Raw genomic sequence first — 67,805 nt, 5'->3', positions numbered from 1 at the left:
ATATACTGTATATTGCACATGACACATGTAGAGCAGCAAGGGTGGGGCAAGAGTATGACAAAGTATTTACTAGCTGTGTTGTAATGATATCATTTTATTATAGCGGTTGGTGCAAAAGGAAAATAGATGTCATCATAATGTAAATAAGCCTGTAAAAACGTAGGCTTTACACAGTCATCGGTGTGTCAAGTTTGCAGTTATGCCGCTTTGTGATTTGAAGTCAAATCTGATATTTATTGATTGATTGATTTATTGATTATAACATTACACTATAACATTTTGTCGTTAATGTAAATTGAAATGAAGGCAAACTAGATATGTTGGTACAACATATTTCAAAATCAAAGCCATATGATTTCTAGATTTCTTATTTGAAGTTACCTCCCATACATTGACATAGGGTAAAAGTCAACCAAAGGGTTGGCGGAAATGACGTCAACGTCGGCTCTCCATCAGACAAAGAGCTGCCAAAGGAAAAAAAAAAAAAAGACCTGGCAAGGAAGCTTCGGTTAGCGAATAGGTCATATTTTGCAAGCAAGGGGCTATTGCAAATAGTGTGCATGTGTGAAGCAGTCAGAAAGGGGTAAAGTGCTTCAGATGTAAGAGGCTTTAGAAATCAAATCAGACGTACTGCACGTAATATCAAATTATGCAATTGTTAAAAGTTGGGATATTTCGCCATTGTTTGCTGATGAGCATCAAGATGAGCACCAAGTCCATTTTCTAGGAGAAATCACACAAGTGAATAATTCTAACCATACATGGACAGTAAAACTGCCTAAACAAGGTATTGGACTTGATTTTAAAATTGACACAAGGGCAGATACACGTGTATCAGGAAAAAAAATAGTGATGCCAAGAGAAATAAGCCACAACCTTATTTCTTTGCGGTGTATGGACCGACCCGTCAAATGACAACTCCACGCAGGCGCAGTGTTCTAAAACCAAATACTTCCTGATGTCTGACGGAGCGTGTGAAGTGTAGTTCTTAAACGGCAGAAGACAGCAGTTCAGATGTCTGTGTGAGCGGTGTGTGGACGTCCTTTCTCCCTACAAACTCATCCATTCTCCGTCCGAAGAGGACTTTTCTTCAAAGTGGGATGCAAACTGTTCAGAAACTCATGAAGGTTTTCGTCACCAGACGCATCCCACAAGAGGGGATGAAGATCCTGTCGCAGGCTGGGGTGTAATTATGCAGTTTATTTATTTTTAATTTTCACTTATAGCGAGATAACTAGCCATTGGCAAGCTAGCATTTATCAGATTTTGTACCTGCCAATCACTGTGCACACTGACTGAGTCGTCGTGCGGTGGTTTCCTTTCATTTTGACGCAACTTTATGAGGTTTAGGCTGGCAAAGACTTCCAGAGAGAGTTGGCCAGTAGTAGGTTTCATGTTACAGTGCACTAGCCGGCCACAGAGTGTGTCTGTTCAGTGTGTCAGCCTGTGACCTTTTCCCAGGTCACACTCAATGTTATAATATATACCAGATATATAAAAATGATACATCACCATTACAGTCATCATTCAACCTAAATCACAAGGAGACAACAGAGGATCCTCGTAATATTTCCTTTTGCAGATTAAACTGACATTAGGTTGCCTCATGCACCTCCTGGTCTCTTTCTCCCGCCCCATGGAAACAGATGTCAGGTGTCTCTGTGGGACTCGGATGAGCCGGTGCCGAGGGCCGAGCTTCTAAAAGGCGTGGAGGGGGCGCACGGGCTGCTGTGTCTGCTGTCGGACAAGATCGACGCCGAGGTTCTGGATGCTGCAGGTAGGCCTACTGGAGGATGTCCACTGATCTGGACTGTGTGCAGAACTGTGCCATTGGGTCTAACCAGCTGATTTGTCTCTGGTCCAAATACATCAGGGCCGAACCTGAAGGTGATCAGCACCCTGTCGGTGGGATTTGACCACCTGGCCCTTGATGAGATAAAAAAACGGTGAGCTACATTGACCTTCCACTGGTATAAGTAAGTGTCTCGTGGCTTGTAAATTATACTTCTGTTGTTGTCATTTGTCTCCAACAGTGGCATACGTGTTGGGTACACTCCCGACGTCCTGACTGATGCGACGGCAGAGCTGACTGTGGCTCTGCTCCTGGCTACCGCACGGAGAATACCAGAGGGAGTGGAGGAGGTCAAGAAGTCAGTTACACATTTACACTCATCAGGCTCTACTTTGATGATGTTTCTGTTGTCGTTTAACCAGCAGTACAAACAATTCTATCTGAATTTGTTTTGAGATTACAGCACTGGTCACCCCCTCACACTCTGTCCCTGTAGAGATAATCTCTCTCTCTCTCTCTCTCTCTCTCTCCCTCTCTCTCTCTCTCTCTCTCTCTCTCTCTCTCTCCCTCTCTCTCAGTGGTGGCTGGAGTACATGGAAGCCACTCTGGCTGTGTGGTTATGGTCTTTCTGGCAGCACAGTAGGAGTCATTGGACTGGGACGCATAGGTAGGGATTGCTGATATCGCTTCATTCACAGACTGGATCCTGTAGCCAAACTCTGTGGTGTCATATGATTTTTTTTTTTTATTTTCCTAATGTATTTGTTGGTAAACTGAAGAACTGGTGCTCTGTCAGGTCTGGCTATTGCCAGGAGGCTGAAACCGTTTGGAGTGAAGAGGCTGCTGTACTCTGGGAGAACAGCCAAGCCCCACGCTGCTGAGGTGGATGGAGAGTTTGGTAAGGATAAAGAAAGAAACTGAGGAGATGAAAGGGAGAGGTGACGTGTGGGCTATGTGTCTGTGAGTGAGATAGCAGGGGCAGGACAGAAGGGGAAGGGAACAAGTGATAACAGTGTGGGAGTGAGAGGTTTTGGTTAGTAGGTTTGCTCATTCGATTCACTCTCCTCACTTTCCTCCCTCTCTTCTCTCCGCTCTGTCCTTTCTGCGGAACAGTTCCCCTCGACACGCTGGTGTCCGAGAGCGACTTTGTGGTGGTTTCCTGCTCCCTCACACCGGAAACCCAGGGGCTGTGTGACAAGGCCTTCTTCAGCAAGATGAAGAACACCGCTGTCTTCATCAACTCCAGCAGGTAGCCTTCCAAAGCCACGCAGAGCAGTGTGTCCATTATTATATTATTATTTTCAAAGATGCCGTACAGCAGCGATGTCCAATCATGTGCCTTCGAGAGCCATGTGTGTGCAGGTTTTCATTCTAACCAAACACTACAGCAGCTGCTTTTACTGATTAGTTCCTCCTCTCTGGTTGAAGATATGGTAATCAGTGAAATCAGCTGGTGTAGTGCTGGGTTGGAATGAAAACCTGCATACACATGGCTCTTGATGGCACATGATTGGACAGAACTGCTGTACATCTTAAGGCTGTGCTTGGACAACAAAATATAACAGGACTAAGACAAAGAAGCTCTTGAGGAGACATATAGATGAGTGTTTATGTGTGTTTTAGGGGGAGTGTGGTGAACCAGGAGGATCTGTACCAGGCTTTGAGCAGTGGTCAGATAGCTGCAGCCGGACTCGATGTCACAACACCCGAGCCTCTTCCAACAAACCACCCCCTTCTAACACTCAAAAACTGTGGTGAGTAGACAGAATATGCATTTTTCTGGGTATGTTTCTTAAGTATTCATATTTTTCTTCCTTTTCCGCTTTGCAGAGTACGATATGTCTTCTTCCTGATTTGACAAAAATGTTATTTTACTGTTCATTGTCACAATCCTTGATTTTCTTTTTTCTGTTTTTGTCTGTTGTCTCTTGTCTCATGCAGTGGTTTTGCCACACATCGGCAGTGCCACCTACTCCACAAGAGGCATCATGGGGGACCTGTCGGCCCGAAACCTGCTAGCTGGCTTACAGGGCACAGACATGCCCAGTGAACTCACCTTCTAGAGCCGCCTGCTGCCTCCTCTGGTGCCTTCTGGATACCATGAACCCCAAGTAACAAAGCATAGCTACTAAACTGTATAGTGATGGTCTCCTTTCTGAAATCAAAGTGGTGAAAGGATTAAAAAATATGCTTTGACCATGAAGAAAACTGAGAATACTAATGTAGATCAGACAGACATAAATGTTTACCTTCAGCTGGAAGGTTAATTAGATATATTCCTTTTATCCCTTTATAGTTAATAATGAATTTAATACACTATATTTTTGAGGTAGGAAATACACAGTGAATGGCTATCTCATTCCTTGAATACATTTAAGTATTCAAGCTCTTGAAAGAGAGCCTAATAAACTAGCAGCACTCCATAACCATAGTTCTTAACAAAAAGCACTAAATATGTTCAGTCTACTATGGAAGACTGCAGTCGAATTGCAAAAGCCTTTTTTAAAATGTTTCCTATAAAATGGAATTGCCTGTTGGTTCTCCTCTCATTCCAACTGTAGTGTTTGCCAGAAAGATTCATTACATAATTATTCTGTCTTGGTCTGTACTGTATACTGATTTTAATGCTCCATGTCTAGTGTTACTGTTATAAATCACTCCAGTTTTGTGTAAAATGGGATTTCTGGGATGAAAAAATTGGATTTTTCCTTCGAATAATCCTGAGGATTAAATGTAAAGATTTCATGTGGTTAAATTGTAAATTGTTGATACCCAAGTAAAAAGGAAAGAATTAAATACAACAGAAATTCTCCAGTGCATAATTTATTTCTTTTATCACTCTTCAAGTTGCAATAATGTAAACAAGATTATTCTCTCAGAGAATATGTTCAGTGCATTCATTTCAGCTTGGCTACATTTGATCTATGACAACATGTTTCATTTCATGTAACGGTCATCATAAAATCACCATGGTTTAGAGTATAAAAAAAATAAATTACTTCAGATGTACAACTACATATCCACTTTGATTTAATGCAGCATAAAATCAAGAATCAATAGAGAAGTTAGGGTAATAAATAGTCATGTTGACAGAGTTCCTTTTTTCAGCCTAAACAATCCTGTCTCCTGTCAACTGGACAAGCTCCCATCAGGTAGGTAGAGTTCAGAGCAGGGTGTCTGGGAAAGGTTGGTGATCGCCTTTCCAGTGCAGGCAGGTATTCTTCGAGTGTTTATACAGATGGGAGGACTGGCTGAAGCGTTTGCCACACTTGGGACAGGGATAGGGCTTCTCCCCTGTGTGGACGCGAATATGCTTCTTACAGTCTGTCAGGTTCATGAAGGTCTTACAGCAGATCTTGCAGGCATATTTCTTCTCTCCCTCCACTAACAGCACAAGGTCCTCGGCTGCTGCCTTCTTACACTTGGACAGAACATCCTCCGAAGCTCTAGTAAGGGGCGGCCGATCGACGGCATCCCCCGCTGGTCCAGAGGAAGAGGAGGCGTCTGGATCTGCGCAGGCTTCTGATCCAGGCAGCGCTTTGGGGGCGATGCGTCGGAAAGCCGGTGCCCCTGAGCCGCCGCCGCCACCGCCGCACCCTCTGCTGGATGGCTGGACGAGGGAGGCTTGCAGACTCAGGCCTGCAGGTCTGATGCCCCTCAGGAATCCCGCCAGAGAGCTCTGGGTGGGCTGGAGGATGAGCGTGTCGCTGAAACCGTGGCCCTGAGTCGGGATGAGCGGCTGAAATGGAACGGAAGCGACCGGAAAAACGAGGGAGGAGGAACAATCAGAGGACGGAGCGGGAGAGGTGTTTGCTTCTTCAGAGGTTTGAGACGGTTCGCCTGCATCTCCAGCAGCTGACGGAGCTTCGCTGGCGGCAGCGGCGGCGGCGGCAGCAGCAGTGAGACTAGCTAAGCTGTCCTCCACCTCTAGTTCCCCCATGACACTGTCACCACCGGGGTTGAGGAAACAGGAAAAGGCCAGTTCTGACAGGCTGTCGAGGCCTTCGCCGTCAATCGACTCCTCCCCGACATCTCCACCCTCTCTCTCTGTGTCCGTTTGAAGATCGGTGCACAGCTGGGGTTCTAAAGAGCTGACGTCACCCTCTGTTGGGCTGGCCATGGCCATTTTCTCATCACCCACCGGTGCATCCAAATGCTCCCTGCAGTCATCTGCTGGAGATGGAGGGTTGTTGGGTACAGTGTCCAAGTCTGGAGACGATGAGCTCAGGTTTTCCTTTTTCACCTCAATAACCGCCATCTTCTGCTCCTCTCCCTCCTCCTCTCCCTCTCCTTCCTCTCCCACCTTCACTTTCACCACAGTCTCCCCGTCGGCGTCTCCATCCTTCTCCCACGCGCCCGCACCTCCTACGCTGCTGTCCGACTGGCTCGGCAGCTGGATCTCCTCTGACTCACCCTTGGTTGCCTCATATTTCTCCTCGACCTCCTCCTCGCCTCTGCTCTCCTGGAGGCCATCGTCCGTCTTCAGGCAGTCCGGGGAGGACAGCTGCTCTCCTCCCTCCTCTCTGCTGACGGTGCTCCTGGTCACAGTAGGGGATCGTTCCCTGAAGTTTTCCCCGGGCGGCCTGCAGGTCCTCTTCCTACCGCCCAGCCTCTCCTCATGCGGGGGAGACCTACGCTTGTGCCTTGAGGTCAGCGCTGCACTCTGCTCACTGCTATCACTCCCCCTCACCCCTCCATCTTCAACCCCACCAGACTGGCTGACCTCCATCCCCGCCTCCCCCTCATGGAGCTCCTCTTCCATGGCAGAGGTGACCAGGCTAAGCTCCAGATGCTGAATTGAAACTGAACCAGCAGCAGGCATGGTGGCGACCTGGGAAGACGGAGGCTGCTGTTGCTGCTGTACCGACCTCCAGCCTTTCGGGGGCGAGGCGGGGAAGTTGCGCTTGGACAGGTGGAGCTTGCAGGCCTTGACCACGGCGTTGAGGTGCAGGTGCGAGGCGGCCAGCAGTACGTCCATCACATTGGAGGCCCCCAGGGAGAGGCTGGAGGTGTAGACCATGTCCAGCAGGGTGGAGAAGGCCTCGGGGGTCACCACCTCCGGGTCCAGCTCCATCACACTGGGGCCTCCGCCTGTGTCCGCTCCCGGTCCCCCGCCCTCGTCGCCGTCCGAAGAGCTCAGGAGGGCCCGGAAGTGAGAGCTGCAGGCTGCTAAGATGGAGCGGTGGGCCTGGAAGCTCTGGCCCCCCACCAGCACCACACAGTCACACAGCTGGGCGTGGAGACGCTGGTGGTTCAGCTGCTGGAAAATGTGCTGGAAATGACCTGGGAAGTCCATGATAGCCTCGGGGTGATGAGAAGTGGGTGTTTTTTTTTTTTTTGTGGATATTTATGCTTTCCAGTATGTGTGCTGCTGGCAGTATAATAAACCAACGAAGGTCCAGCTGCTCAGAAACAGCGCCTATATGTGCCACTCTTCATGCCCACTCTCTTCTCATCAGCTGGAAACGGCATCAATTTGACCGGACTCTGACAGCATTCCACATTACCTCCAGTGTGATGTGTCTCCTTTACCCGGGTATCCTGGAGATGCACTGGACTACAATGGGCGGGCCCGATCGAACAAAAAACACGGAAGGATGCGGTACGGTTTCAAGCCCCTTTGTCTGGAAAAATTGCCCGCCGTCCGCACAGCTGCATTCCCGCAATTCACAGATAAACTCCAAAATAATAACTACTACCATGATAATCAAGCCAGTTGATTTATAGCGCTCGTGGAATCGATCCGGTTTAGCATCCAGTGTCTCCCCGCGCCACCATTACTTGCAAAGCCGCATCTCTTTTGAAAATGACAATATCGCCTCCAACTGGTGATGTTGCGAATATGTATTTCAGCTACATTTTGGTGGATTTCAGGCATGTTTATTCAAACCCTCTTTATATTATATCTGTGTTGTTATTGGCATGTTGATTTTCTTACGTGGTTTAACCGTTTCTAGTGTTCTTAGGCAAAGCTGGACGGATCTGTTTTATACCAGTAACTCTTCACATTTTTAAACAAACAAATTCAGCATGTTTTCCCTTTATTGCATGACACAGCAGGCACACCCGTTATCATACTTTGCATTTGAACAGTGCTCACAATGTGGTGTCTTCTGTAACAAAAAGGCAAACTATCGTCGACGACAGAGAACAAGTAATACAGCTAACAACACGGTCGTTTCTCCGGTGCAGTGATGGACGCTGGTTGTCTTCCACAGTGTGTGTTGTCTGGTGATGTCCGTGTTGTCTCCATGTAGTAAACTCTCGGGGAATGGGAGGGGAGAAGACACAGGCTGCTCGACTCATATGCTGTCCAGCTTCTTCAACACATACGGAGCTGCAAATGAAGGAAACAGAAGATTAGTTGCTGTTAGAACGTGCATAATGCTCTATGGAGGGAAATTTAGCAGTGAAAAATCCCCACAATATTCCTATAGAGGCTTATAGTGTGTCTGTGTGTGAGTTCATAGTGACCTATTTTCATCTCCTATAGCATCACTGCAATATGGTTTTGTTGTGATGTTTGTATATCCTATTACAGAATTGTAGTTATTCGTGTGGGAATATTGTAACCTATGGTACATTGATTGGTTAGGTGACAGGTGCACATGCCTCAGCCAATTAGCAGAGGACAAACCGATATCCTAAATACCAATACTATACATAAAAACCTGAATATCATAGGTCTGTATTTACGTTTTAAGCGTCAATGTCATCTGTCTGACTGTATACTCACTGGCTCGGAGAAGGGCAACGTAAATCAGAAAGTTGCGGACGGACGAGATGACGTCTTCTCGCATTTTCTTCCTCATCTCTTCTGGGTCCATCTTAGGCCCGAGACCTTCCAGTTTAAACATAGTGGCTGTGGTTTTAACTGTTATTCTTCCTCAGTCTGCCTGTGTGTATGTTGAGGATTTATCGTTTCGGAAGCATGGATGAAATAAGCTAAACCGGAAAAGCGTATGACGGATGTTACGACGACAACGGCGCCCGCAGAGGGACAAACTTCACGGAGGCACCGGGAGGCACGTTAGGACATTTTAGGGAAAAACAGCAGCACATATGGCAAATCTGAATGAAAGCAGGGGTGTTGCGGAGGGTGAAATGTTTAAACTCACTTTACCCACTTTTTTAATTAACGAATAGACTACACCGACCTTTTAAGTACCTAAAATAGTAAGTAAATTAGTAAAGTGATATGTAGATGTCGTCTTCTAAGGGAAAATACCATAACCTAACTAGGTTATGGTATTTTCCCTTAGAAGACATGCATTTGCATGCTTTGCTGAAAATACACGTGAGTTTGGTTTATATTGGTGGTTATTTGCCTTATGATGGAGTTCATAGGTTAGCCACCTTTTTTCATTTACCACTACATTATTGGTGACTAGCCTATGATAATGCATTATAACCGTAGCCTATATTGATGAGGTCAGTCTGACCAACAACAGAGATTGCTGATGATTTCTGATTATTATCATATTGTCAGCAATATGAACTGACATAGATTAGACTGTAACTGCCAACACAAGGTACAAAAAACCCCATAATAATAATGATAATAATAATAATAATAATATTAATGATAATAATAATTGCTCTAACCAAACTGACCTTGTGGAGGGGATGGGGAGGGGAGGGGCGGGGGGTCCTCGGGGCAGACAGCGGAGGAGGGGAGAGAGAGCGAGAGACGAGAGAGAGAGAGAGAGACGAGAGGAGGGAGGGGGTGGGTGGGTTATTTCTGAGCTCAGGGCCGAGGATTAAGCGGAGAGCAGTCCCAATACGATGACAGCATCCAGCGTATAGCCAAACCCCCCACACATCATACGGTCCGGGAGGACGACGGCGCCGTTTTTGCGAAAAGAAACATTATTTCTCCTCACATTCTCCGCATCAGTGATTTATCGGGATACCTCTCCCGGACTGCCCGTCCGTCTCCTCCTCAGACCACGAGGTGAGTTTTCTTGGTATTTCCCCATGTTATTGTCTGATAAAGGAGCGCCGGGCCAGCCCGTACGGAGGCGTCTGCACCTTGCATCAGTCCCGACCATTTGGATTGATATTTATCTCATCCAAATGAATAACTGAACCAATGGTCGTTTGCACATCGCCCGCAGGCTACACCCGTGTCCCGGTTTGGGAGAGGCGGCGGAGAGATTTAAATCGGATTAAGATTATAATGGAAGCAACAAAAGACTGACCTTTTTTTCTTTGTTTAGCCTACTGGTTTAACTGGCATGGCTGCTGCCACCGATTAAAGTTAGAGTTGGTCTAGTGTGATGGGAAATATTGATTATGCATGAAAGGCATTTATTAAGCATTTATGAGCTATCTGCGATAGACAGGGCCGATTTGTGGTTAGTTAATTCTGATAACCAAACCGGCCCATCCCTGGTTATAATGTGGAACTATACAATAATAGTTTACATTTAACCTGCTTGTCCACCGGGCATCATCATTGTAGGCTACCCCGCTGGATGCCATTCATCTATCCAGCCTTACTACCTATTCACAAACACATGTCTATGCGCTGATAATGGGAATCCACGCATGCCGTATGCGCAGTGAAATTCCCGTCACTGGATGCAGACTGAAAACGAACGGGCTAAATCCAGAAGGATCAAGGGATGTCAGGTGTCTGGGTTGTAAAACACGCATATTATGAATGGGCGTCGGCGATTTGCGTATAGCTTCAGTCGCCTTTTTTTTTTTTTTTACCTTCCTCCCTTTGCGCGTATCCTTCGGGCAGCAGAAAGGCGACGTGCAGCCTCCTTCCCTGCATGCGCTCCTCCGTGCCGTGCCAGGCATGACAAGCGCAACACAACTAGACCGGAACAATGCGTTTTGCTGTTCTGGGGCCTTCATTTAATGCATGACATGATTTAATATGACCGCTGATTACGGTTCCATTTAGACGTGTGTTTCCCCCGCCTTCACGGGAATGTGACTGGAATGGAGAGAAAATGTCCCATATCGATTCATCTTTTATTATGTTTTTTTTTTAACAGCATCTTGTAGGATCTAGTGGCCCCCAGACACACACACACACACACACACACACACACACCTACCAATTGTTATTTTGCTCCTGTGACTTGTGTCTATGTATGTGAAATAACCATGGATGTGATGTATCTTGCTTTTACTCTTGTGTGTGTTGCTTGTGTGTGTGTGTGTGTGTGTGCGCTCATGCCTGTGCTCTGCCAGCGCTGCAGGCCTTGCGGTGACTCAGGGATGTACTGTATGGTAGAACATGTGATGGGAGTTGTTGCTCCGAGGTCACTCAGCCAGAGGAGAAACACGACGGGCAGAACTCGCACATCAGGAAAGACTTGCTGCCTGTCTGCGTTAGCCTCGAACTGCCCCGACTGACTGCCGCTCTGTCCCACTTACTGCAGCCGGCCAGCCAGCCGGCCAGCCAGCCGGCCAGCCAGTCAGCCAGCCAGCCAGCCAGTCAGCCAGCCAGTCAGCCAGCCAGTCAGCCAGCCAGTCAGCCAGCCAGTCAGCCAGCCAGCCAGCCAGTCAGCCAGCCAGTCAGCCGGCCAGTCAGTCAGCCAGCCAGCCAGCCAGTCAGTCAGCCAGCCAGCCAGTCAGCCGGCCAGTCAGTCAGCCAGCCAGCCAGCCAGTCAGCCAGCCAGTCAGCCGGCCAGTCAGTCAGCCAGCCAGCCAGCCAGTCAGCCAGCCAGTCAGCCGGCCAGTCAGTCAGCCAGCCAGCCAGCCAGTCAGCCAGCCAGTCAGCCGGCCAGTCAGTCAGCCAGCCAGCCAGCCAGTCAGCCAGCCAGTCAGCCGGCCAGTCAGTCAGCCAGCCAGCCAGCCAGTCAGCCAGCCAGTCAGCCGGCCAGTCAGTCAGCCAGCCAGCCAGCCAGCCGTCCAGCCAGCCAGCCAGCCAGTCAGCCGGCCAGTCAGTCAGCCAGCCAGCCAGCCAGTCAGCCAGCCAGTCAGCCAGCCAGCCGTCCAGCCAGCCGGCCAGCCAGCCTCCCATCCCCTCCCTCCAGTCTTAGCTGCTTGTCTCGGGGGCACTTGGTGGTGCCGGGCTGGTGTCTGCCGCTCCAGCCCATTGCCTCGACCAACTGATCATTAGATCAATCAATAATCGACACAGTTAAGTAATCAGAATCATATTGTTGCACCAGAAACACTTTGGCTGTAGGAGGCTGCTGACCAATCAATATCAGTAAAGGAATTCAATTAATTCATAGGTCGATGGGTTACATGCTGATGGCAGTGGGTGGATGTGGGTTGTAACTTGGGTGGATGGATGGATGGAGGGATGGAAAGAGGACGAATATCGGAATCGAGTGGGAATACACATCTGTATCCGTCTCTCAGTCCGTACCAGCGTTACTCTCCGGCAGACGTGACCTCATTGATTTGACAGCTCAGCGGTGATGGCACACTTGACTGGCAGTGGCTCCATAATATAGGCCACACTCTATTTATGTATAGCTACACATGAAGAGACCAGAAAGCGGTAAGTCAAAGAGGTGACAAAAAAGTGTAAAGCCTCAGCAAATGTCGGCTGTTCTCTCCCCTTATACTCTTCGCTGTGATATGAAATATTAAAGTCCTCGCTATATGTAAGTATCCTGCCAGAGCCCAGAGGCCTATTGTAGCTGCTGGCCTACTGGCTGCCCGAATATTACTTTTACTTACAGATAAGACCTCTATTATGCAGTATTTTAGGATCACCGAGTTGAAGGAAATTGGCCAGGACAGCCACAGAAGAAGCGAGGCAGCCAGTTTTCCAGACTCCCAACATCCATCATCCGCTAACATCCAAAGGCCTCCTCCAGACAGCGAGCGAGGACATCAAGACATTCCCCGCTGTCTCTCTCTTTCCGGATCAGAACCATCGATACAGATCAGTAACACGACGCAGCGCACTATTAATGTTCAAAAAGACCCATTATTTAATAGTGCACCGGGGAACTGAAGCCTCCCCAGGTCGCTGATGAAAGGGGAAATGAAATGAGCGGTGCACGGCGAGTTCAGTCTTCATAATGCTAATGGAATGAGCTGACAGGCTGAATGAGGAACAGGACGGTAGATTTGATTATGTCTGGAGGAGAGGTAGCAGAAACGCAGCCAACGAAAAACAAAACAACCAACAATGCAAATCAGCTGGAGTTGATTGTTAATGCTGCCATTTGGACTGAGTTGTTTAGTAGTTTTTCATCACAAGACTCATCTATAAATGCGATCCCGGCCCTCTCACTGCCTAAAATGAGAGTTTAGTGCGTGCTGAATTTAGTGTTCCTCACATTTATAAGTTTGGTTGTATTTTGTGAACTCTGAAGCTATTCAAGCTGCCTCGCAAACTTAAATCAAGCTCACCTCAAGTCGTCCAAATATTCAGATATGTATTTTTGCCAAGTCCGCTGTTGGACTGAGTGTGCGCTGAGGTCTGTGTCCAACTTGGCCAGCAGCAACAACTGCGAGTCAGATTGAATTGTTGAATTGCTGAACCAACCCCTGCTGCTGCCCTGCACCTCATGCAGTGCAGCTGTATCCGGTGTGTCGCCTTCAGCTGGCGGGGGTGTGTGTGTATGTGTGTGTATGGAGGGGGGGGGGGGTTATTGGTAACAGGGGGCAGACTTGGGAACAAGATGTCAATAGCAGCCAGCTGGTCCTTTCACAAAATAAGAGCTGTTGTTCAGTCAGTGGGCAGGAATACTGCTGGAGTCTGGTGATAGAGTTACCAATCATATGTTGTATACCTCTCCTTTATCACATTAGGGGCTATGGCTTATGTGTGTGTGTGTGTGTGTGTGTGTGCAAGCGTGTACTGCTGCGGGCATTGTGTTTGTAATTGCATTAGCAGAGTGCAGCGGCGCTCAGGCCAGCCTTCATTCGTCGGTGCGGACAGCTGAATGGCAAGAATTTTATCAGGCGCGTCCCTCCAATCCGTGACGTAGAACTGCAGCCTGTCAGTCAGGCGCTCGCCTCCATTAGTATTCTGTTGTTTAGTGGGACAGGAGGCCTGAAGGATGAGCTGTGTGTCTGGGCGTTTTTATAAGGAGTCGTCCCGGTACAGTACAGATAGGTCCAGTCCAGTCCAGTCCTGCTCTGTCTGGCCTGCTAATTGGATTTAAAACTGTTTTCTGCCCAGCTGGCCGCACAGGAACAGCCACCGTTGCCAATTCAACACGACCTCTCAACCCCCGAGGACAGAGAGAGCGAGTGGGGAGTATTTCTATGAACTGCTCATAACAGCAGGCAGGGTTGAGCAAGACTGTATTACCGGAGACAGAGGGACAGTGTGTGTGTGGGAAAAGTGGGCGCTTGTGTTAGCAAATCAAACAGAGAATGGTGGGTTGAGAGAATGAGAGAGAGAGAGAGATGGGATTGTGTCAGAGAAACAACATCCAGAGATGAAGAAATAGAAATAGATAGAGGGGTCGGGATACCATTCATGACCTAACAACTGCATATCCAAATATATTCTGTGTTTGCGGTGAAGATGGAGGAAGAAGTAGAGGGAGAAAGAGTGAGAGAGAGTGGAAGGGAGAGAGTGGAAGGGAGAGAGTGAGTGGAAGGCCAGACAGGCTACAAGCCTTGCTGATGAGTTGCGCGGGCAGCTTGGGGACTTAAGGACACGACACTGGTGGACAGGCTTCACGAATTACTATTGATTCGGAACCAGATTAGGAGCAGGACTCATCACCAGCACACAGACTGAGAGGCTGGGGCTTTGAACGCGGGATCAAATCAAACGCCGTCACCTCATTAGGAAAGAGTAACAATCCCTTCAATTAAAACACGAGTCCGTCCATCTATTCACACTCAGCAGGGAAGAAGGCAAAAAAAACAACAACAACACGGCGAATGGTAACAATGCTGAATACAGGTCTGCTTTTTTTTATTTATTATTTATTTAACGACTGACCAATACATCAATGTCCGCCGCCGGGCTATGTTTGCTCTCGGTTGGTGGAGAAATGCTGCATCGATCAGCTTTTTTTTTTTTCCCTCCTCCTTTACACCACGCTGTAGATACTTTTGTTCTCTCTTTCCTCCTGCTTACAGCTCTGTTCTCTCCCTTTGCCGCTGCCCTCTTCACCCTCTTTAAAATTCTCTCCCCCTTCTGCACCCCCCTCCAATATCCTGTCCTTTTCTCTTTCTCCGCCTTGACCGATTCTCTTTTACCCTTTTTCTCTATCCCTTTCCCCTTCTCTCGGCCCCTCAGACCCCCCCCCCCTCCTCCTCCTCCTCCTCTCTTCCTCCTCTCCTCCCCCTCTCCCCTGCGAACCCCTGCTATACGTCTTTCTTCCTTCTGCGTCTCTTATTCTACTTTTTCCCCGTGCTCCGGCTCTTCTTGTTCTTGTTGCCGGTGTTGGCAAAGTGGCAGAAGGAGGTGGTTGGAGGCCCGGGCTAGCTGCATTAGCCCCATGCATTATTCATGTGCCCTGCAGTCTGTGTGTGGGTCTAGGTCTTCTGCTGGCTTTTCACTGGGACACATGGGCCTCGTGAAAGAGCTCTGTGTGTGGGACACAGGGGCCTGCTGGAAGAGCTGCACAGATGGGACTATCAATTCCCCGATTTCTGCTCCCTCGCCTAGAATAAAGCCCGGAGAGTGAGAGTTTAGCTCGCAGATCAACATTCAAGTGCAAAATGAGGTGGTTTCCTTAGACAAGATCAAGAATGTTTATTCAGTGTCTCTCCCAATCCAACAACCAGGCTTTTCGCACAAAGCGCTCCCCAAGTGTATTTGTCTCCCCAACCCGCGGCTGGCTTAGGTTTCAGCCATATCTACCCTGATGTTCATATGAAAGAGTAGTGCTCTTTTATCATTGGCCAAGATCTGTGTCTGCCTGGCACCATTCCTCCCTCCGCCACATCAGGATTCACAGGCTGTCCTCTCCGCTTTTAGAGCGCGCCCAGTAAGAACTGTTAACTGAACCGGGTGGTATGAAATTTTAATTTAGACTAGCCGACAGAGATGGAGTGCCTCATCTCCACATCGCCATGTGCTTTTGAGGCTGCAGGGAAGTAGAGGGAGAGAGAGAGAGTGAGAGAGAGAGAGAGAGAGAGAGAGTGAGAGAGAGAGAGAGAGAGAGCGCCTTGGGGACCAGAGGAGGAGCCCCTTGGAAAACCACAACCACATAGCTGGTTTGGACTCGCATCTGCTTTGCTTGACATACTTACATGCTCGCTCTGAAAATATCAACAACTGGAATATAGCTCCGTTACTTATGAAAAGCAAGGCGGATATGATTGCTACTAGATTGTTAGAATAGCGAGGAAGCGGTGGTTCAGTGTTGACGATTGGTCCGCGTCTCATTCTAAATATAAACCCGGGGTACGGATGTACGTCTGGTTCATGGATTCTGACACGTCTCCCTGATGGAATTGCTCTGCTCCGCGCAGGTGGCCGTACCAGATTGGGATCGGTCCTGATGATCACGGAGAGCCCCCCTCCACCTCTTTTCAGCCAATCCTGGAGGGGCTGCGGAGCTGATGTCTCAGAGGGCGAGAGGGTATTTGTGTTCTGGAGTCCTGAAGAGACAAGCTACATCACGGTGAGTCACAGTCAGAATGTGGGATAATCCTGCTGCTTTCAGTACGGAAACCAGCTCTGAATCCTGGACACAAATCAAAGCTTTTAACGTCTTAACATCTTCAAACAGAACATCCAACAGTATTTAGTTGTTATGTGTTTTGGGGACTTAGAAGCACACATCACACCTGCTTTACTATCTACCATTGATGGTTTAGTGTAGGTAAAAAGGTGAGCTGTTTTTTAAAGAGAGAGAGTAGTACGCCTCTTCCTCAAGTGGTTCAGATGCTCCAGGATTTAAAAAATGGTTGCCTGCTGCCGCCCAGAGAGACTGTCATCGGATATGACTACCTGACTCGGCAAGGACAAAGACAGAGAGAGAGAGAGAGAGAAGAGAGAGAGAGTTCTTCACCTGACTCAGCACTGACTGCAGCACTGATGCACATACAATACAAACACACACACACACACACACGCGCGCATTCACACAAGGAAAACTCTCTTAGCAGTCCGAACCCGTTTCAGGATCTTTAAAAAAAAGCTGATTGGCCTGTCGGCGGGGGCGGGGGCGGAGCGGTCAATAATCACGGCGTGTGGCATAGCGGCAGCTGTCAGTCACCTAGCCTCGCTCATCCTCTTCCTCATCCACGTCAATCTGCCTCAATCCGGATCAGCGGGAGGTGCCAAAGTGACACCCTGGCCGGTCTGGGCCCTTGCAGGAAGAGGGCCTCTAATCCTCTTACGGGACAGAGGCACAGTGCACCGGCCGTACTACTACTACCGAGGGCAGCTAGTCATCGCTGGCCTACAACCAATCACTTCAGCAGAGGTTTAGCCTTAACTACCGCTGGAATCCTATCTGTCGCTCAAATCCCGCGAGATTGTTGCTGAAAAGAAAAAGAGAAATACCTACAGTGTGTGTATTCTCTCCGTTATCCTGTGAATATGTCTTTGCTCACAGAAGTACTTACATTAACATTCTTTATTGATTGCATTGCAGCGCGTAATGATTCCACATAACTCAGAACTTAAAGTACAGCAGGATAATTGCGCCATAATGACTTTAGGCATGTTTTAAAATGCCCAGGACAAGTGAGGTAGATTGTCCCAAAAAACTGTCTCGCTTCCTCGAAGATCTTCACCAAACTTCTGGAAGTTCCCTCCATATTTCAGGGAGCTGATCAAACGAAGCTGCCGGCGGCCGGCTGCAGAGGCTGAGGTATCGATCACCTGGTTTCTGGAGCACATTCATCATCATTAACCGTATTGATCAGGTCCAGGTCGCTACTGTTGCCGTCCCTGCCAGAGTTTCCCTCCCTTTCCCTGCCTTGTGGGGTCACACAGTCCAGTACGACACTGAACAGCAGATGTAGTGCATCAAACACGAGACCATGGCAGAATAGTAGCTGAATATGTAGTTTAATCACCTGAAAAAAAGTGCTTGATTTGCCCTAACGAGTCTTTCAAGCATCCGATGCATTTACTTTTGAGGAGGTTTAATTGTCTGGAAAAACAGATCAAGCGCACCTCAACTACTTCAAATCTTCAAAAGCCACATTCAAATATGATTCTAGAGCTTCAAATCTTTGAAGCCATACGTCTAATACCACATGAACACATATGAACGTGTATAACACAGCGCCCCCGATGACCCCGCCTGTGTGTGAATGGATAAGCTCCTGTAGATTATATTCGGCGGTAACAGCTCAGCACGGGAGGATAAAGTCTGTCAAGGAATTATCAAAGGATGCAGACGGCCAATGCCGGTCTATTGATCGGCCCGCAGAGATGAGGCTGTTGGCCTTGAGTTGTGGTGCGGAGTTCGGCGCTGGCCAGCCACACATCTCTGGGGTTTGATTAAAACCCCCCCCATCCCTCATTATTTCCCCACCGCTCCCATATTTAAAGGGCAGGCTAAGCAGAAAGTGCACTGCTGCAGAGGTCCTACTACTAGTAAACATGCAGGTTTGTGTTTAATTCTCTGTCCTGTTTTTGTATAAAGGTGTAGTTTGTTCCTCATGTATCCTAAATGCTTCATATTGCCTTGTTGTTACGACTCACATCACCTCGATGAATGCATGTGACATGTGTTGCTATTCACACCGACTCCCCCTCCGCCCTCTTTCTCTCTCTCTCACTCTCCTATTCACATATCTGATTATTCACCGTATTCAGGGCAGGCTACATGCTCTGCATATAAAAATGGTGCAGGCGAGATGCAAATTTAGCTGTTGCACTATTTTAGCGCTGAACGCACAGTCCAAGAAGACAGAACCAAACTCTCAGCTGTGTCTTTTTTCTACCTCACAATCCTTTCATCTCCTCCCCACCGTCTCTCATTATCTCTGTCCTTTGTTTCTCTGGGACTTTGTAACTCATACCCCTCCCTCTCTTTCTCTGTCTGTCTCTAGTTAAATGGAGGAGAAGGAGCGATGTAGGAGTAGGTCTCCGGCTCGGAGGGCCAGTCGGGTGCAGCAGGTGGTGGGAACCATAATAAGACGCACCCGAGAGTCGCTTAGCAGGTACAGTATGAACCGGGGTCAGACATGAACAGGGGCTCGGGGCAAAAATGCCCTTGAAAGTTCATAAAATGCCTGTGAAATTAAAAAATGAGGCGGCAAAAACTGCCCCTGATAACTGGCATTTTACCCCATTCACAGTTGTTAAATATTCACACGTGAATGTGACTGCTTACCCCGTGGGCCACCGTAGGTGATTCATGAGAGCTCACAACCAGGGGACTTTTTCCCACTGCATTGTGGGCGAGAAAAATGGAGTGGTTTTTGATCAGCAGCCTGCAGCAGTAGAAACTGTTGGCACCACGCTGCCAGCAATAGAAGGAAATGCTGATCCCATACAAACCACTGCATCAACAAAAAAAGAAAACAACCAATATTGTAAAAAACTTCAAGGGGTAGATGGACTCTTTGGGGACGGAGAGGGGAAAAACAGCTCCATCTTCTTCTGTGAGGCCTGCCACCAGTTTCCAGCAATGGGAAAGAAGTTAAAACAGATCATAGTGGTACCAAATGTATCATTTCACTGTTAATTAAATAAAATTGTGTCTGAAAAGGACCACAATGCCCCTAAAAAAGGCAAAAAAAAAGTTGAAAAATTACCCTGATATGAACACACACACACACACACACACACACACACACACACACACAAACTTTCAGATGCATAATACATAGTTGAGTGCATATTCAAAAACAGACTGTCCCTCTCACACACAAACACACCCCACACTGAACCACAAATATGCTTTCAAGAGCCCTTCATTCCCTCGCTGTCCGCTAAGTGGTTTCTTGTTCTGAGCGGAGAAGGCGGCGCAGAGGAAGCCCGGCTCTCTGTTAGTCATGAAACATCTCACCATGTCACCACCAGCTGACCGGGGGCCCGCAGGGAGGGGAGCTTCGCTGTGAGAGCCTGTTGCATTTAAACACAACATGCACAGATAACAGTCCAGTCCCACGGCACCACCGCATATAGAGATAATTAATTACCATTTTATAGGAATGTGATCTCCGCTCTCTGGCTGCCGAGCTGATCAGCTGCCTTGTTCTGTATGGAGAATACAGTAATGTTAGGCTTCTGTAGTTAACGTTAGCCACTGAGCCGTAAGCAAACAGAGCTTATAGCGCTGCTTTCAGAACAATATGTGTGTGTGTGGCTCTGCGATCATAAAAGAGACGATAGCACGTGAAGAAAGCTCTTGCATGATATCACATTGTGTGAAATGAGAAGAAAATAATAGGAGTTTTGTGAAAATTTGCAGGTAAGTTAAAGTTAGATTTTCACACCAATGCAACTTTCACTTCCTTTGATTAATTAGCCAGCACCCAATAAAGAACAGACACGATTTGTATGAAGTGATTTTCTGGAGTTTGATCTCTCTCTTGCCTACCTAACCTGAATTGTACCTCTTGATGACCGTGGTGTTGTGGCCAGCGGTCAGGTAACCTGTCGCCTCTGTTCCCCGTTTGACCTCCTCAGAGAGCGGTTGCTAGGCGACGGGCGGTCGCAGCGCTCCAACAGTCTGTCCAATCAGAACTTCCAGGTGAAGCTGACGGTGCAGATCACCCGGGACCCGGTTCTGGACGGCAGCAGCGGACATGGCTTCACCCTCACAGCCAACGCACCCCTGCTGGTCAGGGACGTCGCCACAGGTACATGGGTGGGTGTGGCGGGGCGGTGTGTGTGATGTGGTGGGTAGATAGATAGATGGATAGATAGATAGAGAGAGAGAGAGAGAGAGAGAGATAGAGAGAGAGTGGTGTGTTTGTCTATGTGGATGAGTGCACTTTGCTTTCCTGCTCCCCCTCCAAATGGCCACCTGCTTCATGCAACAGTGCACTGCCTACAGCAAGACAGATTTACACTCTCTCTCTCTCTCTCTCTCTCTCTCTTTCTCTCTCTCTCTCTCTCACACGCACACATACACACACGCGCGTACATTGACTCTCTCCTGGCATTCAGACTGCGAGGCACGGTGCCAGGGAAGCCACAGAAACAACAGAGCCACCTGCTCATCCTTTTTTAGATTCAATCACTTTTCATTTAGACAACTTTGATAGGCGAGCGAGAGAGAGAGAAAGAGAGAGAGAGAGAGAGAGAGAGATGCTGAGCCATGACTTTTCTGTCTCTCTTGTGGAATCAGCTGATAAATGCCCTGAGGAGGGTCCAACACTGCCACCAACTCAATAATCGCTTATCTGCTGCCAGAGAGAGAGAGAGAGAGAGAGAGAAGTGACAAGAGCAGACAAAATTTAATAGAGAGAGAGAAGATGCAAACAGAAAATGACAGAGGAAGGGAACAGACAAAGACCAACGAACAAATATGGCGCAAGGGAGCAAAAGAGTGAGCGTGAATGTGCGAAAAGAGCAGAGCGCGGGGAGGAGGGGCGACACCTTCGGGTGTAGAAGGAGTCAGCGATGTTCCTGGTGAGGGAGCGTGTGCGAGAGGAAAGCGAGGGATGAGGAAGAAGGGTAGGGAAAGAGAAAGAGAAAGGGGAGGGGACTGGGAAAGCTGCAGAGATCAGGGTATTGGCAGAGCTGACACGAAAGCTCGGCGGGGGGGGGGAGGGTTGGCTTGTCTGGCAATCCGAGAGAATGTGTGCACGTGTATTCTGTGCGTGTGTGTGCGTGTGTGTGTGTGTGTGTGTGTGCACGTCTGCAAAGCAGTGGGATATGCTGTCAATGCGTAAGAAACGGGGATCAGGGACAGACAGGGCTTTGCAGAGTGGAGGGGGTGTGTACAAACATGTGTTTTTATATGTGTGTGTGTGTTTTGTACATAAACACTTATATATATATATATGTGTGTGTGTGTGTGTGTGTGTGTGTGTTGGAGTAAGCTGAAACGGCTGTGCCTCAGTCCTGCTCTCTGGCCTGAAGACAAATGAGTATAAATAACCAGAGAAAGCAGAGCGGAGGCGAGCTGGAAGAAACCCAGAATAACTGTAACCCCTCGTATCCTGGAGAGCTGCTGAACACTGTTGACTCAGCCATGTTGAATAACCATGTGTGTCATTTTGCCTGCGTGTGTGTGGGGGTGTGTGTGTGTGTGTGTGTGTGTGTCTGTGCGTGTGTATCTGACTCTATCTGAACTGAAAATGTATGCACACACGCGCATCTGGGTTTGTGCACATGCACGGGCTCACTCTTTTGATTGTGTGTGTGTGTGTGTGTGTGTGTGTGTGTGTGTGTAGGGAGCCCTGCAGACGGGATGCTGTTCCCTGGCGACCAGGTGCTGCAGATTAATGATACAGTGGTGGAGGAGCTGAACCCCGAGCAGGTGGAAGACATCTTAAGGTGGGAAGACTGCAGAGATAAAGTCCTCTCTATCTATCTATCTATCTATCTATCTATCTGATATCTGCCTTACTCTTTTCACTTCACCTCTCCATTTCTCTCTTCTGTTTCTCCTTTGCTTCCTTCTTCCTTCTTATCTGCTGACTCAGAATTCAAGTCTTGTCTAGAAACCAGTCCAGTGACTGGGACCAATTCCATACTACCAGTGTGTCCGGTCCATCGAGTCAGCGAGCGCACTTTTCATAAGAGGCTGCTTGTGTTCAGTGCATTTCTATGAGTGTGTGGGTGTTTCATGTGGTGTGTGAGGGTGTGTTTGTGTGTGAGGAAGGCTTAGCAAGTCAGGGTCAAAGGTCAGAGGAGGAAAGTGCTTACTTGACAGCTGGACAGCAACATAATGATCTCTCCCTGTGTGTGTGTGTGTGTGTGTGTGTGTGTGTGTGTGTGTGTGTGCGTGTGTGTGCGTGTGTGTGGTTTCTCCGCCCAGGGACTTGGAGGATTCTATCACTGTGACTATCTTACGGCACATGACAGTGAGTACAAAGCAGACACTGATGACCTCCCCCTCACCACACACACACACACACACACACACACACACACAAAGAATCCCCACAGCATCCCTCCTTTAAACAGTGTATAAGCTCTGTGTGTGTTTCAGAACATGTGACAATAAGTTTGCATCTCCTGACTGGATTAACTAGCAATGTGCCATTGTATTGCTGTTAGATTGTGGTGTGTGTGTGTGTGTGTGTGTGTGTACAGTTCACATGTGCGCATGTGTCAGCCCTTTCATGATGGCCGTGGGTGTTTCTCTGTGTCTCCAAATCTCAAGTGTGACTGTAAATTTGTATATCTCGGATTAATTGCTGATGTGCCTTTGCACTGCTTTGAGTTCATGATGTTTCTGTCTACACTGGTGTGTGTGTGTTAAACGGCCCATTCCTCTCATAATGGTGAGAGTGTGTGTGTCTGTGCCGCAGAATCCCAAGTCATCCATCATGTCAGCGGAGAAGAGAGCTCGTCTGAGGAGTAATCCAGTCAAAGTGCGCTTTGCAGAGGAGGTGGTGGTCAACGGGCACACTCAGGTGGGCAACTTTTATGTGATATTGTATTATTATTACTACTATTATTACTATTATTACTATTTGGTCTCTATTTCTAAGCCGTCATATGGTCTCTTCCCCCTTTTCCTCTTCTCATGTGATATTGATTCTCTCCACCAGGGAAACTCTCTTCTCTTCCTGCCCAATGTTCTGAAAGTCTATCTGGAGAACGGACAGACGAAGGCCTTCAAGTTTGACAACACCACCACTGTCAAGGTAGCTATTACATACAAAGTAGGCATTGAATCTATTGTAGATTTTAAGGCAATTATAACCAAGAGTATTGGGATCAGGCACCACATTGATCCGGATACACTGGCCAATTCTCATTCTTGACAAAGCCGATATTTCCTATCTCAACTGCCTTATAACTTTGCCCATGTATCACAGTCTTAACACAGGACACACCACATTTTTTTTAACCAAAGTTGGTGTACATTTGCAGTGTAACTTTTCAATACCAGTGTGCTTTGTGAAAGCCAATGAGAGCAATTTTGACACAAGGTTCAACCCAGTCTTCTAAGTTGTGTCAACGCAGCTCAATATGTTCAGCTCAATGTTTTGAAAAAGCCACAATTGGACTCAAAATCAGAAGAGCATGGCTGAAAATCACATGCCATAGTCGTTCTCAAATGCTTTCTCAGAGCACATTGATATTGAAAAGTTGTCTGGCAGGGCAGATCTGGTGCTTGTATCTCAGCTTGTAAGCCAAGCCAAAGGAGAGAGCCAACTCAGGGGGGAATCATATTTGACATTCTGCCATCAGCGGGCTGGGATGAAATGTGTTTGTGCAAGAGAGTCCGAACTGTTGGTTTTTCATCATTCCAGGACATTGTTCTGACTCTGAAGGATAAGCTGTCCATCCGGGCCATCGAGTACTTTGCCCTGGTGCTGGAGCAACAGTACAGCATCACCAAGCTGCTGCTGCTGCACGAAGACGAGCTCATACAGAAGGTGAAGAAACGACGGACACACACACACACACAAACTTATTCACACACTATTGGTCATATTAGATCGCAGACATCCTCACACCACCATTAAAATTGTGCCTCGAAGTACATGCTGCTTCTAAAAAGTACAAATGTCAAACACACCCACTGGTCCTTAAGGTAGTAATATGAAGCTTCTTTTTAGATAGATTTAGGACACACCTAAGATGCAATGTTGTCTCCTTTATTCTGAGAGCATGCAGATGTCCTCATGCCCGTGTCTTGTGTCTCCACCAGGTGGTGCAGAAGAAGGACTCGCATGACTACCGCTGTCTGTTCAGGGTGTGTTTCATCCCCAGAGACCCTGTGGACCTGCTGCAGGATGACCCCTCCTCCTTCGAGTACCTCTTCCTACAGGTCAGAGAGGCTCGTTCCCTTATCCACAGTACTACTCTGTGTCTATCTCCATGTCAGAGGCATTCATTTCTTCACCCTCTCACCTCTCCCTGGCCGTTTTTGCAACACATAACACAGTTGAGTGTCTCACAGTGAACTTAGTCATTTCACACTTAGAACGTAGCTCATTTCTCCCTAATTTACACCTGAAAAGCGAGTCTGCATGTTTATACGGTAAAAATACTTGGTGTTCTCACATGCTATGTGTAGCTGTATATCTATACTCAAAATGAACAGCATCATTCATAAGCTGTCTACTTGGGCATTGAATACATTGAATCCGATGTTGAAAACCTGTGTAAATATCGGGGCCTAATAACTTCAAAACATTTCAAAACAGTCCCAATCTGTTTTAATATAAATTTTTACTGTGCCATAACATCATGTTGTGAAAATGTTGTGGTCGTTTGGGTTAACGTTGAACTTGACTGCATGTCAGACCTATCAAATGCTTGCTGGCATGCAGTTCAAGCTAGCTTCAGGCAGTATTTCAACCTTGGATGACAAGCGCTAAAGCCACAGGTTGTATTTGCATATTACTACTCTACACAGCAATGCAGTGGGAGAGCCATTTCTGTCATTTTGATTTATTGTTCTACAAAGAGTCTTTGCCTCCTGCTGTGTTTGTTTGTGCTGTACAAATGGCGTGGGCAGCGAGGCTATCCAAGTGTTGGTTTATGTATAATGATGCTCAACAGTTGTGTATCATGCAGTGTGTGTGTGCACTTGTGCATAATGTGTATGTGTGTATTTATACATTATATGACGCTGTGTTTATGTGCATGTGTGTCCATGTGTGTCCATGTGCTTTATGCCTGTATGCATTACACTGTAATTGTGTTTCCAGAGTGTGGGGGACGTGCTGCAGGAGCGTTTTGCAGTGGAGATGAAGTGTAACACTGCACTGCGCCTGGCTGCCCTGCACATGCATGAGAGACTAGATAGCTGTGGACAGACCAGGGCGTCTATCAAGAGCATAACGTGAGTCCTATGTGTGTGTGTGTGTGTGTGTGTGTGTGATCAGTCTACGGTCTTGTTAGGGCACTGTGACTCTTGCACTCCTCTTTCTAGGTCTCATGTAATTGTGGTGATCCAGGAATTTGAGCTTGCTCTACTCTCTTTGTAATTTGCCCTGGATAAGGGCGTCAGCTAAATGCCTAAAATATAAATGTAATGGAGAATGTATTGTGTGTGTGCACAAGGGTGTGTGTCCTATTTTTTTGTGTGCGGATCATAGTGTGTGCGTCTAGCAGTGTGTGACATGATTTGCGCTGTTTGTGTAAACTCCCTTTGTCTCTCTCTCTCTCTCTTTCTCTTTCATATCACACAGACACTCACACCGGCACACATACATAAACACACACACAGATCCGATTCTTAAGTCCTGCACTAATATATCAGTGTGTTTTCCCCTCCTTTGTGTTTGTGACAGGAAGGAGTTCGGCCTGGACAGCTTCATCTCTCCCACGCTGCTGAGCAACATGAGGGAGAAGGACCTGAGGAAAGCCATCAGCTACCACCTCAAAAAGATCCAGGCCCTGCTGGAGCCACGCCAGAAGGTAGATAGAGACCGATGGGCGAGTGGAAGGAGAGGAAGGAGAGGTGTAAAGAGATTGCAGGAAGAATAATGACGGTTTAGTCGTTGCTTTAGGGGTCTCTTTAGCTGACACCACAGTGACTGCTAACCTCCCTGGGGCTCAGAGTGCTAGTGATATGACAGCAGGTTGGGAGAGAGATAGATGGGGAGGTGGATGGTGGAAAAATGGAAGGACTTGGATAATGTTTCTGGGAATATGAACAGAGAGAGAAAGGAGAGAAAAGGGACATTGTTTTGGTTAATGTGATGGCTTTCTGGTTTACCGTCACATTCACACTTTCTTTCATCCTGTCTGCCTGTCTTTCTTTCTCGTTGCTTTCTCTCCTGCGGTGTTTCAGGTAATATCTGCTACTCAGGCGCGGCTGGCCTACCTCACTCAGCTGGGAGAGGTCATCTCCTACGGGGGCCGGTCCTACACAGCGACTATGATGGTAAGGGCTAAGAGCCTGCCTGGGACCCTTTATGAAATTAAATTTACCTCTACATCATCCTCAGCACAGCAGGCTCAACAGATCCAGTTGAGCGTGATTCTCGTCTCAAGTCAATTTCTATAATTATACCCCCTGTCAAAATTAATTTACACATCTCCTTTTGAATCTCTGACAGCCTCACACCTCTTGTCTCTGTGCTGCTCCCTCATGTTGTGTTTCCTCACCTTTCTAACCCTCTCTTCTTTTGTCTCCAACCTCTTACTCTTTCTCCAATTTCCCTCCTATCCTTTTTGCCCGTCTTCTTCTTTTCTATCCTTCTCTTCTAACCCTCACTTCCACACTCCTTTTGCACATCTTCCTTTCCTCCCATACCCTTCCCTGACCTTCTCCTTCCCCTTTATCCTACTCTTTTCTCTATTTCATTAAATTCTGCCCTCCGTTATTTCTCATCTCCCTCCTCCTCCACCCTCAGCTCCAGGACAGGGAGGCGTTGGTCAGCCTGCTGGTGGGGGCGAGGTACGGGATGAGTCAGGTCATCAACCACAAGCTCAACATGATCTCCACGCTGGTGGAGTTCAGCAGCATCAGCCGAGTGGAGCTGCTCTCCGAGTCCGACAAAGTCAGCCTGCTGCGCATCTCACTGCACGACATGAAGGTATGGAAGATACTGGATAGATATGCATGGACATGGAGACATTAGGCTCAGATAGTCATCAATATTGTAGGCACTCATACGCTGACACAGATACCAAAATGGATATTCACTCACCGCACCATATTCGCACCAATGGTCATGCTACAGTATATATAGGTCAAGCATTTCTCCTCCAATGCACAAATAGTATGCAGCTTAAGGGATTGTATAGTAGCTGTATAAAACAAATTCAATGCACTCAAGGTTAATTGTCTCTCCCTCTTTCTCCCACTCCATCCCCTCTCCCCCTCTACCCTCTGGCTTTAATCACACCAATTTACCTTATCTTCTGCAATGCCATTCCCCTCCGCAGCCATTTGCCTTACTGATGGACTCTCTGGCAGCCAAAGACCTAGCGTGTCTGCTGGGAGGCTACTGCAAGCTCCTTGTGGACCCCAATGTCAATGTCTTCCGTCTGGGGCGCCCCAAAGTCAGGGTGCACCGGATACCTGCTGAAGAAGGTGTGTGTGGGAGGTTCGCCGTAATAGAGGGCGTGTGCTATGAGTCCCTATCAAGTGAGCAAAAACTGTTTGACTTAAAATATTCACTTTATGGCTTTGGCCATTTGATAGACCTTTTATCACCTCACGTGATGCACGTCATCAGCCAGTATGGGTACAGTTAGAAAAGCCGTTCATATTACAAATTCCACCTATGTTGCTCAGAATAACTAACTGACAAATTGTTATGCTCTGTATGTCTGTTTATATGGTGTTATTAGGTTATGTGTCGCGCTGCTGTAGTGACTCAGATGACTCATCAGATGAGGACTACCCAATGGATTCTCACAGTGGCAAACGCCATGACCCAGCGAGCCAGGACTGGGAGGAAAGGAGGAGAGAGGAGGGGGAGAAGAGGAGAGCGGAAGAAAGGAAGGAGAGGGAAGAGAACGAAGGGAAACAGGAAGTGAAGATAATAGTGACAACAGAAGGTAAGGAGAACGAGGGAGGAGAGGAGGGAGGAGCAACAGGAGTTGGTCTGAGTAAAACCGGTGGAGTGGATGAGGAAATGAGCCTGGAGACCAGCTGGTACCACACAGACCCGCGGGTCACCAGCAGCTTCTCCAGCTTGTCCAGCGGTTCCCTGAGTGCCGCCCTGGAGGAGAGCAGCGCCGCAGGTAAAGTCCCCTCTCGTCTGGAGGCGCTCCGCGGGCCACGGCCAGCTGAGGGACTCTCAACCCTGGACGTCCACCACCCGTACCTCCTGGAGCCACAACGCCACAGAGACGCCCTCGCCCACCAAGGCCAGGCGGCTACCGGTCCCCTGCGACCCACCAACCTCAATTACCGCAGCAACGACAACTCCTGCCTTTGTTTTGCTGAGCTCTCCCAGGCTGACTTCCTTCCCAGCCCGCCCGAGGCCACCAGTGATGATGACGATGACGATGACGAAGAGGAGGGGGAGGAGGAACTCAGACGCATTTCTAAGATCCCGAGTTCGAGAGATCTGAGGCTGATCGACAGCACACCCTTCCAGAGATCACCCAATAACAGAAATAAAAAGATCCCTCCCAAAGTCCCAATGAGGACGAGTTCAATCCCTAAAGCAGCGCAGGCTGAGCAGCGTCTTTCCAAGGACGAGGACGGTCTGTTCCTGACACCTTCACCCAACCCCAAACCGGCTCTGGTGGTCAAAGAGAGCGCCTCAGAGTCTGAGGACGAGTTCTTCGATGCACAGGAGAGATTTACTCCCCCAGTTCCCGATCTCTCAGGTCTGTTTATGGCGCGATTATTGCTGACTTTTATTTTTTGCAGATGAATAAGATAATTTGTTCTTGTCATGTTTTTGTTTTTCCATGACATCTCATTAAAACAACCAAAGAATACCACCATAAATAAAGAAGTAGTTTCTTTATTTATGGTGGTATTCTTTGGTTGTTTTTACGAGATGTCATTGAAAGCATGTGACAACACTGAGATGTTGATGTGATGAAAAAGTGTGAGAAATATTTGTGTCATTCCTTTGATGCCTCTGTCTTTCTCCCCTTTGATTTTTATTTGTCTCTTTCTCTCACAGAGACAGAGCTGGCTGACAGGCGGAACGCCAATCGGTTGAGTGGCACCTGGAATGGCCTTCCAACTGTGCCAGAGAAAGAGCCGTCCTCACCCCGGACCAATAAACCTACATCCTCTGAAAGCAAGAAGCAAGTGGAGACACATAAAGTCCTCACAAAGCCCCTTACCAACCAACAGCCCAGCCCACCATGTCCATCTCAGAAAAGTGAAGTTAAGGTCAAACCACCATTGGCACCTAAGCCCCAGCTGCCCCCCAAACCTCAGATCATTCCCCCCAGGTCCCCCCAGCACGGGCGTTCCTATGCCCACTGCAATGGAGACGCCTCTGGGCGCCTCTCCTCTGAGCTCCTGGAAATGGAGCCTGACACCATGGAGTTTAAGTCTGTCACTTCTGGGGCAGGGGGGCTGCCTCTGTCCTCACCCCTGATTACAGCCGTGCGGCGCAGCCAGCAACCGCTACCCATCCCAACACCCCAGACTGAGGACAAGAGCAAGAAGCAAGAAAACAGCCCAAAACAGGGTAACCGGCCGACACAGGAGAATGGAGGGCATGTTGTTTCCAAAGACAAAGTTTACATTCCTGCTGAAAAGGAAACTCCTAAAGTTGAGGAAACCAACGGGGTTGCCCTGCCCAAGGAAGAGGTGCTGGGGCAGGTGAATGGGGGAGAGGTTGGAGCCACAAAAAGGCCACCAAACCTGCCCCCTATTCCTCGCTCTAATTCAGGTACAAAGCTGGCCCTCCCCCCTCCAGTATCCCCCAAACCCACTTCTCCCACCAATCTCCATCCCTTATCACTTCCTTCTAGCTCTCCTGTCTCCCCTACTGATCCAGCCAAAGTCTTTAAGGATGGCGTCAGTCCGCCAAATGGCATCCACCCTTGGAGCAGCCGCAATGGCAGCATCCAGTCAGGGCCCAGGAGGGTCTCTCTGAGCCACGAGAGCCTGTCACCCAAAAACACAGATGCCCCTCTCAGCCTCACCACCTCCCTCACCTCAACCTCCTCCAAAGGGGTTGGGGGTATGGAAAGCAGGGAGCCAGGGAGATCTGGGTCAGGATCAGACCTGCGGACCAGCTCCTCGAGCCTGGGAGGCAGGCTGCCAGCCTCGGCCCTGAGGGGGAGGATCCAGGCCCTCCCCTGGTACATGACCCGTTCCCAGGAGATTTTAGGCACTCTGGACTATCCCTCCACCAGCTCCATCAACGGGGACACATCTGGCTTTGGCTCCGGTTTGTCTGTAGCCAGTGGAGTATCGGACCTAAACAAGACCCCTATCAAGGACACAGAGACTGTGGCCTCGAAAGCAGGAGGGAAAGGGAAGATTCTAGAGGATGGAGCCGAGGTCGTCATAGCAACCATCAAAGAGGCAGAGGAAGTGACTTCACAGATGAACAAGGCCAACGGGACAAACGGGTCACACCCTAATCTGAATTTCAAAGAGAATGGTGCACATAGTGGCAGTGTTTCGTCGGAGCAGCCTCAGTCGCGGCCCCACTCAGCAGTGGGGCTGGGCGGTGTGTCCAGCATGCCCATCGGAGGTGACTCTCCGTCCTCCCTGGCAGAGACCACCCCTCCGCAGCAGCACCGCGAGGCCTGTGGCTGCCGCACCGTCTACGCCAACTGCTTCAGCGGCGACACCGAGGACGGTGTCGGCTTCGACGAGGAGCTCACCGTTTACGAGTTCTCCCGCCGCACGCGCCCCAAACCTGCCCGACCCACACCTATCCCTTCTCCTACATCACCGTCTCCCACCCCCACCCCCACCCCCAACCCCAACCCCAACATCCTGTCACTGCTTCGGGACAACCCTCGGCCGCTCTCCACCCTCTCCACTGCCTCCTCTGAACTCAGCCCCCTCGTTTCACGTCCCGTCTCCCCCACACCTTCGGTCGGTGGTCCTCTTCGTTCCCTTACTAACAAGCGCTACGGAGGGCTGAAGGGAGGATTTGCCTCCCTGCGTCAAGATATAGATCAACTGTTACTGGTCTTAGAGAGCGGAACAGCTGAGCAACCACAACCGACAACGTGTCAAGACTCAAACCAGGATGGTACAGCCATACAGGCAGGGTCTGAACTCTTAAATCAAAAGGGAAGCGAAGGCAGCACCGTCCCAGGCCCAAATTGTACAGGGATGATCCCTGCCCCCATGACAGAGGCTGAAAGGAGTCTTCTCCAGGCAGAGGCTCGACGATTGGCGTCTGGGTGCCAGCGGGCCACGCGTGTAGGATGGGCTCCTGATGAAGCCCTGCGTTCTTTATCCAACAGCTTCAGCGCCCTGGTGCAGCTGTCCGCGGCCTGCCTGCAGACATACCCCTGCCCCGGCTGTGACATCTGCCGCAGCATGAGCCTGGTCCACAGAGATGACGAGGAGGACAACCAGGGGCCCATGGACAAGCTAAAGGAGATCGTGGGTCTGTACCGGGAGTTTGTTGGGGCTGTGGAGACAGCAGGAACTGGTGTTGGGGCTGGGGGTAAAGGTGCGGGCCTCAGTGGGTCTGGGCAGGGCCAGGGGGAAGGTGAGGGGGTGAGGCTGCTGGCCAAACGTTGCACTGTGCTCATCTCCTCCGTCTTCGCGCTCACACAGCTCTTCCGGACACGCTCACCAGACACATCGGACACGCCCGGCCACGTACCTCTCAACTTTTGACCTCTGACCTTTTACCCCCTTTTAACAGCCCACTGACTCTAGGGATGAGCCAAGAGGAAACATAGCACAGAGGGATCTGGTGTGTGACCCCTATGTTCTTGTACAGTAAGTGCCATGCACACCACAGCACACTGACATAGACACATATAACACACACCCACACAAAAGATACACACACCAAACGAACCTCTGAACGAAGAAAGGAACTTCCATTGCTTGGCCTCTTCTTGGACGCATATGGACTATGCATTTGTACATATGAATTTTATAACTATCTTATAACTCTCTTATTTTATGATACGATATGTGTATGTATGTAAGGATGAATTATCCATGTATGTATTTATGTATTTATTTTTACAATGTTTGCACCATGGTCTGTGATGTACAGGTCTCTGGTGGAAAAACCTATGGACGTCACTGGAATTTTTATTTTTCCTTCCCTTTGAGACAGTATTATGTTATCCTTTGCTGCTTTAAAGATTCCTCACCTCTACTTAAAGGTGTAATCTGTAAATTGTCATTTTTCAAGTTTAGTACTACATTTTACTGAAAACATGCAGAAAATATAATCACACTACTGTATCACAATTGCAACAGAGTGAACTGCTTCGGTTTATACGTAGCACCTTTTTAACTAAAACATTTTTCAAGATTACAGTCACATATAAATGGAATGGGATACAAAACTATACCATGACAAAACAGGGAGTGCACTTTTGACTGTTACAGATTGCACCTTTTTAAGAGACACTAACCTTGTGTAAAGTGTTTATTTCTGTTCCACCCCTGGCTCCTGACTGACTCTGAGTGGATGCTTCGTAAAAAAAAAAAATCCTCCAGTAACCCAAACGTATGCAGTACTATACAATTAATCAACTATTCATCCAAAGGACACAATATATATTTTTTCCGGGGTGGGTTGTGTGGGTGGGGCCCAGAGCGCAAAACAGAGAGGATCTTATTTATGTAGTTTGTAAAAAAAAATAAAATGAAATAAAAAGAAAAAAAAAAGTTTTTGACAAGGCACAAGGCTGACTGTTAAACTTTCTCCAGATGTAGCAAAGATCCAAAGTCTTAAAACACTGAGCCACTACTGTTATTCCCCACTATGGTTTCCTCTTAGGGCACACCAACTTACTAAATAACATGACTGACAGATTGATTGACTGCTGTATGCTGGAGTCAGAACTGTAGATATACATTTATATCTCTGTCTATGTTAATGTCCTATTCTATCTCTACCTTAGTTTATGGCTATGCAAACATAAACACGTCACCCCCACATACCATTCTCTTTTTCTGTCGTGCTAACATTAAAAACAACAATACTATGTTTGATAGTCTGGTTATATTGAGTGCTTTCTTTGTTTGGAATGTTGGCCTTGTCTTGGTTCTGGAATACCTACTGCATTGTGGATTGCAACATTCTGCAAGGTTGCATGGCATTAACATGTCAATGTGAAGACTCCTGTCTATATTGATGTCTGTGAAATTGGATTACATTGCTCGATCAGTTTGCTGATGTACAGTGTCCACCAATCAGCTTGTCCGTATCACATGACACCAACTCATTTGATTAGCCATCCGACATGGAGGATTTGCTGTAGACAGTGAAAGGTAATTTTGCCAAATCAGTCAGCAGTTGCTTATACAAATATGATAATGAGATTATTTGAGATAAAGACTACTTAAGTGTTTGGAGACAGCTAGTGAGGTGCTAGATAGGTTTTTTTAATCTTCCAAATGATGACTGAGGGAAAATGTTCAAGGTGGTTACCCTTATGAATAGGAAGGCAGGTCTCTTGTGTGAGTGTTCAGAGCTTCCAGATGCCACGGACGTGATGTCCAGGCCATCGTAGCATCATAACATCAAGACGTAGGTCTCAGGAGCATCTAGTTGTTCATGAAGCAGGCCTAAACAGCAAAAGGAATGCCTGTGTCATCCAAAAGTTCTCTTTCTCTGTAGGGATGGTAGAAGTGTAGCAACAGCATTTCATATTCAAGAGGATATTGTGTTTTTACATGAGCGGTCACTTTTCCATACCCCACGTACAATGACATTGATACACCAAGAAATGTATTGTTTGGAAATAAATTACGCATTGACCTTATGATGTTGGATGTCTGTGTGTTTGACTTTATCTTCAGAACAATTATTCACGTTGATTTGCATCTTGAATTGTGTCACCTGAGTTTCACAGACTAACAACCATTTCTTATTAGCTCCCAGAATAGTGAGCCTATTCATTTGACCTGTAGACACTGATTTGAGAGCTGCTGGTCTGGCCTGACATTGAACCCAGGGGTAAATATTTGAGCAACAGCACAGAGAATGGGCCATTCGAAGAAGATTCTCAACAGTCTAAATAGCCTCTGTGTGTACCACCTCAGCACTACTGACCATACTGTCAGTAAGGACTGCTACTGGTTTGTTTCCCCTTCAGTTATCCACTATAGTGTTGATCTATACACATGACATCAGGATTTTGTGTAGGACTTTCCCTTCACATAATTGTGAATTGGGCTTCCTTCCTCCACCCTTTTTAAATTATTCACAGCAAACCAGTTGAGTTAAAAGCAAGGTTTCCAGTCCTGTTGTTGATACATTCTTGAATAATGGACTTGTAAAAATAAAATAAAGATGGCATATAGAATGGTAGTCAGAAAGACACGTTTGGCATGGTGAAAAGAAACATATTTGAACTGAGCTGAGAGGCTTTGCAACTGGAGCAGCTCAACCCTCCCAATCCAAAGTCCCCATGTCAGATTGCCCTTAATCTGATCATTATCTGCACAGACTGACTTCTTGACACAGTAATCTAGAAAGTCCCACTCACCCCTGCCATACACGTACGAAGCATGGCCTGACAGTGCAGGCCCTGCTGCGACAGCCATTTCTCTGACAATAGCAGAAATTGAAAAGAGATAGATGTTGAGAACGACACACTGTGGTTTAGTGGGTTTGCTCCATCGTTCATTATGATCCCAGTGTTACTCTCTGTATAGTCGGACTACAATACATCACTGTAATGGCGATGCCTTCTGTGTGATTCATTACAGCGGGGATTACAGTGCATATTTGTGCAAGGGCAGGCGAAGTAAGACATGTAAGGAATGACTAATAGGCAGGGGAACTGGCACAGAGGTCAGAAGGCACACACAGAATCCATTCACTTTTATGAAACATATGGCTGTTATAAATAACATTACCAAAACATCAACTGCTATCAATATTTTATTGTCGAATTAGGCCTATCCTCGCTTTAATGGAAAATAAGTAATAGACAATTTTATCACCAAAAACATCCTCTCAACGCACTTTAGGTCACTGTCAACATTTTTAATGTTTCTTTTTCAACATTTCATTTGGTAACAGTAATTAATTCAAAATTTTGTGGTGATTCAAAGACTTTCGATGCTTCAGGAAAAGTGGTAATTACAAACAGCATCCTTCATTATCTTGAAATGTGTCCCACTTTTCAAAACCAATTAAATACAAACTTGTTCTTTCGAAGAGGAAACCTTAGAAAATCGTGAAAAGATCTCATCAAAGACACTGAATTTTGGACAGAGAACCTGAATAGAATTGAAGAAAGAAATAGGCCAAGTGGTCCATTTATATGGCAGCTTGAGCTTTTTATGCCACTGAACATTACCCTCACCCTCCATTCTCTCTCTCCCTCTCTCTCTCTCTCTCATCAACATTCAGTTGTTTGCACGCAAGGCACCACACTGTCTCTCTCTCTCTCCAGCCTGGTCTCAGTGTCCAAGCAGCATGCCTTCCCTCTCTGAGCTGTCATATCCAGGGAGAGCCGCTGCACGGCGACCGCCTCTACTCAAGCTTGAAATCTGAGCCCATTATGTCAGCAGAGGTTATGGGCAGAGAGGAGAGCAAGCGTGAGAGAGATAGAGAGAGAGATACTTGTAGAGATGTTAAGAAATAGGAAATATGGTGCGACTTAAGCAAGAGAGGAAAAAACAGATTTGGTAGCACTTTCTTTTACAGGTCCAAGTGAGGAACAAATGCAGTAACAGTAAATCGTCCAATTAATATTACCATAGGTCTTATTCAATAACTGCAAAGATTTTGTACAAAAAAAAATATTTTGATGTACTACAATAAAGTGCGAACACTTTGTGTGGGATTATTTGTTGCACTAGATAATGAAATGAATGAAATATGATTATTTGTCTCCTGCATGTCCAATGCACTATAAAAAGAGACAAGATTTGGGTGTTACGTAACTGTATGTTTTACTTAGATATACACCAATGGGCACTTGTCAAAACTCAAAATCACATACACACTACCAGTAGCACTTCAGAAAATAAACCAAGACAAATACCTTTTGACAAAACATTTCAATATTTGCTTTGATTGGCAGTGATGAATCGTGTGCCAGGAGAAATTGTTTAAAATAGCCTGTCCATGTCCACCAACGCTTCCAAATATATGTATACTGATAGTCATTTCAACAATCTCTTAAGTATTAGCCTTCAGATCCCACTGACATGTAAGCTTATATGATCAAAGACTGAATAAGTGGAGATGGAGTATAAAGAGAAATAAAATGGCCAACAATCAGTAAACCGCAGTTCATTTGAGAACAAAAGTTAGGGCATTTGAACAGATAAATGCACCGAACTGATTCAATGAAATGATGGAGTACAGCTTTATAGATGAAGTGCTCTTGGTCAAACAAAAAAGATGGATACCGTCTACAAAGTACCACAGCACGCAGCACATACACTGAAACAGGTTCTCCTACAAAACAGTTCATCCAGTCAAGTAACCTTTGCTTGAGACTCCGGACAAAAGTGTTAGATTTCAGTTTGCTCCCGAAATTCTTGTACATAGAGCAAAAAAAAAAAAGAACAAAAAAAAAAAGGGCATTTCAGTTGGACCCTGGCACAAATTTTGTATAGGCTTAAGCGTGTGTCTTGTTTCAATACTTTGACAACAGCAAATAGTCACAATGGCAGGCAGTTATCTCACACTGACTGTTGGCCCCTGTCAGTAGTGCAACTTCACTTCTGTCTCTCTGTCATGGAAACCCCAACGCCCCACGTACAGTGCTAGATGGCAAGTGCATCGACATCACGCATCCATATCTTCTCCACAAACTGGCCCTCCACTCACTCCACATAGATTTTTCCCTTTCAACACTTTCTCTCCCTCTCTACATTTCTATTTCTTCATCTCCCTTCCCTCATATCACCTTGAGCAGCAGCTCATAGGTGGCGTTGATGATGCCCCAGGAGAGGAGTGAGCGGTGGTAGTTGAGGTGCGCCCCTCGGAAGAGCATGGCAAGGCTGCCGCCCCTCTCTCTCCACACTGTTAGCAGTACCTCCCCGCAAGGCCGGAAGGCTCCGCCGACCTGCGACTGCGCCCGCGACTTCACCACATTTAACGGATAGAACATGATCCCGAGGGCCGCCCCCAACACCCCCCCGCACACAAAGTCATTGACCATGTGACCTGCCCGGCTGGTGGCTTGCGGGAGCTGCTCCTTGATGGGCCCGCGGAGCCCGAAGAAGAGCACGTTGCTGGGGCCGTTGCGGAGCAGCACGGGCACTAGGCCGCGGTAGCACTCTCTGACCCCGTACTCAGTCAGAAGTGTCCGGAAGGTGTGGGCTGTGTTGTTGAAACGGCCGTGGTGCCGGTGGTCTTGCAGGAGAGTTTGCACGCGCTCAAACGGCGTCAGGATGGCCTCTGCGGTTCCTGCCAGTGCCGCAGCAAAGCTCCGTGTGGCCAGCTCCGGCATTCCGCTGTTGCCGGCCCGGTCCAGTAAGACCCTGGAGAAGTCCTCGTACAGGCCGAACATGATCGCCACCGTAGTGCTCTTCTGGAGCAGCGGGGGCAGCAGGCCCCGGTAAAGGTTCCTCAGCCCATCCCTTTGGAGCTGCCGCACCGCCTCGGTGGCCAGCACGCCGTGCAGCTGCTGGCGGAACAGCACCTTTTGGATGGGGAAGGTCACCACGATGTTGGTGAACGCTGCAATGGAGCCGCAGACATAGTGCTTCCCTTGAGGTCCCAGCCAGGCGCCCAGACCCCCACCAGGCAGCAGGGAGCTGCCCCCTTTACTCAGAGAGGCCTGGGGCTGAGGCGTCCGGGCTGGCTCTGGGTCCATGGTGGTAACAGCCATGGGAGGCTCGCCGCACCACAGCCTACGCCTCCAGCATCACATCGACACCACACTGTTCAGAACAATCTTCACCCTGTGGGAGAGGAAGAGAGCAAATCTGAGAAATACTTGGCTAAATTCTTCAACATCTTCTTATGATTTTTTTTTTATGTGCCTGTTACTACCCAATAGCAATTGATTGAGAAGCACAGTGAAATAAAGACTTGGGCCTAAGCAATCTGAAATTTCAGCTTCCTCCAACCCCACTCTACTACTACTCTCTCAACTGACTCATTGTAACAGAAGGAAAGTCAACTGGCCACCCACAAGCAATGTGCTGGCTGTGCATGTTGAATTGTGACAGCAACTCTGTAAAAATGATAGGATAGATGGTAAAGTAGCAACCTTGAATATGAAACAGAGTAGTGGTCTCTAAGTTTGGCAAATGCAGTTTACAATAAAGTGTCTGCAAGTTTCAACAAGTTACATTTAAGAACTTTAAAGACCTATTTATTGCCAGCTACAATTAAATATAAGACCAACTTAACCATTGAAATAAACATGAAAAGGTAAACAAAAAAAAGAAAATTGTAGACCTATCAAAATTTTGATCTGCGTGAGTGGATGGATTTCTCAATAGAAAAACAGCACACCAAGAAAATACAACATTTTGAAGACCCTTTTAAGCCTTGAATTTACAGTAGATACAATTTTAAGATCAGGATCTCTAGACTCTCTGTACCCTGGATAAGGCACAATTGGCTACAAACTCTCTAACCATTACAGCACAAAGTTTCTGATGAACAAGATGCAGGATTAAATAGCCCATGTCGTAAACACTTGTGTAAGTCTTTGCTCTGTACTTTGCCAGTAGCAGGTTGAGCTGTGCTACCTCAGCGACCTGCCTCTAACTGCACTGCCAGCCCCAACAGCCCACTGATAATGGTTACTACATAACTTAAGTGACTGATATCCATCAGCTCAGGCATGGAGGAGGAGGTATATTAAAACTAGGGAGGGAGAGCCTAGGTCTGTTCGGTCTTTTTGATGTGCACTGTGTGAAGACAGCGCCATACAGAAGGCTATAAAGAAATGTTGAATGCAGTTTTCCAATATTTAATCTATGAAGCAGCTAATGACACATATTACCATGAACATGGGGAACAACAAAGAGAAAACACAGCATAATCTGAGAACACAACCAAGACTTCACCAAAAATAAAGGCTAGGTAAACACTCTTAACGCATACAGCAAGTCTGGAGTCGTCTAAATATAGACCAAGGAAATGGTAGTGGAAAACTGTGGGGTCATTAGAGGTCACAGTGTGTCAGCCCAGATATCACCACACGAATCCTTACAAACCTTTTCAGGTCAGTATTACAAACCCTGTCCCTAAGTACTGACGTGTGAGGGCCCGTTACGGAATGTAATGAAGTCAGTGACAGAGAAGAGGAGACTGCCAACGCAACATGCACTATATCCGTTTGATTTGCACAGAGGAGAATATTATTTGGCTACGCCCTCTATGTTATGTACTTCAAGGCTAGCAAGCTTGAAGCTCACTTACCATGTCATGACTGTGTTCTAACATACTGGGTTGATACATACATAGAAGCCTACATAACCATAAAAGGTTGTATTAGTGCAAGGACACACAACTTAGCCACTGTGTGTTAGCTAGCTGAAGGCCAACATATCATTCATCCGTATGCCAGAGGCTCACTAGCATGTTTAGCTAGCTAAATACCCAACAGACGTCTACAGCTAACGTTGGTTAGCTAACTTAGCTGTCTCGCTAGGTTCCCTTGCTAGCTTAGCTGTGCTAGAGACTTGGCCTTCTTGGTCATGTAGAGCAAATCGCATGGCTGTTTTAGTTGAAAGGATGCAATATTAGGATGGGTCGTGACACGAGAACAGGCTCGCGTAAAACAATGTCTGCAAGCTATAGCAAAATACCTGTCTGGCTAGAATGCTAAGCAGCTAGCATGTCAGCAAGTTAGCGGCAGAGTCAAATCGGACAAGCGCTTGTTGATTGGCTTGAGACGCTAAATGTCAAGAGGCAAAAGAGTATTTGACATTTTAGGGCAAGCCTTCTGTCTCATAAATCCGCATGTACTTGCCGTGTGCTCCAGTGGTTGTCCTCTACCTTGATACGAAGAATGTGTTTTTTACAGAGGACTGGGCCAATATAGGTCGTGTCTGGACTGGGGCTCTCTGAGCAGCAGGTGACAGCAATGCATCTTTGGCGCATGCGCACTTCAGCAGATCTGCAAGGGTAGGGATTGGGATTTGGTGAGCTGCTTTGCCCTTTGCTGACTAATTTTCTTATCTCATGTTGGATAGTTTGGGTAGGTAAATCCTCCTGGACGGTATCTACGAACACCGTTTGTGCCACATTGGCAGAAAGCCAGAAACAGGCGATTTGGATTCATGTCACACAAAATGTGCTAAACAGTGCTATGGCAAGTTTCTGTCCTGTGCGCTGGGTGGCAGTGTTGGTCGAAGAGAAGCAGGAGGTGACGTCAGACGTCTGCGACTGCATCGTGATGTCATCAAAATTGCCCGTTGGAGAATGTGACGATAAATAAAGGATTAGCTTTGACTGGCTACAGTTTCTCACATTTTTTTTAAACTTTTCTTATTTTTCTTCATTTGTATGCGATTACCGGACGATAGAGCACGGTCTGTTGAGTAATTCAAGCACATATGTCTGTTTAAAGTTATATATATATTTACTTACAGTTGCCCTAAACGCGGAACAGCTCGCATTAGCTTAAATCTTGCACTTGAAATCTGGGCAACGGAGATTTGAGGTACATGGAAGACAACTGTATGCAGTAAAACGCCGCGTTAGGTACGTGTGCTGTCAGTATTCGCCTTCGGGACTAAACGCTTGATTCAACTGAAATGTCAGCGCAAAAAGACTGTGAGTTCTTGGTGAAGAGAGCTCGGGAGCTTGTCTCTGATGACCCTTGTGCAGCCAAAGCTTGGCTTATAACCGCCCGAACCCTCTATCCTGCAGACTTCAACATACAGGTGACATTAACCTTCTACCTGCTCAGTCAGTGATTAACGTTATGATACGGATGTAGCGGCATGTACAGTATGTGTCTAACTGTGTCACACATGCAGTATGTGTCCCAGATTTAATGATTTTGTTGACTTGTCTTTGCAGTATGAAATGTACATCATAGAGCGGAATGCAGAAAGGACAGCTTCGGCAGGCAGACTGCTGTATGACATGTGAGTGAAAGTGTAATTACAGTTTTGATGGATACGAGTAGGGCTGGGCGATAATTCAATATTATCGTTTATCATCTTTTAAGTGGAATCATATCGTGATGATATGGTGATTTTTGGGATAACTTGACACAATTCTGCTGTCTAAACTGATGATAACAAGCTAATTTTATTTAAAAACTCTGACAAATTGATTATTTAGCATGTGATCTTGCATACGAGCCATATCGGTACTAGTGTCATGCGAAGTGAACTGTGTCAGCATCTTTAAAGGAGCTAAGCCATAACAGTTGGCAATGTGTTCTTCGTCTCTCAGGTTTATAAACTTTCCAGAGCAGCCCATTGTTTGGCGGGAGATCAGTGTCATCACAGCTGCCCTGCGCAGTGATTGTCAGGACAAACATGCACAGTTCCTACGAGGTAAGGGAAGTCAATATTGTAACTGCCTTGATGTGTGTATACAGGCCATCCGTTGTTGTGAGGAGTGTCAGATGTAGAAGTGTCCACAAGGCGGTCGAAGAGGAGCAGTGTTTGTTTCAGAAGTCTAAAGTGTGTGTGTGTACCTGTTTGTGTCCTGCAGGGCTATTTGAGACGCTGCCTGGCCGTGTGCAGTGTGAGATGCTGCTGAAGGCCACAGAACAGTGTTTCAACACTCTGGAGAAGGCTGAGATGCTGCTGCTCCTGCTTAAGCGCTTCCCAGAGTCTGTGGTCCAACACGGGGTACGCACTAATACCGCACCGCTCATGTTTAACATTTGAATCTAGCGTAAATAGCATGGAAAAGGTCACTGGTAACGCTCTGCTTTATGTTCAGGTCAATCTTGGAGAGACGCTGTTGGAAGCGGAGACATCAGAGAACTTGGAGACTCCTGTCAACTGCTTCAGGAAACTTTTCGGTCAGAGAATTACTTATGTTAAGACATCTGTTGCTTTTCATTCAGGTGCAAACGACAAATGTTAATTGCAGTAACTTTTCACATGCTAACTTTGCCTTACTATTTCTACATAGTGTGTGATGTCCTTCCTTTGATCATAAACAACGTGGACATGCGCTTGCCGGCCAGCCTGCTGCAGAAGTACATGCTGAAAGCGGCTGAATTCTACATTGGCTACGTCACCCGCGGGCCCTCACCTGATGGACAGATACAGGGTAAAGCCGCAATGTGGTGCAAAGATGCCGCATTCTCAAGCAGTTGACATTGTTCTTGCTTTCCCTCACTTGTGTGAAAAATTTAATCTCAGGTTTCTTCTCCCACTGTTGGGTTTATCTCCGTATCTGGATTTTTTCTATCTGGATCTGATTTTTTTCCTTTGCCTTAGGCTCTCAAGAAGGCGGGTCTCTGAAGTCTCCCAGTGTGTCTCGTGGCTCCCAGCGCTATGTGATTGACGGCCTGTCAGAGAAGTCGTCAGTGGTGGCAGAACCTTGGGAGAGGCTGCTGGACATCCTGGCTGTGGTGGGGGCGCGCTGTGAGTGGCAGGGAGACAAGGGACAGAGGTACTCTAGCTGTCTGCCTGTTCTTCAGTGTTGTTTTGTATTCAGGTGCCTCTTGGAATCAATATATATTGCTCATTCCACAGGAAAGTCATTACAAGTTGCTTGGAGTCTTATTTAGCCCAGCATGTGTACTTTGTGTAGAGATGACTTAACCTGCTTTGGAGCTACATAAACAACCTCAAAGTGCAAGATACTGCAGTATCAATATGTTAAAGGAAAAAAACCTTAAACACTGTTTAAAAACAGCTTTTGGCAATGTAACTTACCTTGCCTTTCTGGCCCCATTTTGTTGTTTGATGTTGTATTTTATTTATTTCTGTGGATAACTGGCCAAACGTAGAGGAAGTAACGTCACGTCCAGATATTTCCAGTGTGCCTACAATGGAATTTGATTAGCAGAAAAAGTAGAACATTTTTCAATTATCTAAAACACACACGACTCTCACTTTTTCACTTTTGGTCTTGGTCTTGGTCTTGGTCTTACACACTTTTATTTACAAGGTTATTTCTCTCTCTCTCTTTGCCTCTCCCTCTGTGTGTGTGTGTGTGTGTACACCACGTGCCAGGAGTTACGTGGACATGCTGCAGAGGGTGAAGGAGTTGTGTCGCTACCTGCCCGGTCTGGAAGGAGACACCAGGTCACGCTGCTGTAGCCAGGTGGTCATCTGTGCTGCGCTGGTCCTGTTCCGTAGCGCCTTCCTTTACGTCTCCGCCGTACAGCCCGCACTCTTCCAGGGTCAGACTCTACCTGTTTCCCTATTTGTTGGTTTGCATGTTAACTCAAGTCAAGCGGGATCTATTTCCCGAGACGCAAGTGCCGTGTAACTGCAAAGTCTCTTCAGTGAAATGTGTTGATCAAAGAATGTGTTGATGTTTGGCAGGTGTGAATGCGTTGAGTTCGGGGCCGTGGATCCTTCTGGAGGATTTGAGCTCGGTGTATAATGACGTGGAGGTGGAGCGAGGGGCAGTGAAACATGCCCATAAGAAACGCAAACTGGCAGATGGGAGAGAGAAGACTATGGTGAGAGGACAGATTGTTTTGAATGCACAAGAATGTGTGTGTACAAGCATGTATGTTTGCCTGTCCATCCTACAAATGGATCCCTCAGTGTGCATTTACATGTTTGGATATATGTATGTGTGTGTGTGTCACCACAGAGCTCGGATGATGAGGAAGGGTTGGGGAAGGGCCGCGGTCGACACATTTTGGTGAACAAGACTGAGATGCCCGGCTGGTCAGAGACTCTGGAGAGCTTCCGCACAGCGAGGGAGAGCTGGGACCTCCTTCACTCCCACGACGGCCTGGAGACCGGTAAGCCCCTCTTCTGTTCAGATGTGTCAGATGGGGTCCATTCACTCCATGGCAGTTCCATAAGGATGCATTCAGTTTGCCTTACATTTTCCTTTTGTTGTAAGCTTACTCATTACTTCTCTATGATGAGGGTTAAGGAAAAGATTTAAGAAAGCTTTTTTTCCTTTCTCCAAGACATTCTTCATCATGTCTATGCTTTTCCAACTTTGTATTTGAACACTCCTCCCAGAGTTCAAGAAGATCTGTGCCTCATGGAAGACAGACAGCTGGCTGTGGTTCAGAATATTCCTCACTGATATGATCATATACCAGGTAAGAAATAGTCATGTTTTTTTTTCTTTTTGTGGCAAGACACCAGCTGCAACTTTACCTATGCTCTGTAATATGTGCTCATATTGTGCTACCTTCAGGATCAACACATTTTATCCATTTATATTAATAGATTAATAATAGATTAAATAGATTAATAGATTAAACTTTAATGATGCCTGTGGAGAAACTTGCAGCAGCAGCAGCAAAGAACTGGATATAGCAATGGCTAGGATATAAATAAAAATAGAGCAAATAGAGGTTATAAAACATAATACTGATAATTACAACCAGTGGAACATATTGAGAAAAATGAATGAAAGTATTAAGATAAATGGATTTACATCATATGAAAATATATGTTTATATGAAAATGTATCCATGTGTCTGTTGAGTTGACCATCAACGTGTGTGTGTGTGTGTGTGTGTGTGTGTGTGTGTGTGTGTGTGTGTGTGTGTGTGTGTGTGTGTCCAGGGCCAGTACCGTAAGGCCCTCTCCAGTCTGCACCAGATGGCTGCAGTGCAGCAGCCTCAGCCTGGGCAGCAGAGTCCTTCAGGTCAGATCAGCCTGGAGCACCACAGGGCCCTGATACAGCAGGCCTCCTGCCACTACGCACTGGGAGAGTACAGGGTATGAACACACACACACACACACACACACACACACACAAGAAGTGGGTAGGTACAAGCGAACACAGATACACAAACACAGGCTACATACTTACTCCACCCCTCTATTATCTTTTCCAATGGTATATAGTTTTTATACATATATTGTTTTGAATTATACCATTGAACAGTAGAACAGTAGTTACTGTTCCCATTGCATCTTGTTGAAAACTGTGATTTACAGTCTTGTTAATTAAATCCCACTTCTGCTGAGATACATTGTACTTGTTGTGTCTATATACTTGTGTTTGTGTCACACATCCTTACTTCCGTTCAAGAAGAAATAATGCTCTGTGGGGCTGACACAAAAATGTATTCATTACACCAACTGGCCTGAGGGAGGCGTTATAGTTTTAAAAGGCTGAAACTCCTATACTGTGGGCCGTACTAGAGATTTGGTAGAATATACAGTTGTCTTGCTCTACAAATTCTCTCTTCTGCTCTATTTATACCAAATTTTCAACATAGCGTTATTTGACTGACACATTAATGATCTAGAAACCCGCCGAAGTGTACTAACTGGAATATGGCCACCATTACACTTCAGAAAAGCTATTGGTCCATCAATTTGTCCATAACTCCATCACACTTTGTCCAGTCCTTGAACATATGTTGAAAGTTAAGGAACAGTCCTGTTCTGTTTACACATGTGATGTATGTATGTGTATGTGTTCATCAGATGGCCTGTGAGAAGCTGCTTGATGTAGTCGGTGGGCTGGTTCCCCCAAACCAGGAACAAGTAAAGACTCCAGAGGAGCAGGGAAAAGTCAAGAGCAAAACAAGGAAGGGTGAGCACTTTCTGCTTTCAGGCAAATTCTAACCGATATGCAGCTTATGACACACGTGAGATTTACACCAAATATACCCTTGTATGAACTTTTTTTTTTATTGTTCAAGTGCCTCTTGTTTTGTCACTGCTAGGTAATGACCTAAGATTGCTTCCCTGCACCAGCAAAGCCATCTTGCCCTTCTGTCTACAGCTGATGCTGGCCTGCTTCAAGGTACTTAAGTTAAGTCTGTGTAAAAGCTACAAGTTTAGTGGTTGGGATCCAAAACAGGCAGTTATTATGCAGTATGTGGACTGAGGGATTTTTAGATTGATGAGACGTAAAACCTGGTTAACCCACTTTCTCCTTTGTTTTGGCCAATCAGCTGCGTGCCTTCACAGACAATCGTGACGACCTGTCGCTTGGTCATGTGGTGGTGCTGCTGCAGTACGACTGGCCACAGGGCGAGATGCTGTTTCTAAAGGCAGTTGATAAGATCTGTCAGCAGGGAAGCTTTCAGTATGAGAATTTCTTCAACTACGTCACTAGTATCCTTCCATACCTGCCATCAAAAGGTTCTAGATCTGGTGTCTGTGTATGTGTGTGCATAGCTATAGTTTGGACATTATTCACAAAACTTGAATAGCCCCTGCTCAGAATGATTTAACAAATATATAGACCGATTACAGAACCATTTCTTGTTTTTTCTTTGTCTGCGTCTCTTGTCTTGGACATTTATTAGTTTCCATAAGCTCATAATTTTCTCCAGACATTGACATGCTGGAGGAGTTTGCCTACCTGCGTACTCCAGAAGGGGGAAGGATCCAGCTGGAGCTGCTACCCAATCAGGGAATGCTAATCAAGTAAGCTCCTCCTGTTTCACGCCTTTTCAGTCGGCACTGTGACTCTGTACACTCCCGTTCTGTTGGTGTGTTTTTACAGAGAATTGTGATATTGCTTGATGATCTAGGTAGACATGGCCTGTGGGGAAAAATTAACTTCCAATTTGAAAATGCTGTTATGGGAGCAGGCATTAAGGAAGAGAAAGGGGTTTATGGTAAAACAGCTGCTATCAAGCTCTTCCTTTCATTGTTGTAGAAGTTAAGACACTTGAATGCACCCTCACTGACTGAGAGTTGTTGAATGTTGCTGTCCCTCAGGAACCCTAGTCCCGCCCTGGGGGTGGAGTTAAATACCCTTCTGCTACAAGGGGTGCAGACGATGGACAGGTACCCCAGGCCCCTCCTCCCACAGCCCCCCTCCCCCCCTCACACACCAGTCACCCCTCTTTCATCCCCCACCTCAAGGCTTGTCATCTCCCCAATTTTGATTTGGGCCTGTCATTTTACATCGAGAGTTAGTCGTTCTTTGATTTCCTGTTGGCGTTTGTTTATTTGAGCCATTGCTCCTTTTTCTGTGGTCATCACTGTCGTTGTTGTTGTTGTTGTTGTTATTTGGAGATGCTGTTGGTCTTGTTATACAGTCAGTTTAGTTTTTTGCCTTTTCATAACACTTGTTCTCATTTCATTTGTGGACATGTTTCATGTGGTTTTGATTTTTGATGATTGAACATTTCTTGTCCAGATTTTGACTGGTTAATTTGGCTATGTGATCAAAAAGTAACAGTAACAGGTTCTTTCCATGAATTTTGTATCATTTTTATAAATTAGTGTTTTTGTATTTCATGTTTTGTGTCTTTCTCTGCTATTACATAGGTCTCTGTCTCTAAACTACATTTACAATATATATGCTTATTGACAAATGAGCTTACATTAGTAACAGTTCTTTTTACTTTATGTGCTGTTTGTTTATCCCTTCACTCCTGCAGACACCACACAGTGACTCGAGGAATCACCAAAGGAGTGAAGGAGGATTTCCGTCTGGCCATGGAGAGACAGGTGTCGCGCTGCGGAGAGAACCTGCTAAACGTCCTCCACCGCTTCTGCATCAACGAGAAGATCATCATCATCCAGTCTCTACCTTGACACCTGGCTCATGACTTTTGAACACTTTTAAAGCTGATACTCCAGGCACAATGTGTCTGGAGCAGTTCTGCTCACTGTGTTGTCATACAGACGGACTGACTGTTTGACCCCAACAGCTCTCCCTGAACAGCCTCAGAGACCAACATAAGACACACACCATTTTCTAGATCTACATTCATCTTCGGTAGACTCTTATATGAAGAAGCTCTTATGTAAAGAATATGCCTGTTCCATCCTCCTTGCCTTTAAAAGTGGATTTCTGCTTTCAGACAGCTGGAGAGAGAACACATTCTCTGAATAATAATAATGTAAGTTTTGACCATGTTCATAGTATGTGTGTAGTTTTCTTTTGTACTGGTAAAACAAAAAGTGGTCTGTCAAGATGGCATATGTTTCTGTCATTTAGTGAATGATTTGTGCTTAACCACAACATGAGTTTTCAGGACATTCTGAGATTGTGGGAAAGAAACGCAAACGCATTTTTGATATTCTTAGGTAAAGATTTATTGTTTTTGTTACAGACTTGATCAAATGGTTGGTTAAATGAATGTTTACATTAAATGTCCACTGACTGGTTTGAAGAAGTTGACTTGGCATTGTATGATTAATGCTAATCTCGCAATCTAGATGATCTCACACCACACATCAGTTTCCTTTTCAACTCATACTGCAAGGTTACAAAGGAGATACCCTGGCTCAAGGGGTTATGACCAGGTATTAAGGAAGTGGACTAGAAAATCTACACCCTTCATTTTCGCTCAGTCTCTCCTGAGCACCCCAATGTCTCACTCTTACCCTGTTCCCCCTACCCACTCCCGCCTCTGTCCCTTTCTCTATCCTGCTCTCTCTGCCCTGCCTCCTCTCTTGGTCTCCCTCCCACAGTCACTCCTCCAGTTCTCTGACTGGTGCATCTGGCAGGTCTGCCTGTAGGGCAGCTCTGAGGTTAGCCCAGAAGAGCCTGTGCTTGGCCTTGTCCTGGGGCCACTCCAAGTAGGTGTGCCTGCCCATCATGGCCTTCAGCTGGTAGTACTTGGAGGGGATCAGGTATTGAGGCAGAGGCTCCAGCAGCACCAGGACAACACTGTCGGGGCCCCGAGACAGGCGGTGGTGGCTGGCGAAGTATAGCTCATAGTGGCACCACTCACTCTTGACAAAGTGTGCAGAGAGCACAAACACAGAGCGCCGGCTCTTCTCCACACAGCGGATGATGTTCTCAATAATTGTCTTTCCTGGCACAAAGTTCTTCTCATGATGGCAGATATGGAGCCCTCCTGCAGGGCCCTCGAGGTTGGGGAGGAGGAAATTCTGCACCCATTCAGCATCATGCTGGCTGTAGGATACAAAAGCATGAAACTCGACTCCCACCAGTTCTTCAGGCCGAAGTTGCTGGGTTCTGGCACGGTGTTTGGCTCTGGTCCACTGCCAGATCATGCCCATGTACCATGGAACATCCAGACGGTGGCACATGGTCACCACTGCAATAATCAGTACCACCGCTGGGCCTAAGATAGTGGCAGCTAGAAGGCCAACATTGCAGGAGACCTCTGGGATCTGGATGTCTTTCAAGGCGGAGTCCCTTAAGGCCTCTGGGTAGCTGCAGTAATAGGCCCATGGCCAGCTCAGCAGATGGATTCCTTTGTGACCATTCCTCTCAGACCTGATGCCAAGACTTCTGAAACTCCTTAGAGCACAGGTGCAGGTGAAGGGGTTGTGGCTGACATCCAGGATTTTCAGTTGAGGGCAGCTGTTCAGGTTGCTCACAGATGGGGCATGGAGGGAGTTTGCCCTGAGCAGAAGTATATTCAGTACAGGGAAACCGTCACACGATGGTAGGTCCCTCACCCGGTTGGCACTTAGATCCAGCTCCAAAAGGTAGTCCAGTTTCAAGATGGATGATGGTACCACAGAAACCTGGTTGTTCTGGAGGTCCAGTATCTTTGTTTTTTTCGGCAGACATTTAAAAATGGAGTCTGTCAGACCATTAGAGGACAGATTCATACGGGTGATGTTGGGTGGCCAGACACATTCCACCAGACTGTCATAAGTCAGGGAGTTGAGGCTGAGGTCCAGATGTTGCAGGGAGCTCATATATTGTACACGTTTGCTCAGCAACTGAAGGCTCTTGAGATTGTTACCTCTCAGAATCAAATTTGTCAAGTTACGCAGATTCTCACATTCCAGGGTCTCATGACCCTCCGTTCTAGAGAAGAGGGAATCAGAAAGAGCACAATTGGAAAAGTCCAGCTGTCTAATAGGACTCTGGTAATTTGGGCATGTCATGTGTATGATAGACGTCTCCAAGATTGCCAAGCTCTCCACTGGTAAGTTGATAAAAAAGTTGTATACACACTCCTGTGAAAAAAAGAAAGACTTCACCACAGCCCTTCTGGCTGTGAAGGACTTCAGTTTAGATGTCCTGCTCACCACAGTGTCTCGATAAGGTAGCTGGAACAGGGCCACGTCAGAGATGCTCAGGTGGGTAATGGAGGAGAGTAGAACCATCTTTACAAAGTGAGTAAGTTCTTCCCATTTGATTGATATGTGGGTGAGATAGACATGTGAAGTGCGGATTTCCTTTCTCTCGCTCAGCTGCTCAGCTAGGTTACTGTAGCCACCTGTCAAACCCATCAACTCGACCTCATCAAACTGCATCAGCGCATCAGTGATCAGGCTTCGGTCCATTGTTTGTTTTTTGCTCAAGGCCATCTGAAGCCTTTTAGCATGGACATCATTCAGGCTGCCTTCTTCATAGGTAAAGTCGTCCTCCAGACAAAGGGTCAGTGTGCGTAGGCTCGCCACAGAAATATTCTTGAAATCACCCACACTGATGTTTTTTGCTCCAAGTGTTAATCTCTCAAGCTTTACAAGGGAACTGAACTCACTCCCCAGGGTCATAGTGAGGAACATGTTGTAGCCCAAGTTCAGCACCTGGAGGTTTTCTGTGTGGAACAGATACCACTGATCCAGCAGGTTCTGCAGCCCGTTGTGCGACAGGTCCAGGTCCTCCAGGAGCGGCGTGCCACGGAACGTCTCCGGATCAATCTCCTCCAAGGTGTTCCATGACAGGTTGAGGAACCGCAGGTGAGGAGTGTTGTCAAAGTCCCCTCGGTGTAGCTGCCGTATGTGGTTACATGAAAGGTCTAAAAATTCAACAGTGTCTGGCAGGTCACTTGGGACAGAGGAGAGGTTTTTGGAGGAGAGGTCTATGATGACAGAGGAAGAGGTGCTTTGCTTAAGTCCCACCAACATGGCCACCGCCCAGAGAGTAGCCGTCACAGGCCTCATCGCTTGACTGGAACAAAAGTAAGTAGGAGATAATGAGGAAAATAAACATATATTCTGTCACTGCTGAGGTTACAGTGGCTTTGTAAAATTCTTTGTGAAAATAAAAAAATATGTAATACATATTGTAATTGTAATACATTGTAAAATAATTTGTAAAAAAAAAGAAAAAGTTTTTATTGACTGGATTAATGCTAATTTAAATTTTGATTTCCAGTTTGTTCTTAATATTTTTGCTATCTCCTTATTGTTTGAAAATAGACCTAAATAGATAGTCTTCCATCAGTGACAAGTTTAAAGCCTGTTATAAAGGTTGTACGTTTTGTTTACTTATGCATCTACACATCATACAATTTTGCTCAATAAAAGACATTTAAAAATATTATCTAACTAACAGAGACACACAAAAGAGGACACTAACCTGTACTGATCTCCAATAGATCTTCCAGTCAAAGCAATGCTTGATATATTGTTTGTTTTTTATTTTTAGTTAGTTGATGTGCTGTAGTCCGTCAAATCTGAATCTTTTCCAGTTGTAGGGTCTGCTTCTGTTCCTCTCCCTCTTTCTCTGATATTGCTACTGGTGATGTTACAGTAAATAGAGTTGAGAGGAAACAGACACAGAAATGAAAGCAATGAATCAGATCACTCAGGTTCTTTCCTCATGTACATCTCCTTTTCACTTCCTCTTTAATGAAATACTGGCTGTGAAAACTTGTTCCAGAGTAAACTTTTGTAATGCCTCAAGACGAAATATTTAGAAGTCAAAATGATACAAAAGTGTGAAGATAGTAATTATACTGTTTTATTTAAATGTGAGTGAGTTAATCATCTTTTTGGTTTGATTTTATGGGGCTACATTTGAATGATGTCCTTCAGTTTTGGTGAAAACATGTCTTAATTCACAATAGTCACTTTCAGTTTGTTTCTTGTTAACAAAGAAACAAGGGCAACTGGTACATTCATGGCAGTGTTGCTCATCACAGAAATAATCTCATTTACACATCTGACATTTTGTTATCATGACTAAATATCTGTTAGATTACCTGCTCCTATAAAACTGAGCAGGTTGTTGATCAAAATGCAGTGTTTTTAGAGCCTCTTTTCTGCAGTATTATAGCGACCACACTGAGGTCAGTCAAATGTGGTGGATGACTGTTCCCCAACTTCCCCTACTTAATTTACTCACTGATGCCTTGAGGCTGTGTGTATCCTGGGCAACTACACTGTTTACTCTAGAGGGCTATGCTCGCTGCCATAAGGAAGGAGGATGGGATAAGGTTTTTTTTGATGGGCTTAATCCTGTTTTATTCTTGATAGGGTGGCTTGATCAAAGACAAGCATATGTACAGACAAATCGACTGAAAGACACGCAAACACACGCTTCTCTGCAATGGCCTCCTCTTCAGTTTAACAGCACTGCTGGTTGCTTGGGTCACTGGCTGTTACTCATAGTACAAGTGGAGCTAAACTGAATCAAATGAGCTGGTGTGGCTGTTCTCACCTGTCATGGTTTGATCAAATCTTGGAATAACACTGAGGGCATGCTCTGCGCAATCTGGCCATCTGACCACAGAGATTGTATTTTCCTTGCCTCTTATTCAATAAATGTGTTGGATATGTGTTGGACATGTGATTTAGTATTGGAAATGTGTCCTCCAGCTCAAACCATGTTTCACATTTGAGGCTGAGGATCTGTAATTTTTCAGCAGAGGAGAGCTTTGGGTGGAAAAGGTCAGAACGATTGAATGGGAGGTTTTGATCAAATTTCATTTACGAAGGCAAAGAATTGGATAAGCACAGGATACACGCATGGGGTAGAGCGCTGTGTGTATGTATGTGTGTGTTGGAAGAGAGAGCAATGTGAGCTACATCTTAGTTGTGGAACTAAGATCAGAGTACAAGCTAATTATTGACAAAAGAACCTCCCGCAGCAATCAACAGCATGCTTAAAGCTGTGTGTGTGTGTGTGTGTGTGTGTGTGTTTGGAAAGGGTATTTTTTGACGTAGGGGTTAGAGTTAAAGTAAGGGGAGGATGGGGTGTCTACCAATCAGATTTATGGGCTAGGGAATGACAGATGAAAACAATTCAATGGAACGTCCTCACTGATATAGTAATACAAACGTGTAGTTATGAGTCAGCCTCTGTATGTGTGAACATTATGGGGCAGGGAGGGGCTGAGTGGGAGCGCAAGAACACCAAGGGAGAGATAGGGAAGTCTAACCAGGTTAGAGGCTTGTCAGATGGACACTGCACCACTTCTCAGCTCCACTTGTTCGATTTCCTTCGTTTCTCTTCCCTCTTCCACCACCATGGATCTCATGCCTCTCACAAGTCGACTCCTGATCCCGCAGAGAACAGCTGCTCCGACTGAGACCACCTCCCCCCTTCAAGCGGATTTCTGAAACAAGGTACGCTTCTTCAGTATGCTGAGCCATCTCTCTCTTCCCACACTTCCCCTCCTGTTGTTGGTGTGTGGCTGGAACGGGGCAGCCTGTTCCCCGGGGGAGGGCAGGAGGCTTTGGCAGCAGCCCACCCCAGACCCCACCATCCACAGCCAGTCTTTCCTTCATGACACCTTCCCTTTGGGGTTCCTATGGGGCTCGGGGACATCCGCCTTCCAGACAGAGGGGGCCTGGGACCGGGACGGGAAAGGCCCCTCCATCTGGGACCGTTACACCCACTCCGCTGCCAGTGGTAATGTGGCAACAGAGACGGCCGATGTGGCCAGCGACAGCTACACTCGCTGGGAGGAAGACGTGGAGGCACTGAGGTACCTGGGTGTAAGATCATACTCCTTCTCTCTCTCCTGGGCCAGACTATTCCCTGATGCGAATGCCAGAGGTCAGCCCAATCCAGCTGCTGTGGAGCACTACAGCCGTCTCTTAGACAGGCTTCTGGAAAAGGAGATCGAGCCCATCGTTACTCTCTATCACTGGGATCTGCCCCAGCACCTGCAGGAGAGCTACGGAGGCTGGAAGAATGACACTCTGGTGGGACTGTTTGAGGAGTACGCTGCCTTCTGTTTCCATACATATGGGAGCCGTGTGAAGTACTGGCTCACAATGCATAACCCCTACCTGGTGGCTGTACAGGGGTACGGGACAGGAGTGCACGCCCCCGGAGAAATAGGGGGTCCCTCTGCCTCCCTCATTGTGGCCCACAACCTGATCAGGGTAAGGCAGATAGGGTCATTGGCTAAGGGATGGGATAATAGATTTGGAGTCTGCAGATTAATCAACTGTAATCATATTGAGTTGTCTGCCTAAGCAGCAAACCCTCTCTGGTCAGACAGTCTGTCTTTGAACTTTGAACTTCTGCAACTTTTATCAGTTTATGTTGGTCAGTGAATGTTTACATCTTCCAGGTGATTTTAAGGTCTCAAAACATTGAAGCAAATGAAGGCTAAATCAATACACTAATATTTTGTTGTAATCAAATTAAATCAATCCAGAAAAAATGAGGTTCCATATAATGTAATACAAATGTTGTATGCTAAAACAGACAGCTTGAAAAAATTGCAGTGGCATATAGCACAGTTTTATTTTTATAGACTTCCTCTCTTCGAAAATCAGTTGATCATATTTTGTTTGGAGAGATCTGTGATTAGTAAACAGGACACTTAAAGAGACATTAGGGTCAAAGTCTACCACATCAGCACTTGTGCTGGAGGGAAACAGTGTGTAACAGGAAGTAATGGAGATCTGCCTCATTAATAATCAGTTGTGTTTATGCACTTAAGATTCCGGCACAGATGGTATGTGCACAGCTATCACAATTTCTAGCACCAGCAACACAATAGGCAGACACTGCTACTGTAGTGCCAAATGCCAAATACATTGTTTTTATATTTACTTTTATTTTGCAGAGTTTTAAAAGCATGATGATACTGTCATGACAACATTGCAGACCATGGTACTTTATAATAATCTTCTATGTTTTCCAGGCACATGCCAAAGCATGGCACACCTACAACACCCACTTCCGCCCGACTCAGAAGGGTGAGGTGTCCATCGTTCTGGGTTCCCACTGGGTTGAGCCTCAAAGAGGTCAAGCCACGGCAGCCAATGTTGAGCTTTGCCAGCAGTCAATTGAGGCCGTGCTTGGCTGGTTTGCCAGTCCCATTTTTGGGGATGGGGACTACCCAGTCTCTATGAAAATCAACCATGGAGCCCTCCTGCTCAAGTTCACCCCCGAGGAGAAGCTCTGGGTGCAGAAAACAGCTGACTTCTTCGCTCTGTCCTTTGGGCCCAACAACCTCCGTCTGGGCCGGAACCAGGTCCAATATGGGCAGAATGTGACCCCAGACCTGAGGCGCATCCTGGGCTGGGTAAAGCTGGAGTTTGGGGACCTGAGGGTGCTGGTGGCAGAGGGGGGCTGGTTCACTGAAAAGACTGTGGGAAGGGAGGACACAGTGGCCATTTACCTGATGAAGAGGTTTATCAACCAGGTCCTACAAGGTGAGCTGAGAAGCGGAAAGAGAGAACAGTTGGAGAAAAGATTTAGACAAAATAATCAAATCTGACTTGTTTGATATGTTTCTTTCAGTCCTTTCCACACCCTTATTGTATGTTTTCTGTTTCAGCTGTCAAGTTTGATGGCGTGAGGGTGTTTGGCTACTGCGCCTGGTCTCTGGTGGATGGATATGAGTGGAATTACGGCTACAGCATGAGGCGGGGCCTTTTCTACATCGACTTCAGTCAACCCAACCGAACCAGGGCCCCCAAGACCACTGCTCAGTACTACAGGCGTGTTATCGCTGACAACGGTTTCCCCAGTGATGAGACCTCCAGAGAGGTCAAAGGCCGTTTCCCCTGTGAGTTCCACTGGGGCATTGCTGACTCCATCCTGCAGGTAAACGGAGAGGGAAGTGAGAGAGAGGAATACTTGGAGGAGAGAGAGATTTTACAGCCGAGAGCCACAGTCTAGTCAACATCAATAACAGACTTTGCCTCATTTTTTGCACAAAAAGTGAAGGACTATGTACACATGTTAACTGATTTTCTCCTGTCTGTTTTCTTATTGTAGGTCCGCTTCTATCCTTTCTCCCCGCAGTTCACTGACCCCCATATTTACAGCTGGAACCTGACAGGTGACGGAGCGTTGCGTCCGGTCGCGGGGGTCAAGCTGGACACCAGAGGAGCCCAGTGTACCGACTATTTGGCCATCCGTGGTCATCTCCGCCTGTTTGCTTCCACAGGGGCATCTCACTACCGCTTTGCCCTCAACTGGTCCCTGATTTTACCGCAGGGAGACATCTCTGTTGTGAACACTGAGGCTCTGAGGTAGACATACACACACTCTCTCCTTTTCATTCTCCCTCTCAATTCAGTTCAATTCAATTCAATTCAATTCAATTCAATGCAATGCAAATGTTCTTTATTGGCATCAAACATAAATGTACAAAAATAACAAATAACAGATTATAATCACATTGATATAAATCCAAAGATAATGATACCAACTTTCTCTCTCTGCCTCTGTTGTCTCTCTCTCTCTCTCTGTCTGTCTCTCTCTCTCTCTCTCTCTCTCTCTCTCTCTCTCTCTCACTCTCTCTCTCACACACACACACACACACACACACACACACACACACATACACATACACATAACACTAACTCCTTATTCTACACTCTATTTTTATGTTGTTATAATATCTAAAAGGTACTACCGCTGCGTCCTGACCGAGCTCGATAAGCTGGACCTGGAGGCTGTCATCATTCTCTACCAGCCCACACACAGAGCTTCAAAGCTGGGCTTGCCTGGGCCACTGCATGCCTCTGGGGGTTGGCTGAACAGAAGCACAGTGGAGGCCTTTCAGGAATACGCAGCACTCTGCTACCGGGAGCTGGGCTCCTGGGTTCGCTACTGGATCACAGTCAATGAGCCGAACAGACTGGTAGACGCTTATTCCAGTGGGAAAGAGCAGCATCAGGCAGCTCATAACCTTCTTCTGGCCCATGCGAAAGCCTGGAGGCTATATGAGAGGGAATACTCCAGTGAACAGGGGGCACTGGTGTCACTGGCTCTACATGCTGACTGGGCAGAACCTGCCAACCCCTTCCTGGAGTCGCACACAGCTGCAGCTCAAAGACTCCTTCTGTTTGAACTTGGTCGCTTCTTAGACCCATTGCTGGAGACTAGATATGAGCAGAAAGAGACCAAAGGGGATTACCCACAAGAGATGAAGGCATACCTGGAGGAGAGAGCTGTAGTGATGGGCCTCCCTGGATCCCTGCTACCTAACTTCACTGAGACGGAGCGGGAGGAGCTTAAAGGGGCACTGGATTTCATAGCATTGAACCATTTTACCACCCGTTTAGTCTCTCCATATCCCCACACACAAACGTCCCAGCCCAATGGCCAGCAACAACCTCCGGATCATGGCTGTCTGATCCTCTCCGATCCGACCTGGCCCTCATCCGGCCTTGGGCAGGCCGTGGTACCCTGGGGCCTGCGGAGGGTCCTGGGCTGGGTGAGCCAGAGATATGGAGTGGCCCTGCCTATCATTGTCACAGCCAATGGGGTGGATGACCAGGCTGCAGTGGAGGACAGAGTCAGGCAGCGCTACCTCAGGAGTTACCTGCAGGAGGCCCTCAAAGGTGGGCCTTATATTGCAAATATCCAATATTCAACCCCTCTCCCCTATCCCCCAAACACACACACACACACACACACACACACACACACACACACACACACACACACACACACACACACACACAGCCGCCCACTTCCACACAATAATCTGTAATGTTCCTCTTAGGTGCAGAGTGTAATCAGAGCCACCGGTAATGCAGAGTGTAATCAGATTTCAATAGAAAAAAATGAGGTGGCAGAGGCACAGGCACAACAGCTTTTATCACACTATTGCATAACCTCCCACCATAAAACCCTGACTTTATGAGAAACCTTTGAGATCATAAAAACAGCGAGGGAGTAGAGAGTGTGATCAGTGTTGCATTTATGCTTTGCCTTTTATGGCCTCTTAGCTCCCCTGTATTTGCACATGCATCCGTGTATCCTTTTCAAACAGGAAGTGAAACATTGTGCATGTATCCTTTTTTTATTGGTATTGTACATCCTGATTGTGCATATTGCTGGATAAGGAGGAGCTGGATAGTAGATGAATGATACTGATCTCACTATTCCTCCTCATCTTCTATTTGCCTCCAGCTCGCCATTTAGATGGAGTCAACCTGCAGGGCTTCTACGTGTGGAAGCTGCAGGATCGACACGTCCCTCAGTTTGGCCTTTTCACCTCAACCCACCACCAATCCAAAGCCAAAGCCTCCATCGCAGCCTACTGGGAGATCATCAGTCGCGGTGGCTTCCCTGAGGACAACACCACGCAAACCTGCAGGTTCAGCGAGCTCCAGGAGTCTTGCACCATGTGTGCACAGATCCTCAAGAACAAACCCCTGCTGGTGTTTGGAGGCTGCCTCCTGATAACAGCTGTTATGTTGGGAGCGGTTCTCATCGTCGCCATCGTCACCAGGATAAACCGGACAAGGGGCAGAGGGAGGAGGAGGAGCAGCAGGAGGAAGAAGAGGGCGAGGGCACCAGTGTGCTCATTTCTACCTGGTGTTAAGTGCCAGCCGTAGGAGAGGCAGACAAGCTAATGTGGCTTAATAGAGAAAAGCCATAATCACTGTGTCTGGTCTATTAATACTTGTATCTGCTCCCATTACAAATGTGTGATCCGTTTACCCATCCACAATAATTGTCAAGGGAAAGTGTCTTCATCCATTTCACCATGCTAAGTTATTTTTAATTGGAGGGATAACCACTTTAGGGGACTGTGAGAGCTTTGTCTATTTCCACAGCTGAATGAACATGACAGGGTGACACATCTAATAAGTCCCAAATTGAAAATCAGGCTCACATGCTGTACTTTGACAAGAATTCATAATTCATTATGTGAGTTGTATGGTTTATGATGCTGAAGATAAGCTTTACCTATGAATGTGATAGATATGCCAATGCCAGGATTCCAATTGTGTAATATTCTCAGACAATGATCATTCTGTGTACATTAGAATAAACTGTGACTTTCATATGGTTTTTTTTTAATGGTGTCGTCCTTTTTGAGTTAAGATATATGGCAGTTTGCACCAATTTGTTTAATAAGGACATCAGAACACAATAAGCACTTACCGAGATGTCCAGCAAGGCTAAAATGCATTTACAAATAGGTCTGTAAGTGATAGCCACTTTTATTCAAAGCCACTTACCAGAACCATGACTCCATGCATTATGACTATGTGTTGCCCCATTGGAAATCAATGTCTTGGCAGTGTTAGTGCCATGCTCTACCCACTGACCTACACTAACCCTATCCTAACTCTAACCCTAACGTACCAGCAAATAAATACTGGTGAATGATCTTACATGTGCAACACTTGTGTGCCACACTCTATAAGTCTGCCTGAGACACTGACGCCCCCTAGTGTGGCTGTGATGAAACACTGGTCTGTCTTTTGTGTACGGATGGGGAGTATCTGTTGATCATACATGCTCATGTGTTATTGTCCTGTGATGAAGCAACATGGCTACAGAAGTTTAAGTTTATACACATGCTATCTCTGGGATTGTGACTATTGACAGACATACATTTCAGAAGTTGCCATGACATGATGCTGCTGGTGGTTCAACATTGTCAGTCTCCCTCGATTAGTAGAAGACAATTAAGGGTCACTCATCCATGGCAAGGACTTGTAAAGAAACACAACATGTCCAATACGGTAATCATTTATCCAAAATGTGTCAAAGGAGTGAGTTCAGCTGATTCCAGAAACATTCCACAATATTTCTACCTGACTGCATCTCCATCGGAAAAAGATATCTCAAGTCCTTCTGAAATGTAATATGTTTGTAATATGCTTCACTGAAAGTCTTAAATTAGACTGATAAACTTTGTCCACTTAGGAGTAGATCATTTTATATTACTTATTATCCGTGTCCTCTGTTATCACTTTGCAGGCATATACCCCATGATTTCGCTCTGATTTCTGAAAGTCACTGTTTTGACAGACTTTAAATTAAACAGATAGTTGCTTTTACAGGGGTTATCAAGTCATGTAGTGCCCACACTGTAGAAAATCCTTGCTTAATGCTGTGCTAATAGTCATGACCTTATTGCAGCACTGGAAAGAGATGGTGTCTCCCTCTTAACAAGACGTGAAGGCTGCATTACTGCAAAACTGCTTTTAATGTTTGAAGTGTTTTATTTTTATTTATTTCTTTATTTTTTATTATCTTATTTTGGAATTTAATTGATCATATGTAGATACTTCAAGTGAATGTAATTTGCTGCTGAAACCTGATTTATGTGTTGTTTGTTCAGAGAACACCTTCAGTTTGCATGAAAATGTGAACAAAAAATAAATACATTTAGAGGGATCATTGACCTTGTTATCCAATATCACCCCAATCGACACCATATAATTTTCATCTCCACATGGGCTAATGTATCTACACCAGGACTCCTGGACAAGGGTGCTTGTAGAGGTTTCAGTAATGATGATGATGATGATGATAATAATAATAATAATAATAATAATAATAATAATAATAATAATAATAATATATTATTCATCATGCATAGATTATTTCAACTGTAGTCAGGTCATGGTGAGTGCTGACATCAACCAATAGCAAGAAGCGTTCAGGAAGGCAATAGAAATCACATGACCCTCTTTCCCCCAGATTGCATGCAGTTGGTATTAAAATGTTTTCAGCACCACCAACCACTGTGTTGTTACATATTTGAGAGGTTTGATACATGTTGATAAGCTATTTTAACGTATTATTACAATAAATAGATCGCCGGAATTGAAGACAATCGCGGGAGCAAGCCTGCAACTGTGTTATTTTGGCGTGTTGTATCCAAAAAGTGACAGAGCTACTGTAGGCAGAACGAAAGTGCTAGACAAGCTAGCAAATCGGACGGCGAGGCCCCAACCGGACAGACACAGGGGGGAACCATGGCCAACATCGCAGTTCAAAGGATAAAACGGGAATTCAAGGAGGTTCTCAAAAGTGAAGAGGTTGGTTGCCACGTTTCCCAGCTATTGCCTAATTTTTATCAATCGACTATGAGGCTGAATATGAGTGACGCGTCGCTGGTTCAGCTGTCAGCTTGCTAACCACCAAGCTGCTAGCTAGCTTCAGCTAACTGGTATGTCAGACACGGCAATGCCTCCGGCTTCACTACCACTAGCGTTAGCTATTTTTGTGTGAAAGTGAAAGTGAAGTGGAAGCCAGAGTAGCTAGCTAGCAAGCATGTTATTTTTGGCGACATTACGTTAAGGAATTGAGCGTTAAGTTAATTTGTTAGCCAAGTAAAGCTGGTCATCTAGCTACGTTATTTGGCTAGCTTTCCAGGCAGTGCACTCCATGCAACTAATATTGGTTGACAACTAAGCTACGTAGCCCCTCGCTGGGTAACGATACTTTGGTCTGATCCTCGTGAGACACTGAAGATATTTCCCATGCATCCTCCTGGTTCTGTAAAGACTTGTCTTATCAGAAAAGGCCTAACGTTAGATAGCTGACATGTAGAGACAAAAGTTCAGTGCATCTCCCTTTCTTCTGAGGCCATCTGCAAGCTAACGTTAGCTAATGCTGCTAGGGTGTCAACTTATGCTGCATAGGCAGATTTGAGTTTGAAAACAAGCAAGCTAAACACTTTCAGTCTGCGTGCCCACTAAAGTTAAACTACTTTTTTGCTTCGCTCTCTTTTGCTGCCTTTCAGACAAGCAAAAACCAGATAAAGGTGGATCTGGTGGATGAGAACTTCACAGAACTAAAAGGGGAGATAGCAGGGCCACCTGACACGCCATATGAAGGTGAGGGGCTCAGGGAGGGGGGCTCCCTTCGGCCTACTCTGCTGTCTGTTACACTCCATGCATGGTAGCATGATTCTGTTATGTGATATTGGGCATCACTGACAACAACTTGATTTTAAAAAAGTAGGTAGGCTACACCAACTAACTGCTTTTAGAGGCTTTTAATCTTTAAGAATGTAAGCTTAAAACCATTTGCAACTAAACCATAATATTTTACCTGACTGCTTTATTGCATGCTGGAGAGCTCCCTGTCACCATCCTGGAATAATCGTTTGGCCTATTTCTTTCTTTCAGGGGGCAGATATCAACTAGAAATTAAAATTCCAGAGACATATCCATTCAATCCACCTAAGGTAGGTATTCATTAGTGTTATTTATCATAGGCAAAGAACAGTCTGTTTTCAAATGTCAGGACATTGGCATTAGCAGTTCTCTGTTGTGTGTGCACATCCGTAGATGATTTCCTCTGTCTCATTTTCCTTCCATCTCCCAGGTGCGGTTTATCACTAAGATCTGGCATCCCAACATCAGCTCAGTCACAGGTGCGATATGTCTGGACATTCTCAAAGACCAGTGGTGAGTGAGTTTGCTGCAGCATTCCAGAGATTCTTATCCATCCGTCATTTAAAACCTTTCCAGTCTTGTAAGAGTATCTGTAGGAGCCAGAGTCCATGTTGGAACTACACCCTCACATACTGCTCTAACCTCTGACCTGTTATGTCCCATCAGGGCGGCAGCTATGACACTGAGGACTGTCCTCCTGTCACTACAAGCCTTATTGGCAGCAGCAGAACCAGATGACCCACAGGATGCGGTGGTAGCCAATCAGGTGGGGTGCATGTGCTTGTGTGTGTGAGTGCATTTATATTAGTCATTTTGTTGACAGGGTTGTTGTGGATATGTATTCTACTGGGGCACCACAGTTGGTTGCCAAGGCAAATTGCTTAATTTTACCAACTGGCGGATGGGGCTTGTTGACAGACTGCTGCCAAGCAGACAGGCGTTTAGAACGAGCAATTTATCTGTGTTGCTTTTCGACTGAGATCTTCTGTTTACTTAATATACATGGTCATTTGTTACCTCTGCCAAGGTTTGTTTGTTTGTTTGTTTGTCAGTCAGCAGGATATCTTAAAAACTTATGAGCAGATTTCCAAGAAAGTTGGTGGACAGATAGGCCCTGAACCAAAGGAACATATAATTCGATTTTGGCGATGATCTGGGATTTCGACCATTAGACCATTATTGTTTTTTTAGCCATAACTATGAAACTAACGGAGATGGAGACTTTATTCCAAATCTTTAAAGTATGTTTTTAGGGTCAACAAATCAATTTAACCAAAAATTTAAGTGATAGGAGTGATGCCTTTGAGTGCAACAGCAAGTTAGAGAATTGGTCAGTGTTTGCGCTCTCTAAGTGCCTTCTAGTTCAATAATGGTATATATTTTTTAATAATATGGAAGGAAAAAAAAGAAAATCCGCCCACTCCTCTCTTTTCTTTTAGTTTCATGCTTTAATAATTTCACCAAACATTTTTGGGTACATGGCTTCGTCAGGATGATCACATCTCAAATGTTTTTTTTGTTGTCTGCACCTCGTTGGGTGTGCATTCTTGCTACTGAAGTTTAGAATATTTTTTAATAAGACCAGCTTACATTTTCTAAGGTATATTCATGATATGTTCAACAAGTTACAGCCTAACCTGAATTTCCATTTCCTTATATTTCTTATATATTTACTTATTTCCCCGCTGTGCCAATAGATGTCCTTACTCTGAAAACAGCAGACAGAACAACAATAGGAAAAATCTAAATAAATACAGCAACAAACTGACAGCCTTTTTAAAGAAATGCTCTATTTCAGTGGTGTCCCAAGTTTAACAAGGGTTGAAAACATGAAAAAGACAAAATAATCTTTAAATTATGCCAAAAGCCACAAAAAGAAGTGGCCAAGGATATCATGTCCAGTGCTGGAAGATGAAATCTATGTACCACATCATGATGATGGAAAGAGCTGCAGGCTCTTTACAGTTAAACATTCAAAAAGGTTGTGGCATTGATCAATTTAAGTTTAATTTTAAATTGTAATTCATTTCAAAAGCTTAACTACAATGATTTCCCTGCTGGCTTGAGCCAGGGCATCAGTTCAGTAAAGCCTAAAGTATGGCAGAGTCCCTGCATCTAATGTAATTTGCTACCAAAACCTCCCAACCCACTTATATTGACTACATTTCTGTGGAGAAGTGGAGCTGATGATTCATAATGATTATTATTTGACCTGTCTGTGTGACCGTCCTGCACACAAATCAATAGTAAAATTAGAAACACTTAACGTGCGTTACATCCATCAAAAATGCCTACATTGCATGGAGGAATAGAGGAGCCGCTCTCAAAGCACCGGGCAAAAAATGACCGTCTGCCAGCTAACGCTCTACCAAAGCTTCTGGTGGCGAGGGTCTCAGTCGCCTCTAAATCTTCCTGAGCATTTTTTTTGGCATGCTGGGGCGGACCTGTTTTCTACTTTGTAACAATGGAGAGCATGTCGACATGTTTTGGATGCGAGAACACCAGTGTTGTAGTTGTTGACAGTGGCATGCTACACCCCTCCCACACGGGCTTACTCCTGCTCTCTTTCATGTTTGTTTGTCACACAGTACAAGCAGAACCCAGAGATGTTCAAACAGACAGCGAGGCTCTGGTCTCACGTCTACGCAGGTGCTCCCGTCTCCAGTCCAGAGTACACACGCAAAATAGACAAACTCTGTGCCATGGGCTTTGAAAAAGTGAGTAGCTTTCAACTTTTGCGTTCAGTCGTTGGAGTCTGTCGTAAAATAAAGCAGAGGTTCTTTAATGTTTTTTTTTTCTGTTTTTGTCCACAGAATGCAGTAATAGTGGCGTTGTCATCGAAATCCTGGGATGTGGAGACGGCGACAGAGCTACTGCTCAGTAACTGAATCTTGACATCCTCTTCATCTCCCTCTTGATCCCCCCCATCCTCCTCCTCAATCACACATGCCCCGCATCCCTTCTGTCTAAAGCCGTCTTTTTCCTCTGTTGTGCCCTCGGTGGACACTTCACCTCCACACTCTCTCCTCTCTCCATCCATCCCTCCTTTTGTCCCATCTGTCAGGCATCCCCCCCCCGTGCTTCCTCCCTTCTCGCCGCCTCCGCTCTGTACCACACTCCGATCAGTCGCTCTGTGAGCTCCAATCATTCTGGTTTTCTTTACGGTCATTTCAACATTCCACTCAGTGCTACAATCAGATGTCCAGCCCCCTCCTCGCCCCTTTTGAGGCAGATATCCCACCCAGACTTCATGTCCCACCCATGCCTGCCAGTCTCCAAACTCACTGGCCATGTCCCAGTAGGCTGTCAGTGGCTTTATCCTTGCCTATGCAGTGCATTTATATTCATTTTCTGAAAACCTTGTAGGAGAGAGAGTAAAGCCATTTAAGGAGGCTGTTTTGGACCTGGTCGAGATTTTTAAGCACTTAAAGCATCGCTGAGGTTTTCACACAGTAGCCATACCCATTATCATGCCAAGGTGTCCCCCTGTTTGACTGTCTGACCCACCCAAAGCCCCTTCAGCACCCCCATCCCACCCCACACCCATACCCATTCTTGACATGGCTAACTTCACCTGTCCCTTTTCCCTCCTTTTTTTTTTATTCGGTTTTGGCCTCCTACAGGAATACATTTGGATTCCTGTTTTTAAACTGAAAGAAAACAAAAATGGTAAAACTCAAATCACTGTTCACCGGTAACGCAACCTTAAGTCTGGAAGGAAAATAGTTCAAAAAGAGTTTGAAAAATATTGCATCAGCTGAACTACGCCAACAGAAAAAAATGTCAGAATGAGTCATCTGTAAATAAAGATATTAAAGTCTGTGTAAATTAATCCAGACTCTGTCCATTCTGTTTGTGTTGCCTTTCAAAGACACGTCTGTGTGATGCTTTCCACCTGATTTTCCCCCAGGAAATGTAACGGCTACAGAGTAACACCAAGAATCTACCTCGCAACAATGCAATGCTCAATCAGTAGGTTATGTTTTTTACAAATTATATACACCTAAGAGTCATAAAATTAAACCTCAACCCCATTATTGGTAGAGTTAGAGGAACTGTGTTAATATGCATCTTGTATAGGATCCTACATGTTTTTATAAGCCTGTGTTTTGGTGTACGTGTTTGAGTAAAAACGGGTGAAGAGCAAAATTTGCAAGGCTAGCAGAAAGTGAATCCACAGGGAATTACATTGTCACTGAAAATAGAACAAGCAAGCTAATTAAGATGAAGAATGTACATGCAGAAGAAGTGGAGACATGGATGTATAGTGGGGTTTCTGTACAGTGCTTGGGACTTGCACAGTAGTACTGCACTGCCATTGTTTCAGATTTCTTGGTTGAGCCAGCAAATTTGCAGCGTCTCATGTCAGTGAGAGGGGGTGATGTAGGTGTTTAGTCAAAGAAAAATGCTGCAGAGCGCCTTGCTTATCTAGAGAGGCAAAATATATGAGGGTGAGCGCACTAACAGATGGCTAGTGAGGTAGCATGTTGTGTCAGAGTCAGTCCCTCCAAGAACTGTATCCTCAGCACAGGAGAAACCCTGGCAATAATCTGATGGCCATATTTCAGCCTGCACACTGGCACTACATGGGAGCAAAGCTGTTTGTGTGTGTGTGCATGCTAATCAACAGTAGTGTGAAGGCTTGTGTGTGTCCATAGCAGCCTACTGAAGGACCTCAGCACAGCTCTCCCATGGTGGACTTCACACTTGCTCCCCTGCCTGCACTGCAGCACCTGCCATCAGGCTGCAGGCTGAGTCGGCCTCAGGTTTCCCCCAGGCATCCCAAGTGACAAAAGCTCGTTTTGTACCTCTCCTCTCCTCTTGATGTATATCTTCCAGCCGGCGCTCCTCCAGGCGTCCCAGAGCAGAGGGCTGCTGCGGAGGGATGGATACGTGGAGGAATGCAGAAAGAGTATGGTTCCTGAGAGACCAGACAGTGGCGTGTCTCAGTGTCATTAGAAAACATGTTTTCATGAATTAACCAGGTTTTTGGGGTGTTGAGGGCTCCATAGGACTGATATATAGGACATAGATTCACCTCCTTGCATGCTCTTACATCTAATTTTGCTCATAGGTTACATTTGACACTAATATTCCCATAATATTCCTATAGGCACTTATAGTGTGTCTGTGGTGCTCATTAGTGAGTTCATATGGCCTTATTGTTGTATTTAATGGAATTTTTCATCTTCTATGATATGGCTATAATATTCCTATAAGGACTTAAGAATTTTGCTGTAATATTTGTATAGAGCTTTTTAAAATGTATGACAGGATTAACATAGTTCTTTCTTGAACGGGGTGATTCATTTAAACCTGAATTTTTATTTCAGATTTCTAAAACCCACCCAAACAAAGCGTAATATTTGAGTGAAGCCATTATGATTGATTGATTGATTGACTGATTGATTGGTTGATTGATTGAATACCCCCTGAAATTCCCATCTCTTCTCCAGATCTCCCTTCATATTAGCGATCTGTTGCAGGAGCAGCTGCAGCCCACCTGGGTGCAGGCGTTTGATTGACAGGTGAATAGCCCAGTGTGTGGTGAGGCGATGATTCGGGGGCATCTTGTTTCTCTCGGTCTGCTGGTGCCATGTGATAGCCGGGGTTTTATTCCGTGTCTCAGTCAGCAGACATGCTGCCTCCCCTGCCAAGCAGTAAGCGCCGGCCTGAACGCGAGGAGGACGAACGGAAACGGCGCCCCGGTATCAGCAACTGAGTTC

At 46.2% G+C, this 67,805-nt stretch overlaps 9 protein-coding genes across 9 annotated transcripts; 5 read left to right on the top strand and 4 right to left on the bottom strand.

Annotated features, from left to right (window-relative positions):
- Positions 1 to 966: 966 nt before the first annotated feature.
- Positions 967 to 4,106, top strand: grhpra (glyoxylate reductase/hydroxypyruvate reductase a). Its single transcript, XM_071908483.2, has 9 exons — positions 967 to 1,186; positions 1,647 to 1,777; positions 1,874 to 1,946; positions 2,034 to 2,150; positions 2,371 to 2,459; positions 2,589 to 2,690; positions 2,906 to 3,041; positions 3,416 to 3,546; positions 3,734 to 4,106. The coding sequence occupies exons 1-9, from the start codon at positions 1,101 to 1,103 to the stop codon at positions 3,853 to 3,855; spliced, it is 987 nt and encodes a 328-aa protein (XP_071764584.2). The 5' UTR covers positions 967 to 1,100; the 3' UTR covers positions 3,856 to 4,106.
- Positions 4,107 to 4,844: 738 nt separating this feature from the next.
- On the bottom strand, positions 4,845 to 7,088 carry LOC139918922 (zinc finger and BTB domain-containing protein 5-like). The gene has a single exon (XM_071908459.2). It carries the CDS (start codon positions 7,086 to 7,088, stop codon positions 4,956 to 4,958), a length of 2,133 nt encoding a protein of 710 aa, XP_071764560.2. The 3' UTR covers positions 4,845 to 4,955.
- Positions 7,089 to 7,816: 728 nt separating this feature from the next.
- tomm5 (translocase of outer mitochondrial membrane 5 homolog (yeast)) lies at positions 7,817 to 8,749 on the bottom strand. The gene is made up of 2 exons (XM_071908489.2): positions 8,529 to 8,749; positions 7,817 to 8,129 (listed from the first exon to the last, which is right to left on the bottom strand). Exons 1-2 carry the CDS (start codon positions 8,647 to 8,649, stop codon positions 8,095 to 8,097), a joined length of 156 nt encoding a protein of 51 aa, XP_071764590.1. The 5' UTR covers positions 8,650 to 8,749; the 3' UTR covers positions 7,817 to 8,094.
- Positions 8,750 to 18,704: 9,955 nt separating this feature from the next.
- Positions 18,705 to 32,250, top strand: frmpd1b (FERM and PDZ domain containing 1b). The gene is made up of 15 exons (XM_071908487.2): positions 18,705 to 18,811; positions 20,286 to 20,458; positions 22,001 to 22,103; positions 22,588 to 22,633; positions 23,084 to 23,188; positions 23,327 to 23,422; positions 24,035 to 24,160; positions 24,436 to 24,555; positions 25,442 to 25,575; positions 26,027 to 26,153; positions 26,530 to 26,622; positions 27,095 to 27,277; positions 27,630 to 27,831; positions 28,038 to 29,027; positions 29,333 to 32,250. Exons 1-15 carry the CDS (start codon positions 18,705 to 18,707, stop codon positions 31,975 to 31,977), a joined length of 5,250 nt encoding a protein of 1,749 aa, XP_071764588.2. The 3' UTR covers positions 31,978 to 32,250.
- A 2,985-nt stretch (positions 32,251 to 35,235) lies between these two features.
- LOC139918936 (mitochondrial nicotinamide adenine dinucleotide transporter SLC25A51) lies at positions 35,236 to 40,392 on the bottom strand. The gene is made up of 2 exons (XM_071908484.2): positions 40,227 to 40,392; positions 35,236 to 38,199 (listed from the first exon to the last, which is right to left on the bottom strand). The coding sequence occupies exon 2, from the start codon at positions 38,124 to 38,126 to the stop codon at positions 37,191 to 37,193; it is 936 nt and encodes a 311-aa protein (XP_071764585.1). The 5' UTR covers positions 38,127 to 38,199; positions 40,227 to 40,392; the 3' UTR covers positions 35,236 to 37,190.
- A 288-nt stretch (positions 40,393 to 40,680) lies between these two features.
- On the top strand, positions 40,681 to 48,377 carry ints10 (integrator complex subunit 10). Its single transcript, XM_071908478.2, has 17 exons — positions 40,681 to 41,142; positions 41,282 to 41,349; positions 41,663 to 41,766; positions 41,927 to 42,066; positions 42,161 to 42,242; positions 42,356 to 42,496; positions 42,667 to 42,841; positions 43,408 to 43,577; positions 43,723 to 43,862; positions 44,000 to 44,153; positions 44,383 to 44,465; positions 44,938 to 45,093; positions 45,811 to 45,919; positions 46,053 to 46,132; positions 46,284 to 46,446; positions 46,668 to 46,761; positions 47,727 to 48,377. Exons 1-17 carry the CDS (start codon positions 41,014 to 41,016, stop codon positions 47,881 to 47,883), a joined length of 2,145 nt encoding a protein of 714 aa, XP_071764579.1. The 5' UTR covers positions 40,681 to 41,013; the 3' UTR covers positions 47,884 to 48,377.
- A 174-nt stretch (positions 48,378 to 48,551) lies between these two features.
- Positions 48,552 to 51,741, bottom strand: tlr1 (toll-like receptor 1). The gene is made up of 2 exons (XM_071908474.2): positions 51,587 to 51,741; positions 48,552 to 51,175 (listed from the first exon to the last, which is right to left on the bottom strand). Exon 2 carries the CDS (start codon positions 51,166 to 51,168, stop codon positions 48,766 to 48,768), a length of 2,403 nt encoding a protein of 800 aa, XP_071764575.2. The 5' UTR covers positions 51,169 to 51,175; positions 51,587 to 51,741; the 3' UTR covers positions 48,552 to 48,765.
- A 1,851-nt stretch (positions 51,742 to 53,592) lies between these two features.
- Positions 53,593 to 58,958, top strand: klb (klotho beta). The gene is made up of 6 exons (XM_071908486.2): positions 53,593 to 54,342; positions 55,113 to 55,626; positions 55,752 to 56,020; positions 56,195 to 56,451; positions 56,831 to 57,768; positions 58,343 to 58,958. The coding sequence occupies exons 1-6, from the start codon at positions 53,593 to 53,595 to the stop codon at positions 58,768 to 58,770; spliced, it is 3,156 nt and encodes a 1,051-aa protein (XP_071764587.2). The 3' UTR covers positions 58,771 to 58,958.
- Positions 58,959 to 60,885: 1,927 nt separating this feature from the next.
- LOC139918929 (ubiquitin-conjugating enzyme E2 K) lies at positions 60,886 to 65,896 on the top strand. The gene is made up of 7 exons (XM_071908470.2): positions 60,886 to 61,215; positions 61,923 to 62,016; positions 62,311 to 62,369; positions 62,510 to 62,592; positions 62,746 to 62,845; positions 64,668 to 64,796; positions 64,893 to 65,896. The coding sequence occupies exons 1-7, from the start codon at positions 61,153 to 61,155 to the stop codon at positions 64,965 to 64,967; spliced, it is 603 nt and encodes a 200-aa protein (XP_071764571.1). The 5' UTR covers positions 60,886 to 61,152; the 3' UTR covers positions 64,968 to 65,896.
- Positions 65,897 to 67,805: the final 1,909 nt, after the last annotated feature.

The sequence above is a fragment of the Centroberyx gerrardi genome, chromosome 16 (genome assembly GCF_048128805.1).
Source record: "Centroberyx gerrardi isolate f3 chromosome 16, fCenGer3.hap1.cur.20231027, whole genome shotgun sequence".
NCBI classification, from domain to species: domain Eukaryota; kingdom Metazoa; phylum Chordata; class Actinopteri; order Beryciformes; family Berycidae; genus Centroberyx; species Centroberyx gerrardi.
The sequence above is the reverse complement of the archived record's forward strand: the minus strand, read 5'-3'. Positions and strand labels throughout refer to the sequence as shown.

Excerpts from the sequence above, each read along its gene's own strand:
- grhpra (XM_071908483.2), top strand. The coding sequence starts at position 1,101 with ATGCAAACTGTTCAGAAACTCATGAAGGTTTTCGTCACCAGACGCATC. Across the intron at positions 2,151-2,370 it reads GGAGTGGAGGAGGTCAAGAA|TGGTGGCTGGAGTACATGGA; the intron begins GTCAGTTACACA and ends CCTCTCTCTCAG. Across the intron at positions 2,691-2,905 it reads TGAGGTGGATGGAGAGTTTG|TTCCCCTCGACACGCTGGTG; the intron begins GTAAGGATAAAG and ends TCTGCGGAACAG.
- LOC139918922 (XM_071908459.2), bottom strand. The coding sequence starts at position 7,088 with ATGGACTTCCCAGGTCATTTCCAGCACATTTTCCAGCAGCTGAACCAC.
- tomm5 (XM_071908489.2), bottom strand. The coding sequence starts at position 8,649 with ATGTTTAAACTGGAAGGTCTCGGGCCTAAGATGGACCCAGAAGAGATG. Across the intron at positions 8,130-8,528 it reads CGTTGCCCTTCTCCGAGCCA|CTCCGTATGTGTTGAAGAAG; the intron begins GTGAGTATACAG and ends CTTCATTTGCAG.
- frmpd1b (XM_071908487.2), top strand. The coding sequence starts at position 18,705 with ATGGAGGAGAAGGAGCGATGTAGGAGTAGGTCTCCGGCTCGGAGGGCC. Across the intron at positions 23,423-24,034 it reads ACAACACCACCACTGTCAAG|GACATTGTTCTGACTCTGAA; the intron begins GTAGCTATTACA and ends TCATCATTCCAG. Across the intron at positions 24,161-24,435 it reads AAGACGAGCTCATACAGAAG|GTGGTGCAGAAGAAGGACTC; the intron begins GTGAAGAAACGA and ends TGTCTCCACCAG.
- LOC139918936 (XM_071908484.2), bottom strand. The coding sequence starts at position 38,126 with ATGGCTGTTACCACCATGGACCCAGAGCCAGCCCGGACGCCTCAGCCC.
- ints10 (XM_071908478.2), top strand. The coding sequence starts at position 41,014 with ATGTCAGCGCAAAAAGACTGTGAGTTCTTGGTGAAGAGAGCTCGGGAG. Across the intron at positions 42,497-42,666 it reads ACCTGATGGACAGATACAGG|GCTCTCAAGAAGGCGGGTCT; the intron begins GTAAAGCCGCAA and ends CCTTTGCCTTAG. Across the intron at positions 44,154-44,382 it reads CCACGACGGCCTGGAGACCG|AGTTCAAGAAGATCTGTGCC; the intron begins GTAAGCCCCTCT and ends CACTCCTCCCAG.
- tlr1 (XM_071908474.2), bottom strand. The coding sequence starts at position 51,168 with ATGAGGCCTGTGACGGCTACTCTCTGGGCGGTGGCCATGTTGGTGGGA.
- klb (XM_071908486.2), top strand. The coding sequence starts at position 53,593 with ATGCTGAGCCATCTCTCTCTTCCCACACTTCCCCTCCTGTTGTTGGTG. Across the intron at positions 55,627-55,751 it reads TATCAACCAGGTCCTACAAG|CTGTCAAGTTTGATGGCGTG; the intron begins GTGAGCTGAGAA and ends TTTCTGTTTCAG. Across the intron at positions 57,769-58,342 it reads CCTGCAGGAGGCCCTCAAAG|CTCGCCATTTAGATGGAGTC; the intron begins GTGGGCCTTATA and ends ATTTGCCTCCAG.
- LOC139918929 (XM_071908470.2), top strand. The coding sequence starts at position 61,153 with ATGGCCAACATCGCAGTTCAAAGGATAAAACGGGAATTCAAGGAGGTT. Across the intron at positions 62,370-62,509 it reads ATCCATTCAATCCACCTAAG|GTGCGGTTTATCACTAAGAT; the intron begins GTAGGTATTCAT and ends TCCATCTCCCAG. Across the intron at positions 62,593-62,745 it reads GACATTCTCAAAGACCAGTG|GGCGGCAGCTATGACACTGA; the intron begins GTGAGTGAGTTT and ends ATGTCCCATCAG.